The 67,802-nt window shown below is 49.4% G+C and overlaps 17 protein-coding genes across 17 annotated transcripts; 8 read left to right on the top strand and 9 right to left on the bottom strand.

The window, feature by feature from the left end:
* Nucleotides 1-1,576: 1,576 nt before the first annotated feature.
* Nucleotides 1,577-3,745, top strand: FTJAE_4302 (GATA type zinc finger asd4; the record flags this gene model as incomplete). Its single annotated transcript, XM_037350693.1, has 4 exons — nt 1,577-1,740; nt 1,888-1,966; nt 2,411-2,605; nt 2,654-3,745. The coding sequence occupies 4 exons, from the start codon at nt 1,577-1,579 to the stop codon at nt 3,743-3,745; spliced, it is 1,530 nt and encodes a 509-aa protein (XP_037208549.1).
* A 947-nt stretch (nt 3,746-4,692) lies between these two features.
* On the top strand, nt 4,693-5,410 carry FTJAE_4301 (histone H4; the record flags this gene model as incomplete). The annotated part of the gene is made up of 6 exons (XM_037350692.1): nt 4,693-4,832; nt 4,892-4,923; nt 4,977-4,992; nt 5,060-5,147; nt 5,205-5,267; nt 5,324-5,410. 6 exons carry the CDS (start codon nt 4,693-4,695, stop codon nt 5,408-5,410), a joined length of 426 nt encoding a protein of 141 aa, XP_037208548.1.
* A 658-nt stretch (nt 5,411-6,068) lies between these two features.
* On the bottom strand, nt 6,069-7,421 carry FTJAE_4300 (uncharacterized protein; the record flags this gene model as incomplete). Its single annotated transcript, XM_037350691.1, has 2 exons — nt 6,069-6,949; nt 7,295-7,421. 2 exons carry the CDS (start codon nt 7,419-7,421, stop codon nt 6,069-6,071), a joined length of 1,008 nt encoding a protein of 335 aa, XP_037208547.1.
* A 2,851-nt stretch (nt 7,422-10,272) lies between these two features.
* On the bottom strand, nt 10,273-13,350 carry FTJAE_4299 (ABC transporter (ATP-binding-cassette); the record flags this gene model as incomplete). The annotated part of the gene is made up of 2 exons (XM_037350688.1): nt 10,273-12,737; nt 12,786-13,350. 2 exons carry the CDS (start codon nt 13,348-13,350, stop codon nt 10,273-10,275), a joined length of 3,030 nt encoding a protein of 1,009 aa, XP_037208546.1.
* A 3,296-nt stretch (nt 13,351-16,646) lies between these two features.
* On the top strand, nt 16,647-17,837 carry FTJAE_4298 (molybdenum cofactor sulfurase; the record flags this gene model as incomplete). The annotated part of the gene is made up of 2 exons (XM_037350687.1): nt 16,647-16,661; nt 16,734-17,837. The coding sequence occupies 2 exons, from the start codon at nt 16,647-16,649 to the stop codon at nt 17,835-17,837; spliced, it is 1,119 nt and encodes a 372-aa protein (XP_037208545.1).
* An 11,072-nt stretch (nt 17,838-28,909) lies between these two features.
* On the bottom strand, nt 28,910-34,069 carry FTJAE_4297 (Asp1p-like protein; the record flags this gene model as incomplete). Its single annotated transcript, XM_037350686.1, has 5 exons — nt 28,910-29,111; nt 29,172-32,513; nt 32,619-32,640; nt 32,702-32,848; nt 32,920-34,069. The coding sequence occupies 5 exons, from the start codon at nt 34,067-34,069 to the stop codon at nt 28,910-28,912; spliced, it is 4,863 nt and encodes a 1,620-aa protein (XP_037208544.1).
* Nucleotides 34,070-36,386: 2,317 nt separating this feature from the next.
* FTJAE_4296 (uncharacterized protein) lies at nt 36,387-39,232 on the bottom strand (the record flags this gene model as incomplete). Its single annotated transcript, XM_037350685.1, has 3 exons — nt 36,387-38,650; nt 38,699-38,892; nt 39,003-39,232. The coding sequence occupies 3 exons, from the start codon at nt 39,230-39,232 to the stop codon at nt 36,387-36,389; spliced, it is 2,688 nt and encodes an 895-aa protein (XP_037208543.1).
* A 2,523-nt stretch (nt 39,233-41,755) lies between these two features.
* On the top strand, nt 41,756-44,987 carry FTJAE_4295 (u3 snoRNP; the record flags this gene model as incomplete). The annotated part of the gene is made up of 3 exons (XM_037350684.1): nt 41,756-41,866; nt 41,920-44,596; nt 44,647-44,987. The coding sequence occupies 3 exons, from the start codon at nt 41,756-41,758 to the stop codon at nt 44,985-44,987; spliced, it is 3,129 nt and encodes a 1,042-aa protein (XP_037208542.1).
* Nucleotides 44,988-45,418: 431 nt separating this feature from the next.
* Nucleotides 45,419-46,081, bottom strand: FTJAE_4294 (golgi apparatus membrane TVP15; the record flags this gene model as incomplete). The annotated part of the gene is made up of 5 exons (XM_037350683.1): nt 45,419-45,594; nt 45,647-45,715; nt 45,769-45,827; nt 45,913-45,984; nt 46,062-46,081. 5 exons carry the CDS (start codon nt 46,079-46,081, stop codon nt 45,419-45,421), a joined length of 396 nt encoding a protein of 131 aa, XP_037208541.1.
* A 726-nt stretch (nt 46,082-46,807) lies between these two features.
* FTJAE_4293 (elongation factor G) lies at nt 46,808-49,173 on the top strand (the record flags this gene model as incomplete). The annotated part of the gene is made up of 2 exons (XM_037350682.1): nt 46,808-46,892; nt 46,946-49,173. 2 exons carry the CDS (start codon nt 46,808-46,810, stop codon nt 49,171-49,173), a joined length of 2,313 nt encoding a protein of 770 aa, XP_037208540.1.
* Nucleotides 49,174-49,437: 264 nt separating this feature from the next.
* On the bottom strand, nt 49,438-50,274 carry FTJAE_4292 (spherulin 1A precursor; the record flags this gene model as incomplete). Its single annotated transcript, XM_037350681.1, has 3 exons — nt 49,438-49,865; nt 49,916-50,082; nt 50,141-50,274. The coding sequence occupies 3 exons, from the start codon at nt 50,272-50,274 to the stop codon at nt 49,438-49,440; spliced, it is 729 nt and encodes a 242-aa protein (XP_037208539.1).
* A 3,441-nt stretch (nt 50,275-53,715) lies between these two features.
* Nucleotides 53,716-55,299, top strand: FTJAE_4291 (murein transglycosylase; the record flags this gene model as incomplete). The annotated part of the gene is made up of 3 exons (XM_037350680.1): nt 53,716-54,054; nt 54,111-54,343; nt 54,396-55,299. The coding sequence occupies 3 exons, from the start codon at nt 53,716-53,718 to the stop codon at nt 55,297-55,299; spliced, it is 1,476 nt and encodes a 491-aa protein (XP_037208538.1).
* Nucleotides 55,300-56,076: 777 nt separating this feature from the next.
* FTJAE_4290 (CSN12-signalosome component) lies at nt 56,077-57,774 on the bottom strand (the record flags this gene model as incomplete). The annotated part of the gene is made up of 3 exons (XM_037350679.1): nt 56,077-57,042; nt 57,093-57,390; nt 57,449-57,774. 3 exons carry the CDS (start codon nt 57,772-57,774, stop codon nt 56,077-56,079), a joined length of 1,590 nt encoding a protein of 529 aa, XP_037208537.1.
* Nucleotides 57,775-58,311: 537 nt separating this feature from the next.
* Nucleotides 58,312-59,659, bottom strand: FTJAE_4289 (acetyl acetyltransferase; the record flags this gene model as incomplete). Its single annotated transcript, XM_037350677.1, has 2 exons — nt 58,312-59,454; nt 59,510-59,659. The coding sequence occupies 2 exons, from the start codon at nt 59,657-59,659 to the stop codon at nt 58,312-58,314; spliced, it is 1,293 nt and encodes a 430-aa protein (XP_037208536.1).
* Nucleotides 59,660-60,662: 1,003 nt separating this feature from the next.
* FTJAE_4288 (ubiquitin-conjugating enzyme E2) lies at nt 60,663-61,287 on the top strand (the record flags this gene model as incomplete). Its single annotated transcript, XM_037350676.1, has 4 exons — nt 60,663-60,704; nt 60,760-60,824; nt 60,887-61,111; nt 61,164-61,287. 4 exons carry the CDS (start codon nt 60,663-60,665, stop codon nt 61,285-61,287), a joined length of 456 nt encoding a protein of 151 aa, XP_037208535.1.
* Nucleotides 61,288-62,715: 1,428 nt separating this feature from the next.
* On the top strand, nt 62,716-65,667 carry FTJAE_4287 (kinesin heavy chain; the record flags this gene model as incomplete). The annotated part of the gene is made up of 3 exons (XM_037350675.1): nt 62,716-62,835; nt 62,933-65,355; nt 65,412-65,667. 3 exons carry the CDS (start codon nt 62,716-62,718, stop codon nt 65,665-65,667), a joined length of 2,799 nt encoding a protein of 932 aa, XP_037208534.1.
* Nucleotides 65,668-66,388: 721 nt separating this feature from the next.
* On the bottom strand, nt 66,389-67,517 carry FTJAE_4286 (ubiquitin conjugating enzyme; the record flags this gene model as incomplete). Its single annotated transcript, XM_037350674.1, has 2 exons — nt 66,389-67,324; nt 67,374-67,517. 2 exons carry the CDS (start codon nt 67,515-67,517, stop codon nt 66,389-66,391), a joined length of 1,080 nt encoding a protein of 359 aa, XP_037208533.1.
* Nucleotides 67,518-67,802: the final 285 nt, after the last annotated feature.

The raw sequence follows: 67,802 nt of genomic DNA, 5'->3' as shown, positions 1-67,802 counted from the left end.
GAGGTTGATGGGATGATGGGTCGAGAAATGAACGAAGGAAATGCTGGGGACGTCGTTAATTAGCCCAAGGCTGGCTACGGCATGGATTGGATACTAGAGCTGCAGTCCCAAATATCGATGTCACTTTCACACCGCTGGGCCTGCTTTTCTGTGGCGGCACCCGCCTGATTTTCCCCTGGGTCATGGAGGGGTACTTGGATGATGATTGTGGCTGGTGTCAGAATCGATGATGTGGGGAATGACGTGTGTTGAGCATAAACGCGTACCAAGGCGCGTCTATCTTTTTACAGCTTTTTTAACTATTAGTACAGTGTCTTGTATGCATGTTACACTGCTGCAGAATGGATATCCTCCTTACAGCATGTCGAGAAACATGAAGATGTCCAGTCCTGCGCCACGCATGTCATTGAATAGGAGTAGGTAAAACTGCTTATTTAGTGTGTTGAAGAAACTAATGTGCTAATGTAATTCCCGTAGCTTCCGGCATCCACTTATTGTAAATCAGCGCCGGGCTGGGCTGGTAATCTCATCTCAAAATCATGCCTAGATGGTCCCATGATGCTGAACTTACCCTACAGACAATCCTTGTGTTTTACAGGAGTCGTGACAAGCGAAAATTGCTAATGAATTGTCCATTTCAACTGGGCATATGATTTTATGGTTTCGAATTACATCCAACATGGTTGTTTCACGATAAACTACTTTGTCGTATCTCTGTTGTCGTGAAGAGGTCAATAAATGTCCTCAAACACAGAACCACAACAAATGAGATGACCAAACAATCAACTGAACTAGATTGTGAAATAACAATGAACTGGATAAAACATCAAGAAACATAAATATTTATCAGACGAGTTAAAACCATACAGATAATAGTTTACATTCAATGCTCATTTTCCAAGCTATAACCCAAGGCACTTACGGGTCTATATCCATTCATCAGTAAGATAGGATCCAAGTTAATCAGTATCAACATCGTACTCGATTATCTCGGATCTACTCAGTAGTTTCGGGTATATGAACATAAATACGAAATGTTAAAGTTTGCCTTACCTTATCTTATCCCTCGTCCCTCTCGACAGGGGGCAACAAAGGAACAAAGTAAAATTCCCAGGCACTGCAAAGTGACCAATCAGAAGGCGTCCCTAGTTATTACCTGTAGTCTAAAACCCTTCGGCCCGTCATCTACTGCAGCGACACTGGGGGCTTCAGTGCGCGACGCGCTCGGCCACTGGACTTGATTTGACTTCTGATCGCAACCTTCCAGATCCAACCTCAACTTGTCTCTTTCCTCATCAGCCCAGACCAGCCCAAAACTTTACATTGTATCTACCAACTTTACACCAAAACACGAACTATAACCTCGCGATTACTACAAACTCATCAGCCTCATTGCGACTCAAAGTCATCGACGCTTGCCCTTGCGCGTCAGTCAGAAGTAGAACTGCCGAGCAACCACCATCTTCACAATCTTTATCGAGCATTATCGATAACATCCCGCGCCCTTCTCCCTATCGATTACTTACCATACCTTACCTTACTTCAGCCCTGTATCGTTTTGCAGGAAATTGTCACTATGGAGGAGGACGGGGCGCAACTCCTGCAGCAGACAGGACTTGATCCTATTTCTCGACCAGACTCGACTTCAACGTCTGCATCAGCTTCGTTACCACACGTATTACCAGGCATTTCGGCTCTTGCTGCTGCCAACGCAGCTACTGAAGCGACATCTCAACTAAGGTAAGATAAGATAACCCAAGAACTGTTCGTCATTCGTGACAATCAATGCGCGATTGATACTGCAGACTTGCGCTCGAGCCTCCATCAAACAAACCCTCCGACACCTCCATAACCAAAAAATTGATTGTTACTAACCCCTGTCTGCAGAGCATCGGCCGCTCCGTCGCCCGCAATGTATGCCACTGCATCTCCTGCCGCTACGAGTGGGGGATCGGGAAGTACAATGGTAAGTCGCGACCATATTTCATTATCACAATCTTATCAGCACTTCTCCCCGTTGCACTTTATATGCTGGGTCTGCAGCCGACCTATGTCATTTCCTGCAATCTTATCTCTCGAGAACGGATGCATCCTGTCTAGGCCTGTCACGTTTTTTGCGGCGCCAGCTCAGTTGGCCCCTGCCTTATCGCCGCTGATTGATATAATCACGTGTCTTATCTCCAAGCCTTGCCACACTAATCCCTTACGGGATGGTCGATGGGTCTCGGGCTTATCTGGCTTATCAAGCGCAGCCAGTTACGTTGCACCCAAAGATTTTTACTCCATCCTCTTATCGTGGCCGAGATAATAATCATCGCTCTCCCTCCCGCCTTCGCATTGTATTGATTACACTGTACTCACTTTACACTCAACAACCGGCACCATGATGGCAACTAACGGATCAACGCAGCCTACCTGCCAAAATTGCAGCACCTCTACAACTCCATTATGGCGTCGCGACGAATTTGGCTCGGTTTTGTGCAATGCCTGTGGCTTGTTCCTCAAGCTACATGGTAGACCCCGGCCAATTTCGCTCAAGACAGACGTTATCAAGAGTCGCAATCGAGTCAAGACAATGCGCCCTGACTTGGCGAATAAGAAAAAGGTCAGTCCAATGCGCTCAGAGGCATTGCGCATTGCTAACACAAACTAGCAACAACAGCAGCAGCAGCAGGCAGCTGCGCAAGGCTTCCCTACGACCGATGCAAATGGATTCGACACGACCGGACATGCTGCAGCGGCCGCACACGCTGCTCAAGCCGCGCGACGAGCGTCCCAGAGATCGAACGGCCACGACGGAGCCGACTCACCAATTTCCCGCACGGGTACCCCCTCTATGTACGCGCATGGCTTGTCCCAGTTCATGGTCGACGACCCTTACCAGACCGGCTTTGTCGCAACAGGGGAAGGTCGCGCGTCTTCTCCCACGAACGGGGATCGCAAAATGGACGCGCCACAGACGCATGAGCAGCTCATTGCGCACAACTCAAGCCTGAAGACGCGGGTCAGCGAACTCGAAGTGATTATTGAGCTTTTCCGAGGCCGCCTTAGCCAACTCGAGCAACAAGAAGCTGTCGTTCGAAGCGGACAGCAGTTAAACCAGTTGCGCTCTCAACTGGAGCAAACACAGGAAAGCGAGGCTCAGCTACGTCGCCAGCTCGAGGATAGCCATCGACGGGAGAGTAGCCTCAAGCGACGTCTAGATGACCTTGAACTTGAGCTTCAAGCTTTCCAAGGAGCCAACTTGGCCCCTGGAGAGAGACCCGCCAAGAGACCACGTACTATTGAAGAGCCCACAAAGACACAAGCAGAAGCAGATATCGAGGCAGCTGCTGAAGCATTGCTGGCTTCGGAAGCCTCCAGACCGAGTGAGGCTGTCGAATCTGCCCCTGTCGTGGATGCTCCTGAGCCAACTGAGTTGCCACAACATTCTGAGGACTCAAAAGAAGATTCTGTACCCAAACCTGAGGATGAGATCGAGGCAGCTGATGTGCCGATTGATCCTAACATGCCCGTAATTGACGATGTTTCTCAACCTGCGGTCGCAGAAGAAACAACGAAAACGGAGGATGTTGAGATCCCTGACGCACCTGATGCATCTGAAGCACCTAACGCGCCTGAAGCAGCGGAAGCAACTGAGGCAACTGGAGCAACGGAGGCAGCTGATGCTTCTGCCACCGCTGACGCCTCTCCTGAGGCTACCGAAGGGACAGAAACTCCTGCACCCGCCACTGCAGCTACATGATAAGAGTGATGTTGTAAATGTCTCCGACTAGTAACGAAATGAACTTGATATTCGCGCCAGTTTAAACGACTGACGTTTCATTTGTCATTGATCCAACGCTACTGTCAGATTCATTGCTCGGTGTCTTGGCACCAATCACGACTCATGTTGATTTATACCCCCCTGGTGCGAGGCGTTTGTCGCCCTCGCCTTTTTTGTTCATGATATACCTCCTAGCGGCAAGGGCAGCGAGGATTCTAGGCGTTTTGGCCTGTTTGTTTCGAAGTATAAGAGGTGATTGAGGAGCATACAAATGTTTTAATGGGACGATGAATGCGAATGCGAAACCCATACACGGTACGAGGATTCAGTCAGTCTTGGTTGGGAGTGTGGGATTTTTCGGAGTGCGAGAGGAGATGGAGAATATGGTAGTTATCAAAAAGTTTAGCTGCTCTTGCAATGGAAAATAGACACCGACTTTGATTCATCACTTATCTGATATGATATGATATGATATCGATAGCATACAATGAATGCCTTGTGTAGCATGGCGTAGAATGTGATAAGCCTCGACCGTTGAAACCTCTGTAGTGGGTGACTTGGGACGCCAATTATTTCACCTGTATCTATGTTTCCTCCCTCTCTAAATGAAGATAATTCTAGTCCCTTGAATTTACTGTGTTGCCTATCTTTCGTTCTCCTGACAGTGATTGCCAGTGATTGTCAGTGATTAACTGTCGCAGTCACGTGCCCTAACAAAGATGATACAGAGCAACAGAATAACACAAGCTCCCCTCCAACCAACAGAGAGATCACGCGAAGTACTCATTCCTCCAACATTCACCGAGAAGATACACCTGATTAGGCCTTTTCGCGCTACCTTATTTCACGATCCACAAGCGTTGATATCACGTTACTTAATCTTATCTTATTCTTGACTCACCCTTCACCCTCCTCAGCCTCACAACATGCCTACGGTACCCACCCGAGGCGGCCCCTCATCGTCGCGGCCTACGTACACTGGCGGCAAGGTCTTGCCGTATCAAAAGAAAGGTCAGGCTGTTCGTGGCGCTTCTGGGAAGACGGTCCTTGGAGGTCGTCGCCATCGGTAAAGTCAATCCCAAAGGCTAAAGCAAGACAATGAATCGCATACTGACAATCTCACAGCAAGATCCTTCGAGATTCAATTACAGGAGTCAGTAAGTTATACCAATCACCTCCCCTAAAGATCACTGCTAACAAAACGATTCAGCCAAGCCCGCTATCCGGTTAGTGAATCCTATTTACTATCTGCCTGAGACACATGAGCATCGATACTGACGCTGTGAAACATAGACGCCTAGCACGCCGAGGAGGTGTGAAGCGTATTTCCGCTGGCATCTATGAAGAGGTCCGAGCTGCACTCAAGTCACGCCTTGAACAGGTATGTAACATGTGTGCCATGCTTCATTTGATCTACCCATACTAATGTCGTCATCAGATCCTCCAGATGTGTGTGATTTACGTCGAATATCGAAATGCGAAGACTGTGACCGTTCACGATGTGAGTTTCTTACACTGACTACCACTGTTAAAGCGCACCCACTGACATACGAACAGGTCATTCACAGTCTCTCCCGGTTCGGTCGACCCATTTATGGGTTTGATCCAGACACATACGATGGCCAGCACAAACCCAAGGCCTAAACCAAATCATTCCTGCGAATCATATTTTACGTGTCTTCCATTTGACATGAGCGGTGTTGGGCGTCATTTCAGCGCATTGTTTGAGCATGTTGGACCAGGTTGCGAGTTTAATACCATGAGCATTTGTGAAAGGATAAGGAAACAGAAAAACTGTCATACGGGAAAAGGCATATTCTGTTTAGGAGAATCGAAAGATTGATTGATATTGATCATGAGCTGTGCCATAACCTATAAATTATGAACTTCTGTAAACGAAAGGAATATGATATGATCTGGGGTATCTCAAGTGACAGTACGAGTAGTAGGCACGGTATCAAAAAAAAGAAAGAAAAAAAGAAGAAAAAGAAAGAGAGTCGCTCCTCCGACCATTACATGCTTCCTCCGATAGCATCTCGTCTTCCCCAATTCAGAGTCTAATACTCTAGCGTGTCCCCTCTTCTAGTGGTATCTTTGTAGTTGTTAAGTGGTTGTAACTTCTTTCCGTCGATTGCATCGTCTTCTGGGGTATTCGTTCAAAGCAGTCTTTAAATCTTCTCCTTGTCGTCTTCCATTCCTCCTCATCTCATCATCGTCATCTCATCTATCACGTTCTGTCGATAACCGATTCGTCGATAGGTGTTCCTCATCCCTGGCATGCGTGAAGTGATGGTTGACCAACTCAACTCATGTACCTCCTCTTCTTAACCAAGTCCCAGTTGGACAAGATACCATCCAACGCCCTGGTAGCTCGGACCTCATCACGTCGGAAGGGAGCGTTGAAGATGCCGGGAAGGAGCATGGCGCTATTGGCATGCTCTTGAGCGAATCCAACTTCAGCATCTTTTCCACAACGTTCCTTGGTAACACGGACAGCCTCTTGGAGGAGATCCTTTCCAACACCCTTTCCACGGTAGTTGAGGTTGGTAGTCCACGCGCGAATGACACCCTTGCCTCCTCTTAGAGAGAGAGATCGTCTGCGCCTGTGGTGGTTAGAAGTCGGGTTGGGCTCAAGGCGAAGAACGAGGGTTCCGATGATGTCTTGGTTCAGTCGAGCAGCCAGCAGGGTATCCTCCTCTCCGTCATCAGCACGTAGCCAGTTCCATCGCAAGCGCTCAGCCAAGGAAATGTAACCGTTGGCCAAGTAACGAATACCCATAAGGTAGCTCATGATCACGCCGCAAGAAACCGTCATACCCAGTCCTGAGTCCCGAGTAACGCCGCCGAAATGATAAATGGCAGCCAAGGTTGCCGATAGGCCAGCAAGACAAAGCGGGTGGAAAACGAGGTTCAAAGAGGCCCTTTGGCGCATCTGGGCAATCGAGTCGGCGACGAGGCGCATGCCCTCAACCTTGTCTTGAGGCTTGTCGAGGACCTCAAGAGACAACGGCTCGATGTCATCGTCGTTGTCGAGACCAAAGTATGGCGTAGAGGCTGCAAGCGGAGAGGGAGATGGCGGGACAAAAGAGGAAAAGGGAACAGAGGGACCGAATTGCGGGGTACTGGTGGCTGAAGTCATTGCCGAGTGGAGGACAAGGTTGGCGCGGAGGAATGTGAAGAAAGCTATAGTTGTGATGTTAGTCATGGTGTTTTGGTTTACACATTTTGGTTCCGTCGAGGTTTGTTCCCAAGCCGGCTATGTTGAATATAACTCATGACGGAAACATATCAACACAATCCACCGTGTATAGAGCTTCCAGAAGCTACAGAATGAATAGTTCCAGCGCTTGAACGTCGAATTCGTGACCATCAAGTTAAGCCTATACGAACTGTCGTGTGCTCAAGGTTGTGACCGGGGTAGGCTTTGGTGGTGGCCATAGTAACCGAGCGACAGGGGGCTCTTACACCAGGACAAGGCCCCGAAAGAACCAAAGGAAGAGAAAATTGTAGGAAATCAGAGAAACTCACCAGCACTGGTCTTCAAAACCGGAACAGCACCAACTCTATCGACAACTGTGCTTGGGTGGCAGGTCCTCAGATCAAGCTCTCGAATAGCAATATGCTGAGGACCTTCCATGGTGGTGTAGGTGGCCATGGTGAGATATGGCGTATTAGACTACCTTAGATAAGTACTGGAGGTAGAAAGGAAGAATAAGATAAGAGCAGTCAAAGATGTAAGAAGGAAGCCAGCCTTCAGAAACAAAGTGGACTGGGGAAGACAATAAGGGTATAATGTATTATAAAGTCGAGATGTGATTATGTTTAACAAACAATAGGTCGAGGGAGGAAGAGGGAGACGGGAGAGAAATAGATCGAGACGAGTCCGGGGGAAGAGGAAGAGATTTCAAAGTTTCGAGAAGGGTAGGGTCGTCAGCTCCTGCAAGTCGAAAAATAGGCTTGGGAACGACCCGACGCTCTGGTGGCCGTAGCGTCTTTTTCTTTTTCGAATGCGACACACTCTGCATTAAGATCCTTGCATAGTGCGGCGCTGTCACGGCGTCGAGGCCGGATCCCTGGGCCCCTGGCTCATCCCTGAACTCGTTGGTTGGCGCCTCTGTGCCTCTATTTCTCTCGTGTGTGTCTGTATCTCGCGAGTTTGGACATATAAATGGTCTGCTTTGTTCTCTCTAGCGTGGATGCGGGATGGTGGAATCACTAGTAGCTGATTCTAGGCGAGTTTGCACATGTGGTAGTGGTGGTGTTGATGTCGGTCATGGTTGCGTGACAAGATACGCTATCTCGTCGAGCGATATCAATCGTCGTTGGCCTGGTCTCTTGAGAAGGATTCGGTGTAGTGGTGCACCTGCTGCAACGCACATATGTACTGTGGTTCCGTCACAGTATCTTCACTTTGATAATGATACCTATGCACCCCTCTTTTGCCTTATCTTCAAGATCTCACCCAATCATAAGAACTATATCTTGTCTCTCGGTGGTACCGTCATGTTCCAAGTTCAGAGCTTCACACTTCCCCTCCCAATGTAACTAATCGTCAGTGACCAACCTCATCAGAGGCGTTGTCTCTCGTCTCGTCTTTTTGTTGAATGACACAGCAGGGGGCATTTCAGCCTTCAGCCCCTCATCTCCACTTGGTTCCCAGCAACAAACGACTAGAAGCGGGGAGCCGAGACGACCAGCGGCCCAGAGCATGTTAGTTTATCGTTGGTGCCCTGTAGTCTCATAACGTTCAGGTTGGCCCATGCGAAATCGAAATTCCACGAGCACGCGACGGCCAGTCAATTAAATTTGATTTGATCCTGCCTTGACCTTGCTTGGGCCCCAGCTGTTCGATTTGAAATAAAGGGCTCACCTGGTTCCGGGGCAAGTTATAACGCAGCCGAGTAAGGCATGATTTCAAGGTGTGAGTGGACACACTGATAGCCCGTCTGCGTTGGCTCTAAAACCAACATCTGCAACCTTCATGTGCTTCAAGCTTTTGACAATCGGGCGATATCGATATCATTGATGTACAGGTCAAACTTTCATACAGAGGACAGATAGTAAATCGCCGCTTGGTACCGGTTTGAACGCGACATGTTCCGTAGCGGCCTTTACAGCTCGATCGTCAGGGGCCAGTGAAATCTGTTCCCAACAGCTGAATAGTCTAGACCAGCGACAACGGTGCCTCCTCATCGCACTAACCGTGCCGGCGCCGTTGTCTTGACGCCATCTCTCTCATGCGGCAATAGTCACTTGAGGAGTAACCGGCCAATCCAATAGTTCAGGTTGATACGATATATGTCGCTTGGTTCGGCTATCAACATCTCGGTGGTCGCAGCAAGAGTTGATCGTCCTTGACGTGACAGTTAGAAGCAAGAAACAACGTCGGAGGATGTTCAAACGTGTTCAAAGTGGTAATCTCCATGTTGGATCAACTCCACTGCTGACGTATCCAGCATATCCCTGGTTGCAAAAGGTGTTAACGCGCCAGCCAGCCATAACGCACAGAGGGGAAGGAAACCATTCGTGACAAGCATCTACCACCTAAGCGACGGATGTGTGGGGGAACAACCGAGGATGATTTCATCAACGCCGCCTGAGAACACGAATCCTTCGTTGTTACCAACGGTAACCGATTTGTTCGGAATCCTTTGGCCGAAGTTTGTGCTTTTTAGCCGCATGAAAGTATGTGATAGCAACTTAGTAGGTTTGAATAGTTATCGTTCTCTCCCACTTGCCGTACTGGCTCTAGCACAGTACGCGGCTCAACGACTTCGTTGACGTTGGTCGTTGATGTTCTCGTCATTGGGAATATGACACCCGTTTTCGCGATTGAAACTTTTTGGTCGACTGTGCTCACCCTGGTCCGTCTCTACAGGGTGCAAAATACGACTTTTTCGGTTGTTTCCCAGTCAATATTTAAGAGGTCGATGCTTCAAACCGCCATGAAACGCATGACAGTGAAACTGAGATGGAGCACGGAGCACAACTCGAAACACTCATGTCCGTCAACGTGTTTGACGAGTGTCGATCCAACCCCTCCTTGTTGCGACGAACCACAACGTTGTTGCTGTAGAATTCGCAGGGATGTTGTAAGGGAAAAGACCCTGAAACTGTATGTTAAAAGATCCTTGCGAGCAAACGTGATCTTCCGCCAGTTGAAGATGCTTATTGCAAAGGCCGATCGAAACTTTGTGGGATGATGTTAGCACTAAAAATCGCGAGAAGAGGCATTTAGGCAAAATTAATCTGTTTCAATGGCGGACAGTACGAATCACAGTATCGGGCGAGTACCTTCCATTCTTTCCTTCAGTTTCCATTGTTCCGACGGAAAGAAGCTTCACTGCTCGCTGGCTGCTCCTGCTGGAGTCTTTCAAGCATACGAGGCAAGTACTACAGTAACAAAGAAATATCAATTAATCCAAATTTTCATTTCATCATCTACTTTCTACCAATCATAAATCCTTCTTCGTGTGAATACCCATACAGGAAGATACTCCACCCTATCATCTTCTCAATCGATGTCCCAACACCATCCCAGCAAAGGCAATCAGTCGATAAGCAGTCCCGATTGCTACCAAAACACCAATGTTGAGCCACTTGCGGTCAAGATGATATCCAGTCGCCTCAGCTGCAATATCGACCTGAAAGAGGTATGCAAAAGGTGCCACAAGCTGCCCAAAGTACAGTTCTGCCAACCATGTAGCAGGAGATGCTCGCCAAAGCCACTCCATATGCCAATCCTTCACAGATGCCAGTGGAGGCGCGGAACCAGAGAGAATACCAGTGATGAGGGCAATCATGGTAGCAAACAGGGGTGCATCTTCGCGTCGAACAACCATGCTTACGATACTTGCAAGGCCATAAATGCAATAGAAGTACAGCAAATTTGTGAGGAATGCAAGGCCCCAGTCGATGATGGGTACAGACAACAAGAATAAGGGCACGGTGAAGTGCATGCAACCAAGTGCCATACGGGGAAAGACAGAAATAACCTTGGCAAGAAAGTAAGCCAGTCGGGAATGGCCTGCTTCGGCCTCTCGCCTGTACAAGAGTGTCTCTTCGGAGAATAGCTTGACTCCAGGGGCACCTGCAACAAGACCAATAGCAATAGCAATCAGAAGTGCGAACTGAGGTGCAGAGAAGAAGTCGATAGCTGTCGACAAGACCTCATATGGCTCGTGGAATAGACCGACAAACATAATACCGTTTTTGGGGTTGTTGGCGAGACCGAGCAGAGCACCTGCGAGAACAGCAAGACCCATCTCAGCAAACAGAGCAGCCCTCGCGCGATATTGCTGAAGCATTGCACGGCAGAGGCAGAGCCATCCTTGTTTGATATAGGGGGCACCACGCTTCTTGAGGGCCTGACGCATTCCTGTATCACCCAGCATCGTGGACCTGACACTTCTGCGGTCGTAAGCTTCTTCCGATTTGTTCTGGCGCATCTTAGCCCAATGCGAGATCAGTGCTTCCTTGGAAACATCACCGGCACTATTGTATTCCCGACCGTTACCAGTGATGATGTCGGTAATTACATCAGCATGGTTGCTGTGCTCTGGGAACTGGAAGCCCATGCTCTCGAAGTATGTCTGTGACTCCATTTGAGGGCCTTCATAAATGGTCTGTCCGTTACCGAGCAGGATGAGATTATCAAACAGGTCGAAAATTTCAGTTCGCGGTTGGTGAATGATGACAATGATGGAGATGCCGAGTCTTGCGATGGCCTTGAGCGTGCGCATGATAGAGGATGCTGCGGTAGCATCCAAACCACTGGTTGGTTCATCAAGGAAGATAGCCATTGGCGCAGCTGCCAATTCCATGCCGATGCTCACTCGCTTTCTCTGACCACCACTGATGACAGGCTTGCCTACGCTGCCGACCCGAGAATCTCGCACGTGTGAAAGCTCTAGACAGTCAATCACAGACTCAACATGAGCTTCAACATCTTTCTTGCTCCAGTTACGAGGAAGTCGGATACGTGCCGAGTGCACAATGTTCTCGTAGACCGTCAGCTCAGGCAACACGATATCATCCTGAGGCACGTAGCCTGTCAACTTCTTGTACTGCTTCATCTTGCCTGGAGTATTGTTGACCGCAACAATACCTCCAGTATTGCTTGTTTTGCCCATCAAAACATTGACAAATGTCGATTTACCAGCTCCTGAGCCACCCATAACAGCAACCAGCTGTCCCTGCTCAATAGAGCCTGTGACGTTCTGAAGGATGGGCCTTGGGCTCTTTTTGGGATGAAAGACGAGATCGGAGTATCTGAAGGAGAGGCCAAAGTTGGTTGCCTCAGCTGCTCGTCGCATGGATTCAACAAAAGCTTTGAGCTGTGGGTTGGCCTCTAGTTCTTTCTGCTCCTGTTCCGAGCTGTAGACGCTGTTCCGTGAGAGAGTAGCCTCAAAACCAGTTCGGGTTCGTCCTTCTCGGAAGTTTTGTCCGTACGGTGAATAAGGGCCGTAGCCAGGTTGCATAGGAGCCATCTCATTGTCTTGGTCTTCGGGCAACTCCTTGTACCCCCGTCCAGTGATGGTCGCTTTGACGGCTCTCATGGTCTTGTGTCTCTTCAGAGCACCAGCATGGGCCTTGGATGTTCTCTGCCACCGCGAACGAAACATCAAGACGAACATACCGACAAGGAGGAGGAAATCGATGATGACTAGGACGCCCACAGGAATCAGATACCTCTCGAAGGAGGCACCTTCCGGACACCTGCTACCAGATAGGCATGGTGTTGGAGTCGAAGCACCGGGCTGGCAATATGAGCCATCAGGACATCTGATCTTCTTCATGCCCTTTTCCTCCAAGGGGCAATAGTGGCCTGCCTGGCAGATAATGGGCTCGAAAACTCCCATGCCCACGTTTGTGCCGTTCAATGAGCAAGTCATGCCCGAGAGACGTGCAATTGTGCACTTCTCGAGAGGAGGACATGATTGAGGGAGTGAGTTGATAGTATTGTTCTGGCCTGCAAAACGTCAATTTCGATTTCAAGCCACCCAATCAGTGAACTTACAAAGAAACCCTTCTTTACATCCATACTCCTGCCAGGAAGACACGTTTTGCAGCTGCAGGGGAAGGGCGCCGGGCCTCCAGCAGGGTGCAGCATCAATGGGAAGCTTATCGTTAAGAAGCTGATTTGTGGTTCTGTAGAAACTGGTCGAGAAGCTCGATCTGTTGGTGCCAGTACAGTCTCGGTCGTAAACAGTGAGCGTGTTCTTGTCCTTCAATGGCTTAAGAGAACGGCTCTTGGAGTCCCATACAAGATCACCTCCGACAGGAGGGTTGGAATTGTCTTCCATGGGCAGATCAAGCGAGCCCTTGGGATTCTTGGCCTTGTACCATTTTCCGCTTGTGATGTTGTATACACCTTGTGTTTGGTTTCCAATGCATTGCCATGCTGCTTGGCCATTATCGAAATTCGATCCGGCTTCGGCGAGCTTATCGAGTCCAGGTAACGCACGAAGAGCGCAAAGACATGCAGTCGTGTCGAGGAAGCTTGGTGTATCGGGCCTGGCACCAGCAAGGAAAGGTTGTTGTGGTAGCTTAGCGTCGTCAACGCCATAGCTTGAGAGCGACATTGTGGCGTATCACTTGTTGCTCAAAAGGGTAGAGAGGCTATTGACAACCTTGAGTCTCTATTTTTCACTTATATCCTCGTAGGAAAGGACGAGGAACAACAACGACGACAGTCATCATGTCAAGCCAACAGGGCGGCATGTACTCCATCTTATAAGCTGGATGGGACTTTGTGATCCTACAACCTGAATGAGGAAGGGAAAATGAAATTCGTTGCTTGAGATCCATACGGGATTCCGAGCCCAGGGTTCGGACTTGGGATCTACCATTCAAGGAGCCTGAAAGAGACTCATGCGATGGACCTTGGGCAGTGCTTGTCAGATTTTAGCCTCCGCGATGGATGCACAGGGTTGGATCATCCATTCCCAAAAGGCGGTGCTCAAGAATCCTCCTAGGGTTTCAAGATATAGCAATGTTTACAGTCACTTCTGAGCGGAGACTCGGAGCGATTATCTCGCCATTGGCCAGGCCAGCAATACGAGAAAGAGGCCATATTCTTGTGACGAAGCAACGTCGTGCTGAATGATATGTCTTGATATGGAATCCAGGTTCTTTGGCGATGGAACGCCAAGAAACGCTGTCAGCCTCTTTTCTTTTTCTCCATATTGCCGATGCCAGCAGCCAATGCCTCAACAACAAGGACAAGGCCAGGGTCTGTTACATCAGAGGCGGCAGCTCCTGCGGGTCGTCAGCGCCTGGTCAAACCAGATAAAGCCTAGGTCGAGGCGCATTTGCATCTTGCTCAGCTCTGAGTTGTGGGGAGCTAAGGCTTAGCGAAAACGAATTTCGATATGAAGGGAAGACATAGGGCTGATCTGACTTGGACGACTGAAGTCCTCTATGGGATGACGATGTCACTGACCAGCTGGTGTTTCATGGAAATGGCTTGATAAGGTCTCATCTCGCGCTACGACGCCACCCTCCTGGCTAGGAATATAGATGTCAGCAATGGCGTCGAGTTGCGAGATGATGCCTGGCTGGATTTGTTAGCTGCGCGATCTTATTCACCCAATATCCACATCTTATTTTAACGTCCCTGGGAGCTATTAATCGATGAAACCCCAGACAGACTCCATTCTAACTGACACGGACCTAAAAAAGATTGCTATCATGCAGTCTTGGTGGCAGTGTCAGCGATAACGAAGAATCCTTCCTCGAGGCTCGCGGCATGTGCTTCGCTTTTTCGGGTCCGACCAGACGCGATGATACCGTCATGTCAGCACTCATGTTACCTTGAGTGCCGATCTTTAGGAGAGGCAAGACCTTACAGCCCAGCTCGCCAGTCCGACACTGATGCAGTGGTTGGGTTTACGTATTCTTAGAACATGGGCCAGCAGTATCTGTTGAATGGATTCCGGAAACGAAAGACAGACCGAGCGTCTGGCAGGGTAGTGTCAACTTCCTCCACGAATCTGCATTGCTGACTTGGTGGCGAGACGCTGGCTCACAAGAAACTACAACAACCTGAGATAGCCAGGGTATCACAGTACCCAGCGGGGCATCTCTTGATTCTGCGCAAACCGCCAACACCAATTTTTGTGGAGGAAACTATTCCGTCGAGTACTGCCGTATATTTGACCAATACGTTCGACATAGGCATTGCGCTTGGCTCATGATCCTGCAAGACATGAAAGGGAAGCTGTCGAAAGCTTATATTGTGATGAGAACAAATAATAAGCTGTACTGGCAGTGACTGTGAGAAAAATCTCTTATTGTCACAAGATCAAGGCTATTCGAATGGGATCTGCTCGACTCGATCTATGGCTGCGTTCAAGCACAGCGTCTGAAGTCCCGGTCAGCTTCTGGACCAGATTAGACAGAGAAGTGTCTCCAATCTGAACTTATTTTTGGATATAGGAGAAGTCTTGACATTGAAGAAATTGAGAACTCATAACATTGGCAACGAGTTCAATGAAATTGTCCGGCTGGGCAATGTATCTGGCTGATACTCAAGCTGGCAAGAGTATTGAACCGAAATTATGATTGAGAAGACAAAAGGCCGAGAACTAGTTGCTCACTGTATAAGCAGCTCCGAAGGAACCGAGCGCTGGAGGGTTATAGCAGAATTCAGATCAAATGTCAGAAACATTGCTGCTGTGAGTACAGGGTAGCGAAGCCACATGAAGCCATACAAGTTCAACATGGAGCACGATTCTGTGGCTTCCAAATATGGCGAGCTGTTGTAGAGATCAGAAAGTCTCCCTGGCTCAATCTATGAGAGAAAGCCACCGTATTCATAAAGGTGTAGGAGAAAGACTCTTTATCTCACGTGCAGGAGTTGAGCTCCCCGAGAAGTGACTCTCATAATCAGTCTCTCCATCTGCCAATGAAGTCACAATGGCACTCGATCCAAGGTCGTGAATAACCTGCAATCATGAAATAAAATCATTACTCCCACTGAATTGTCGCGAGAGCACCATATAAGTATCCAAACCACGGAAGAATCTAGCGAACCTTTGATCCGGATTCTAATTAAGCCCACGGAAGATAGGAATAGAGACCTCTCTTTTCACAACTCTGTCACATTCCAGGCTAATATTCAGCTCTATCCCTGATGCTCCAGAAGAAATTAATAAACATAGAATTGAGTGACTATCAATTGGTCGTTACGCCTCTTTCCTCACTCTTCCTGATGTGGTGTTGCACATACCGGAAAGTGGAGGGCCATGTCAACGACGCCCTTGAACCCTACCGCCAGCCACTCGGACTCTGAAAGGCTCAACACTTGTCAATTACACTTATCAACTTACCAGATTCGACTGGAAAGTTACTTGGTCAAATGGGAAAGGTGGAAACAATGATAGATGAATCATTTGCATGGCTGTTATCTGTCATGTCTTGTGAGGTCTGTGGCGGAACACAGCGGGGGGATTCCGGCAGTGGAGGTCTTCCGAACTCGGAACCGAGGCGACAAAAACAATAAAAGACAATGTTAATTGCAAATAAGAACTCTCAATGAGTTACATTGGATTAGTTCAACTGAAATTGATGTGGAATCTAGATTCAACAAGAATGTATTGCAATCAATAGTTTGTGATTGGACGTACGTGTAGATGCGGTGTGAGATCTTCGGTAGCGGGAGCCGAATTCCATGTTATCTCAATTGCCTGCGTTACCTCCTCAAAACTAACAGGATTTGGTACCTTTGGTTAGTGCTCGAGCCGACTGTGGCTTGCCTAGATAGATACCTAGTCAACGAGGGGTCCGTACCTGATTCGCAATCCAGTTCTTCCTTTCACAACATAAATATTGTTGCTTTGTCCTGTTGACAGGCTGTCAAACAACACATTAAGAAATAATGAAGATCACTCAGGTAAGTCCGATCAAGCTTCCTCACGCCAATCTCTGTGGGAGGCCCTGAACTTTAGCTGACAACCCATGGTAGCTTTGGTACTATCCTATCAAAGGACTTCGAGGTATTCAAGTCGAGTCGGCCAAATTAGGCCCACAAGGGCTTCAATATGACCGTCGTTTTATGCTTTATAAGATCGAGAAGTCGGGCGACTTCAGCAAGATTCAATTGTCTGGTCACCCAGAATGCAGCCTTTTCGCACAAGAAGTCGTTGGCGACAAGATCCGGGTCAAGTATCTGATTCCAGAAGAACCACTTGTGCCGTGGAAACCAGAGCAGGACACTGTCCTTGAAGTCCCAATTGAACCGGATATCAATGAATTGACCAAGGCCGACGTCAGCCTACATCAAAGTCGTGTTATTGCATACCGCATGGGACCCAAATATGATGCATGGTTCACCGCTTGCTTTGGTTTCGACACAGCTCTCGTCTTCATTGGCGATGGTCGACGCCCTGTGCTGGGAACATTCTCTCCCAAGTCTCAGGCTACTCCTCCGTCATGGCCAATGCTGCTTCTCAACCACCTTCTAGGAAAGAAAGCCACCGAGGACGATTGGATCACATTTACTGATTGTGCGCCCTACCTGTTCACCACAGAAGAATCTCTTAACAACGTCAAAGCCCGGCTATCGACATGCGACGTTGAAATGAAGGCTATGCGACCTAACATTGTTCTGGATGGCGAGACCGCATGGGATGAGGACTTTTGGGCTCAGCTGACCGTTAATGGAGCCCACCAAGTAGCTCTTACCAAGATGTGCGGACGATGCACTTCGCTCAACGTCGACTACTCCACTGGCCGTGCTGCCAAAGGGGAGCGTGGCACGGTACTCAAGAAGCTCATGTCTGACCGAAGAGTCGATACTGGATCAAAGTATTCTCCAGTCTTCGGCAGATACGGCTTTCTAACCAGTAACTCTGGTGGCGATACGACCATATCCATTGGTGACAGTGTGGAAGTGACCAAGAGAAGCAATGAGCGTACTGTATGGGATTGGGCACTGGGAGATCCCAACATCGCAAAATACTACCAGTCTTCCTCAGACACCAAGTCGAGCATACCCATAGTTCTCTCATTCTGGCTGACGGCTGCGGCTCTGCTGGGTCTGCTACCTTGTTGGCTTTTACTTGCCTGAATAAACATACCCATCTCTTTGATCAAGTTGCCTGAAAGAGTGACAGGTGCAGCAACGTTGCCTCAGCGGACCGCCCTCAAACTGACGGCCGATATCTTTGAATATGCACAATACTGCAAAGAAGGCAGCTCGTAAAAGCAGATGTGACCCAAACTAGCTTTGTGTCCGGCCGCAAACGCCCAGTGTCCGTCCGCCATATCTCGGTGCGGGAGGCCGGAGGGGTGGGGACTGGGGTCAGCCCCTTACCTCCGACGCGGAGACGGAGCGGTCTCTCTTCGGCATGGCAGTGTCCGTAAAGGGCCGGAGGCGAGCAGTCACACGCAACTGACAACTTCTTGTCCGAGCATCTGGAAACGTTCCATCAAACCCGTGCATTGTAATGATTTGCCGAAGTATGACGAGGCCGTTACACGAACTGGTCACACAAAAGCCCTAGCACAATCTGAAGAGCATGGCATGCCCTGCCACCCCGATCGTTGAGTGACATGAATATGCATGGTCGAATAGCTCGTCAACTGATGCTTGTGGGTTTTGAAACAAAGCGAGACAGGGCAAAAGAGTTCAGCCAGTCTGTAAGCGAACAGCCAACGGACCAATGAGTGAGGCGAAAGCCTGAATCAACAATGATACTATCATGTATGCTCGGACAGCTCGCAAAGCACCTCAAAAGCTCCGGGTACGTTCCCCGATGGGACCGTGTCGGCCGGGCGGGCGGGATGTCGGATCCGTTGACCATGGGGGTGCCTCGTGATAGTTCTTAAGGTTGTCGGCATGACTCAAGATAGTTCCGTAGAAACGAGCAATGATTGAATACCGAAGTTTATGTGGTGGTTGTGTATCATACACACTATCGAAACATTTGCGAGGCTGCAAGTGTCTACGTCAGGCATTGGCGTGTTTCGGTAATTTGGAAACCCCTGGTTCGTGTGTCGATGTTGCTCTCCACCGTTGGAAGCTCAAGCTGGGGACCTGAGCTCGCAAGTGCACCGTGTGCAGAGTGGAAACAATACGAGGCAGCTTCTAAGTTGTTCTGGAAGGCTTCTGGTGAAGATTGGTCTTTTTGGTGGGCCGCTAAGAGCGTCGATCAGACTGGGGGCGGCGTGAAGCCTAGAATAGCATCATCCACGTTAAAAAAGGTATCCATAGCTAGCTCTGTCAACGGTCATGCTGCTGATATTCCCTCAGAGTGAAGTAGGTGCTGTAGCTTCTTTTCCTTCACTGCGCCATGGCACAGACACAGACTGCGACGCTTCACAAGACTGCCACAGCCATCCGGATGTTTCCCATGGGAAGATGATGCACCTTATTCCACGTCAGCTTGTGTCTGGTAATGGAAGTTGGTTGTCCATGAGCAAGGCGATCGCATTGACCCGCGCAACCTAGTCCAATCCAGTCAAAATCGCTCAGGGAAGGGAAGGACAGGGAATCGAAGTAAGCATCCAAGCGAGGTGCTAAGAGAGGAGAGAAAAGTTTAAAGTGATGTAGCAATGAGAATATTGAAGAGGTAGGATCGTGATGAGATGAGACAAGAGATCTACACGATGGATGGTGCACGCACTGAAAGTTGGGAAGGCAGGGACTCAATACGAGAGAGACCCGAGGCGGACGATAGAAGAGGAAAGGGCAACCAATGCCGTAGGTAACTTTAGTAGGTTAAGGTACTAAAGGTAAGGAAGGTGGGAGGGGAGATTACAGGACTTTGGCCTCTTTCCTCGCTGTCCAATGTCCACCTCACCTCTCACCTCAAGTTGGGATGTGAAGGCAGGTACCGCTAGTCAGCAGCTACCGTGCCTAACGTCGAGAACTTACTCGTAAACTCCGGGCCAATCAAGGCTCATCAGATTGAATTGCTAGGCCTCTTGTATAAGATGGAGAGACTGGGGATAAGGTAACGATAGCTCCCGCTGAGGTAATGATACTACTAATCAAGGTCTTGTTCATGATCCAGTTTCACATCCACTTCATCGATGATGATGATGGCAATCACTTAGCTGGCAGCCTAACATTTAGCGGTATAGAAGGAGTCAAAGCTAGAAGCAGAGTGTTTTCATTTATGACGATAGCAATACACTTAGTTAACTAAAGTTGATGCGTGTGTTCCTCTCATCCTCTTGATATCCTCTGGTTCGCCCCGTATCTGTCTGGCTTGAGCCATAGTCTATTTCGAGCGCCGACCCTAAAACACCAGTCCCATCCATAGAAATCGTTGTTTTTCTGTCCTTGCGCCATGAGCCAAACCGAAAGTTTTGTTGGCTCCAATAAGATGAGGTCATAACGATGTTCCCCCATTGACCAGTCTCCCACCCAAAAGTACCGTCAGCAGCCAAAGTTGCTTCTGGCAGTGAAGGTAGGTACTGTAGGTAGGTTGAGGAGATAAGCCCAAAGCGTGGGGTAAACCCTCCGAAAGTAAGAAAAAGAGACAGAAAGAAAAAAAATACCAACAAACACCGGTTTGATGCAGGCGATGAACAACAAGCCAGGTATTACAAGGAAGAGAAGACGGAAAGGAAAAAGGGGAAAGGAGATGAAATGAAGAAAAGAGACAACATCAAAAGAGACCAGTCAGGATCACCTGTAACAGATCAGATCTCCCAAATGGGAAAGTTCGTAACTGGGACTGCAGATTGGAGGAGAGCTCCAGCAACATGACACGTCTAACAGTCCGGTCTTTCCCATCGTTGCGTTGCGTTGCGTTGCGTTGCGTTGCGTTGGGTCTGGCCAGGCCCTGTAAGCTTGGGTTGTAGACTTGGGTAGGGCCACAAGCGAACGAGACGGCGAGACAGAAGCGTTGGAGCTTGGTGAGCTAGTGAGTGAGAGCTCCTCTCTCTAAGTCGCAGGGGCCAAGGGGGAGGGGGTGACTAGTGCTGCACAATTCCGAAAACGGGCCATAGGTCCCTGTGAATGGAACCTCCCACGTGGAACGTGCAGGGCGCTATTCCGTCATGGAACTCAGAGGCAGAAGCGTAAAAAAGTCAAAGTCACCCAAAATACCACCGTTTGGCCGAATACCCAGGAGAGACACTGACACAGTCCGACTGAGTCACTGTATCAGCTCCCAATGTACTCCAAGTTGTTTGTTTGTTTGTTTGTTGGTTGATGTCTCGTCCAATGCATCTCCATGCGTGTGTGTTGTTCTTCGAGGCCCAGCTCAGCTCAGCTGAAACTGGACATGATGGGGAATTTCTCAAGCCAGTGAGTGTAAGTCGAAATGACGTTGTGTGTCAACTGAAAAGTGCAAAGAAATGCTGTGATGGGTGCACGCGAGGGGGTGTGGACGGTTCGGTAGCCGTGCATCCAGAGCCAGCTCCGGGCTGCCGTTCCGCAGTACGTAGCGTACTGTAGCAGCAAGTAACTTGTGCCAAGTGCAATCAAATCAAATGCCCATGCTGAGACCATCTTCTCTGATCGCAAATGTACATCTGCACCGAGACCAAGAAGGAGAAGCTTTCCACTTTCTGCTTGGGGTTAAGCCTCTCACAGTTTGTAAGTCAGGCCATCTCAGTTGGTGCCGAGTGAGTTTGCAGAAGCAGAAGCAAAAAAGAAAGAAAAAAAAAGTGAAAGCACAACGAAGCAGCTGCACACCCATTTTCGCATGTGGCTGCCAAAGACTGTCTCGGCACCAAGTGACTTGCGCATGCACACACAAGCCGTTAAGCAGACTGCGTGCAAGGTCGGCATAGATGAAGCTTGCAGTAGGTGCACTCCCAGATCATCCAGTGAGGACCGGACCGACAGTGCTGGCAGATCCACTGGACAAGAGTGTTGTCCGACTTGATCATTCGGAACTGGTGGGCGCAAGCGTTGGCCATTTTGTCGGGAATTGTGGCGGTGTTGTGGGTGGTACAGTCAAGGTGTAGATGCTGTCGAGAGTGTCTTGAACCCTCTCACAAGATTTGATGGCCTGATTGGATGCGGCTATGTTCCTGGGGGAATACAATATTAGCCTTGCATGCATGCAGACAGACAGACAACCCAACATGGGCTGCATGTAAGTTGTAAGCAGATATGTAAGATGCGGTATGTAGAACGCAACCTCATGTCCGCTCTTCCTTGGACTTACACGATAGCTGTTGTATGAAGCGCGAGGGCTTTCAAGGCGGAGTGCGGTGAGATGTTGATGATGCAGTGCAACAACAGGATGAGAGCTGTCCCTTTATGGGTGTAAAAGGTGAGAGTTGAAGTAGTAGAGTAGGCAATGTGTCAGAGTTGCTGTGGAAGACGTCGTGATTCATCAACAGCTGAGTGAGGGAGGAGGGCCACAGGTCTTTATACTTGAGAGCAGGAGCGAGGAGCAGGCGAGGTGACAGAGTTTCGTTGTTGGTGTCAGTTGCACGCTCAGTCGTTGCAGCAAGGCAATGCAATGCGGTTCGAATGTAAGGTACAGAGCAAAGATCAGAGTTCTGATATGATGTCGTTTGCAAGGAACACTGTCAAACGGAAGCCGGGATGAGGAGGGCCGGGATGAGGCTTGCAGCAACGGCCTGGGAGATAGACGACGGAAGAGGTACGAGCAACAAGGCGGAAATGCCGACAAGGTGGTGCCAACACCAAATTGAGTAGATTAAACGGACGATTGACGGGAGACAAAGCGAGCGAGCGAGCAGGCGAGGCAAAGACGAGAGGGAGCAAGGTTATGTGAAGTGAGGTAAGGTAGATGAACTATGGGTATGGTATGGATATGGATATGGGGGCTCGTTCCTCTGGTACAGTAGCTTCAATGTTACAACAACGAGGGACTCCCGGGGGACATTGGCGATAATGTACCCGCCAACGGGTCCCAAAATCATGGATGTGTGGAATCTGTGGATGGAGGGACGGACGGACGATGTTGAAGGCCGTGCCCTTGCTCGACCCTATCCTGTCCTGACTGTCCTTTTGGTCTTGAGCCGTCATGCCCATGCCAGGGCATTAAAGACAGTTAATGTGGAATCTTGCTTGGGTGTAAGTACTGTAGACAGAGTCGTACGTGGTACAGGCAGTGCAGTACCGTATTGTACTAACTCGGAAGTATAGGTAGTTCTCTCTCCTCGTGTCGGCCCAAATCCCAGATGTTGCCCCAATTCCCGTTAGAGGTACGGTACGGTACAGACGGACGGGGTTTTGTAAAGGACGGGATGCCCTGTCCTTGACGCTTCTGGAAGATTGAGAAGAATAAAGAGGGGGAGGGGGAGAGAAGAGAAGCCCAGTGAAGGGAAAACCTCCACTAACAGATGGAAGGGAAGGGGGGTGTATATCTTAGGCTGGAGGACGGGGCCCTCTAAAGAAAACAGCCTAGGGATCGGTTCCAGCAACTGAAATGGGGTTTGTAGGCAGCGGACGACCGAGAAGCACAAGCAAAAAAAAACTGAGTGAATGAATGAATGGGTGAGTGAGTTAGTGGTGAATGGTCAGTCAGGTACCGAGACCGAATGACAAGGTAAGGATACGATCCTAACCTAACCTCCACTATCACATTGAAATTCATTTAGACAGGATCGAATGGGGATAACATGGACCTCTGCAAGAGTTTAAGGTATCCACTGATGCAGGTACGTCGCCTTGTTTGATCGCGCTAGGTACAGCCAATCCAATTACTGAGTGTCGGTTATGGAGGACCGAACGAACAGACTCAAACAGGCAGAAAGAGAGGAATTAAATGGGAAGAACAAGAGACAACTCAATTTCAAAGGAGGGGAATGCCAGATTAATGAGGAGAATAACTCCTCAAGGTAAGATAACGCAGGTCAACTTGTTTAGCAACTAACGCACTCCGTATCTAAGGTAAGGTATGGATGGTGTGGTAAGGCTACAGTAGAATATTTGTACCTACCTATACGAGTAAGGTAAGGTAAAGTTAAAGGTTAAACGACACCTCAAACCTAAGAATAAGACAGAAGCAGAAAAGACTCAAAAAAGCCACAAGCAAAAAGCCAACTGATATGGAATGGCAGGGCTTCGCTGAGGCACACCTCACCCAAATCCAATCGACCTAGGTACCTAACCATAGGGCACCTGTGTCCTGGTTCTCGGGGCCAACCCAGCCCAGCAGCGCCAGGATCATATTTCACAGTGGGGACCTCCACTACCTTACCTTACGGGCCACTTCTAGGGGGGTGCAGCACTGTGAACTGTCTTGGATTGGATTGGGCGTAAGCCGCAAAAGGGGAGCCAAAAAAGCTCGTGAAGTGGTGCTAGGCAGCTTCTGAAGGCAGAGGCATGCATTCTAAAACTGCCCTTACGGAATCGATACCGAAAGTGCGGCAGATAAACCCAAAACCTTGGTCTAGACTCTAAGAGTTAGCACACCGGCCGTGCCGAGGCGAAATGTCCACTCTGAAATAGTGAGGACTGGCTGCCTGGTGAGGTCACAGAGAGGTAGCTTCTGACCATCACGATCTGGAGTGTGTTAAAGAAGAGGTGTGATCCGGTAAAAAGCAACAACATGGACTTCTTGTTTTCTTCACGTCTTGGGAGTTTGTATTCATCCATTCATCCCTGAGTGTGATGTAAGAAGAAGCGGACCCCACCCCGCGGCGCGGGTAAGAAATCATACTCATCCAATGTCAAGATAGGATATTTACCGAAGGGGTAATGATCCTAGTGCAAAATATTCGACGTGTCGTAATTGGAGGAGGCTTCTATACGTAGCACAGCAGGGTGTTTAGGAAAAGGTACCAGATGCAGTAGAGATGTTCATCAAGAGACAACTAACTACCTCCTAGACAGACAGAACTAATCAAAGCGAGCAATTGAAGAGTGTTGAATAAAGGTGCGGCTTCGGAGAATAAACCAAGCCACCACAAACAAATCTAGAAGCCACTTGGTTTCAAATAAGTTGAAGCGTCAATCACTGGGACCTCTTGTCGTCTCTTTTCTCCATGCCTACATACGACTTACACATAGTTATTACCAACCGCCCGGGCCTCTCTACCTTGTGAATGGAACCTCCTCCACTACAACAAAAGGACGCCTGGAAACTCAGCCCTAAACCTCAAACATTGTCACTAGGCGAACTTCACCATGTCAAAAGTCCATGATCCTGCAAACCCTAATGTTCCTTGCCCAAACGAAATCATGCCACTGGAAACTCGCCGGAGCCTCCGACCACAAGTCTGGTCCTGATCTGTGCTTTCTGAGTCTGAGGCTGGGGGGTCATCGTAATGAGCTCTCAACTTCAGACATACATATGACATTCGCCAACAGGGAACAATACGCAGGAAACAACAGCCGGATGCAGTAATGTTGAACTGACTGCTGTCCCTGTCATCAAACCTAGTACCCAGCCGATCATCTGTTAGCGGTACTCTGGAAATCTCCCGTTCAAACAGCCATTATCAAATTTCATGTCCTGATTCTGATTGTCCAAGCACAAGCCAATACAAACAGCCGCCTCATCACTTGCTATTTCATTGAACGTACCGTACCAAATCGGCTTCTTTCCGGGGCTCGTGGAATGATAACCCTGTCGCTACGCCTACCGTGCCCAGTGGCTTTTCTGCTGCGTCGTTTCTTACAGAGTGTTTTTCATTTTTTAATGTCTTTGCGTTCAGACCCTCAAACGCCACAATCAACTCCCGTCCGAAACATCTTGTTGGTGCATGTTGGTCTCTCTCTTTAGCTAAAGGGCCGTAAAACAACTCTAGAGTATAGCGGCCAATCATAGCTGAGGAATTAAGCTAGTTCTTTATGACCGCCGTTTTGCCAACTGACTGCCTCTGTGCCTTTTTCGAACAAGTTTGCCTGGGCATATGCAGTTCTATTCACACCGATTAATGTCGCGGCGGTAAGATAAGCAGTCGGAGTTGTTGCCGCTGTTTGGCGGTCACTTCTCCCAACGTCTTGTCTTGTCTATTATCATCTTCTTGCTGCATTGGTCAGCTTTACGCTATCCCATCTGCTGCACCTTTTCGGATATACAGGCGAGCATTCGCTATTCACCCACGTTTGGCGGGGAGGTGTGGCTGAATATCCTTGCAGCTCGTGGACCCCCATCCCAATGCTGGATTCATGACGATGTTGAGCCTCACTCACTGGCCGCCCGCCTTGGTCCACTCTAGCTTAGGCCGGTCGACCCGTCCCGTCTATTAGAGATATTAATGGCATTCATCCTTCCTACGGATACATATGGATCTAATTACGTTACGTTGTCCGGCATGTTTGTAGCGGCTTGTGGGGGGGTTTTTGGTCGGTGATGATATTACTCCCGAATATGTTTGTTTACTCAGACGAATGCTGACTTGGTACCTATGTAGGTATGGATGGCAGCAAAGTCACATTTCGTCATTATAACATAATCCGGGTATTAACAAATTCTTACTTTTGTGTGTGTGTATGGTCTGATTCTGATTATCCCCTTTCAGCGAGATGCACCGAGGCAAAGTGAAGTTGTTCTGGGCCTACTTCCTCTTTCGATCTGTGACTGATGGATGACCCCATACTCTCTCCTTCTCCATCCCCTCCTCCTCCACTTTCCACTTTCCGCTTACACGGATTGGAACATGAACCTAGGAAACCATCAACTCATCCATACCTGCCTTAGCTACCGACTGTTACCTTCCCTTCCCACTCTGAATACCAACCTCTAGTTCGCTTTCCCAAGACCCTGTAATCGAAATCTCGTCTGTCACCCCTTTTATTTTATTTTTCATCGTATCTCGGAATTCTCTCTCTCTTAGCTTCTCCATCTTCATCACAAACATCGACATATGTATCATCGTCAACCGTCGTCACCTCCCGGTTATCAAACCAAGCAAGGATTACAGGCAAATGCCTGCCTGTCTGCATGTGCTGTAGCTCCCTGCTTGCTTGATCGAAAAAAGACAACGTGGCAGGCCTTGTCGCTTGTCTCTTCGCCTCGCTACCAAATTTTCCAGATGCACGGCGACTCCATAGTCGATCGCAAGTCTCAGCCGCCCAGATATGGTAATTCGCCTGATTACCATCTCTAATTATCCGGTATTGGACTTTCTGAGATCCTCTTTGATAGCTACCCTACATAGAGCTCTCTTGGCGGATATCCTCATCCTGCACAACTGACTACGACTGCCTATGATCTTAGTGTACCTGCTACAATCGTTGAATCTGCTGACTTCAACACCATGCGACCCTCACACGGACCACCAGCTTACCCGGCACAGTTTCCTCTCCCCGGAAACGACACCAAATACGCTATCCATCCACAAGCAGCCTGTCGCCGGCTTAATCTGGCTGTCCCGGCATTTCAACCGCCCCCATTTCCACTAAGGCATGTCGACAAACCCCCCTGGTCACCATTAAACCGCTGCGAGCTGCAAGTGTCCTGCAGTCTGCCACACTTTTGGAAAGCCACCCGTCCGAGACCCTTGCTCCCACAAGCCAAGATCGGTGGCCGTTGAATTTCAAGAATGCCCTACATGGGCTTCAACGGGCGTTCAACCCTCATTTTAACGCATCGCTTCTTAAACTGAAACCAGGAGGACCGCATATACAAGATCATTGCATTTGCTGAGAGAGAGTTTGCTCCTTCAACCACCTCAACATTCGGCCAAATGGAATAGAGGACCGACTCGCCTGGGTTTCATCCCCTTGTCAGTGACCATAAGAGTAAGAAGAAGCAATTGATCAGTTGTTGCCCTTTCTGCTTTCGAACCCAACGGATACGCGTTCCCACACCCGTTCAGAGTGCAATTGGATATTCTTGCATGTCAAAATCTGACATACATGGTTTTTCATCTCGACTTGAGCGTATCGAACGGCCCAGTCCACATCTGCCGGGGTACCGGCATCACATTTCCCCCATCTGCAAGTGCCTCAATTGTCTCTGATCTTCAAGCGGAGTCTCTGCCGTATACGGTCACCATCCCGCTGTCTTGAACCCTCTCGATCTTGAGTGACGTCGCTAACTCCATAGTGGTAGTATCCCTGAGCTTCAGTTTGCATGTGTTGAAGCTTGGACCCAAGATTCTATGTGCCTCACTCAACTTAGCTTTGAGAGGCTGTCTCACAGTGCTCATGCGTTGAGCTGGATGTTTCATCTCTTGATTCCGGAACTCTAATTGAATTGTAAGGCTGTTGTTTCCTATTTTTGAACATTGTTCCTCAGCTCTGCATGGCTCAATGGGTTCGTGCTTGGCAATAGTCAAGTCTGGACTTCGTATCAGGTGATGGCATTTTTCAACAGACCACCAAGAGAGCCTACCACCATAATCCACAATTTCCAGAACGCAAGTCGAACCTATGTCCTGGGTAATCAAACAACCGTGGTCCCTGTCGGTCTGGTGTAAACACCTCCACCATCTGGTCATTGGCACATCGGTGTAGAGGTTCCCCGTGCAAAGCTCGGAGTTGATAACACCACATCTACACTGCTTCGCACGTTACTTTGTCCTAGAACTTCATCCCTGAAATCAGTTGATACTGATTCTATGACTTCGGAGCGAGTTTCAGGACAAGGAAAGTTTGCCGGCGATCGCTTTCTAATACTCTGACCCAGATGCCCGGTTTCTGGGGCTCCGAAGCAAGAGCCTTTTTAATCTATGCTCAAGACTACCGATCCCACGCTGTTGGTTTTTTTCACAATTAGGGGGATCTTAACCATGCTGTGCCGAGCCTCGGAGAAAAACCCCAACAAAACCTTGCACGATCAAAAGGAATCATGCCAAGAAATCTCAGAATGACACCACAATTCTGATCCCGCTGCTATGTCCCTCATATTAAGAACTTATTAACCCGATAAGGCCAGCTGCAATGCGACTACTTCGCAACTAGTTACGTGAAAGCGTGCAGATTGAGGTTACAAGAAGATACTTTCACATGCCAACTTGTGTCTTCATTTAAGAGCAACAACAGTCCTTGACTAGCCTGCCTCTATTTTAATGTGGGTATTCTATTTCGATAATGCAAGATAACTCGAGATGTCACACCAAGTCGTGACAATACTCATCATACTCTCTCAACAGCTCACCATCATGAAACGTACAAGGGGACTTGCAGAGGCTACGCCACTGTTGGGTGATCTGACAAGCCCCGTTGCAAAGTCCCGAACTCTGGACGCCCTATCACACAAGACATATGATATGCTCTTATCTTGGTATTCTCGGGCTTACTTCCCCGGTCTATGAGATCATAACTTCGCCAGCACCAGTTGCAAGTGTCTCTGAACTCTCATCTTCAGGAGATTTGGGCTGCTCGGTTATGCCTCTAGACGGCGCAGTCTTCATCTCCAACACATCGCTATCACTACCTTGTCGCTCGAGGTCCTCAAATGTAAAGGCATCAGACAAGTTGACTGCCAGGAACGTCTTTGGTAGTTTGACCCTGCACGGGCGTTAGTTGATATTCACACGGCAATGGTGGACGTCGGATGAAAAGACTTACTGGTTGAACTTGGCTCGGAGTGTCTTGATGACCTGCAACCAGTCCGCGTGGGGTGTCAAACTTCGCCTGGGAGCACATCCGATGCAATGTCGACTGTCGAGTTGAACATGCAAGGGATCGAAGACGTGGCAGCCAGGACTAATGGTGATACGAATGCTGTACGTAAACGTAGGCGCGTCGTGAGGTGATGTTCCATCGCCTGATTTCATCTCTGCTTCGTAGAGCTCAAAGCAGATTTGAGAAAGGTAATCGAGTTCAGGGATAGTGCTGCGCTTAATCTTAGTCTCTACACCTCCCTCGATGATACAGTTTAGCAATGTATAGATATGTGACTCCTTGGTGAAGTAGAAGAACGACTTGGCATCATCTGATGCCTGCATCTCCTCGAGGTCCTGCACAATCTCCTTGAGGAGAGGCAACGATGTGAGCAGACCAATCTCGAGCTTCTCACTGTCCGAGATGCCATATTCCTGAGGGCAGATAAAGTCAAACAGAACCTTGGCAAGACGGTAGAGTTCCTGCAGAGGTTCGTTATGAGCATCTGCAGTGGATGCAGTCTGCTTCGTGCCCTTGTACAGGCGGAAGTATTGCTCAGGTGGTGCCTCTTCGTTGAAGTGCCGCAGATTGTTAAGGAACGATCGTCTTCTAAACAGTTTCTTGACTGAGGCTGATCTGCTTCCTGCGTCCACCTTGTCTGAACCCTCAGGCGAGGGATGATGGCTCTTGTCACTCTTGTCATCGGAAGTTTTGCCATCCTCAGACTCCTTCGACTTTCCATCCTTGGTACCATTAGAACCACCAGGGACACTGTTGGCACCAGCAGCTGTGTATTCATCAAGCATGTGGTTGGGCGGCGTGTATACCCATTCGAGGAACTGACGGTTGTGCAGAGCATCGAATTTCATGGTGTCATAGAGCTCCGAAATCTTGCTTGGATCAACCTTTTCGCCATCGCAGAACTCTTGGAAGAGCTTCTCCCAGCGCTCTCGGAAGAGCTCAGCATCCTCGCCACAGCACCATCTTGACTGAATCTGGTTGAGGGTGTTTGCCTGAGAAAGTGATGAGGCAATTGATGAGCTTGAGTTTTCCCCTGAAAGTTTCTCTGTACTAGGATTTGAGATAGCATTGAGGGATGTAACAGCACCACTCTGTAGCTTTTTGTAGTTATGATCCATCACACGTCTGTGGAAGTTCATCAGCTGTACGACTCTTGTTTGTACTTCAGAAGGTTCAGGCATGTTTTCCGGCCAGGTGAACTGCGCAGGACGCTCGTTGCCCTTGCGCAGTAGCCCCTTGAGCTTCTTCTTGACCTTATCCATCTCGTCTTTGGCAGCATTTGAATCATCCAAAAGATCCTTGCGAATGGTGATAAAGTCCTCAGGGATATCCTTTTTGCCCAAGAACGATGCGGCCCAAATCTGAGCGCTGGTAGTCACACGTCTCTCAGAACTGCTGAAAACGTGTACTTCATCCAGAATATCCCTGTTCAGAAGCATGAGGTCGTTGCGCATATTCTCGCCGAGTTCCTGAGACTGATATCGGGCCGAATGTGTTGGTTCGCCTCCCCATTTGACAATAAGTTGCAGCTTGTCGAGAACTAGACGCTCTTCAGCGGCAGTGAATTTGGACATGGTCACTCCAGAAAGCGAATCTTGTCGTTTTGGGCCCTGGTGGGACTTATCCTCCTTCGATGAGTCGCCTTCTTCCTCCTTGACATCTTTCTTCTCCTCAGTCACGGCGACCAGCTCTTCACTAATAGCAGGCTCTTCGGTCTTCTTCTTTCGAAACATAGGCTTGATCTGAATCTTGGTACCAGGCCAGCTGCCCTTCTTGACGAGAACATTTCGAAGAGACCGGAGCTTAGCGCGGTCCTCAATTCCTTGTTCGTAGGCCAAATCCACAGCTTGCACGACACTTCCAAGTGCAGCTTCTCCAATCAGCAAGACTTCTTCTTGGTGGCCCTTCAAGAGTGCGATGAAAGGCTCCGAATGAAACGTAAACTTGTACTTTTGCTTGGGAGTGCGATCTGCGTGTCGAATCACCGAGACCATACCCTTCAACTTCCAGGAGTGAGTCGGCAGGGGAGGCTCAGGGACAATAGATGCTTGCTCTGACGGAGGGTCCGCAATAGCACTCTGCTGGGTTGGAGGGGCGGATGAAATCCCCGGCAGGGTCACATCGACAGGAGTAGGTGGGATCGCTGGGGTCGCCAAGGTGTTGTGAGTCTTCGAAGGTAGTCCGCTGTCTGGGGGCAGAAGAGGAGTAACTGTGCCGCTCGGTGCACGACGGGAAGAGTCATCGGGCTGCGAGTCGGTAGTACCTGCAATGGAATTAATGCTCGTCCTGACTCCATTAGTACCAGGCTGGGTCTGTTCACGATCCTTGAACGCATTAGATGCTCGTGTGAAGGGGTCTGTATCCGATGGCGCAGGCGAAGGCATAGGGGGAGTGACACCACCCTTTCTCATTTTCTCCTTGATAAAAAGGTCCTTCAGGATGTTGGAACAATGATCGTAGTAATCGTCATTATCCTTGACAAAGCTCCAACCATTGACATCAATGACATAGCTCTTGCCTGATGCTCGCAGCATATCAAACCCACAGACTCTTTGGCCGAAAGCTGTAGAGATCCTGCTGGCCATCTCTTTCTCTTCGGCACCAAGGGCCGTGACATAACGCAACTCTTTGCCATGAGTGTTTCTTCGTACTACGCCATCCACTACAGGACTCTTTCGGGTCTCTGCGTGGCAATAGTTTGGACCAACAGTGTAGGCTTTGACATCTTCGGCGTTGTCGACTTGCATAAAGCTTTCATAGATGTAACTGCTTCCAGGTTCTGTGATGGCCCTGGGGACATTGAGATCCTTGATGTAGTCGGAACTCTTGTTTCCAATCTTTCGGAAGAGCTTTCGAGCACCGCCACCTTCTTCCGTGGGGAAGTATATGATGATGTTGTGATCTTCGCCACTTGTCGGTTTCTCAACAAAGGGCTTTCGGAGTGTTTGACCATCTACACTGATAGTATTGCCATCTTCGATCAGCTCTACTTTTTGGGGAGGCGGTGTCTGCGAAGGGTCAATAGGGTCCAGAGAAACTCCAGAGACGTCCTTGATATGCTTCACCATCTCTGGCGTGAGATATTCAGGACCACCATCACGAGTAACCTCGACACGCTTTGGTGTCCTGACCTCGATCTTGTCGAGCAAGTGGAGGCACAGGCGTCGGTCCCATAGAATCTGCTGCATAGGGACATCGTTCACACAGAAGGGTTTCCGCGCCTTGACATAGGCAATGGCCTTGTCAAGTGGAAAACCGTCGGAATAGAAGGAAATCAGGTAATCACTGTCTGGTGTTAGTTATCACTTTGGGTAATTCGGCACGTGCCCCTTGCAGCACTACAGATGCACCCCACTATGCTACTTCAGCTCACCGAGAAGATCAACTCACCAAATAGGCCAATTCTCAACCTCTGCACACAAGGTGGATTAGTTTAGTTCTGAAATATACAACTCTTGCATCTGTAAACTCACCTTCATCGAGGATAACCTTATCACCAAAGACCACCACATCGAATTCACGATTGGCGATGAGTCGGTTCAGAATGTTCCTGCTGGGCTTGCTTCGAGCCTTGACATCTAGAGCGCACACACCAATCACACCAAATCGTGATGGTTTCACTGCAGCAAGTTAGACCCTGGATTCAAGAAATGTACCTCGGATTTCCAGAGGCAAGGTAAATCAAACATACCCTCTTCTCTCTCTCGATGGTGGGGACCCCGATCGCTACTCGGGCTGTGGCTGCTAGTTGCTGTGCTTCCACTAAAGCGTCTCTTGGCTCGGCTGCGAGATCTATCGGGCCCTTGCCGTAAGCCAGACGTGCTGCTCTGCATGTTGTCGTGTCGAATAGCTCGTTTTGTAAAGTCAAGTGGCTGCGAGTGAAGGTCGCGAGGCGTCAAATGATGCTGATTAGGATGTCCCACGACTGATTGACCCGGTTGGTTGCTAGAAGTAGTGACAGTGACGTTGGAGACTTCTGCTTCAGACTGGCCCGTTGCTGTGCTCTTGCCTGTTGAAAGTAATCCAGGTACAGATCTTGGTGGAGTGCCTAGCTCTGAACCATGAGCTGATGATGAACCGCTGAGTACACCACGGGCAGATGCGAGAGAGTAGATGGAAGTACCGGAGAGTCTCCTAGACTGGTAGTCCGAGGAAGAAGACAATCGGTGGTTCGCAGCGTTGGAAGCTTCTGACGATACGGTGTGGGAATTCTCGTTGGCAGACGGTAAGCGAGTTCGCAGTTGGTGGGGTTCTTCTCCAGGGCCAGAAAGTTGGGAATCGGCCAGCGTCTGATCTTCAGAAGCGGTATCTGAGGTCATGGACTCGCGGCGAGTGCGTGCCAGAGGTCGGGGGTTCCTGATTGGCAAGGATGAGACAGCGGTTGTCGAGCTTGGAGCTGCCGTGAAACTGGCCCGGCGAGCGGTAGCGTATGCGTCTCGAGTGACGGGCTCGGCGCCGCGACTCTTCCTTGTGATAGCGGCAGCAGAAGAATTGGCGAGTAGCGAGGCCGATGTTGAAGAAGAGAAAGCACGGGATTGGCGAGGGGGATTGGGCTGGATATTATGTGATTCAACAGAAACGTAACCAAAAGTGAACGACGAAGAAGGTGGATGAGAGTGTGGATGAAAGCGGCGAGGAGAGGAAGAAAAGTCGGCGGCAGAAGGTTCACCGGAGGCGGAGACGGAGGAGCTAACCGATGGCTCTTGTTCTTGTTCTGGCTCTGGTTCTTGTTGTGCCTGTGCTTTGGTTTTGGCTTTGGCTTTGGCTTGGGCTGGGCTGTCATCGGTATCGGCCAGACTAGCAGCATTCAAATCCGGGTCCAGTGGGTTATTCTCGTTCATGGTGCCCAGTATTAACGGTCCGCTATCTCCACGGCCGAGATATAGATAGAGTGAGCCAAGGTCGTATCGTGTAGAAGGGTAAGGTAAGGTGATGTAAGGAACGGTACAGTATCTTTGTGTGTGTGTGTGTCGCCCGTTCTTGTACACCCCCAAATCTCTTGCGTAAGAGATTGTAACCGAGTACACCAATTGAGGAAAAGGACCGGTTGTCAATTGATTCGTGCCGTTATCTTCTGAAATCCAATAATACCAAATTCCAAGAGCTCGCAATCAGTTGTCAGAAATGTCTGACGTCGATGAAAAGGGCCCGTTTATTAGCAGGGTCTGGTATAGGTTTAGTTAGACTACCGAGCCTAAACTTAGAGGACAGAATACGGAGTAAGACAGACGCTTTCTCAATGTCTTGACGAGTGTCTCGTCTCGTTTGGCCACTGCTTTTGAACAAGATGAAACATTTATTTGCAACCAAGATGAATATGAAGAGGGCAATGGTTTACAAGCAAGAAAAGAATGTCGATGCGAGAAGTTGATGGTTCTTATTCTGGCCTAGAAATGAGTTGGGCCTTTACCTCGTTTGGTGCTAAGGCGACAATGTGGTTGCTGTGCCGTGATCCCGTCAGGTATCAATCAATAAATACAGGCAACGTTGGGATCTTCAGGCTGCTGAAAGTCGCTAGCCCACGATTATTTCCTTTTTATTCCTTTCTTAGAAAAAGGTGCAGGGCGATAACGGTTGCAGGGACACAGATCTCATTGAGACGGATGCAGTAATCATTTCGGTTGCTACTGGGCGAATAAATAGAACAAGGGCCTTTATAAGAGGCCTGAGAATGAGAGGTGCGGGCAGGTCCTTTTCCTGCTTGCAAATGACTCTTTACATATATATTTATAGTCAGAAATACATGGACATATTTCAAATACTTGAATCATCGTCATTTCACTGAATGACGGGCGCTTTCAGTCACCAGATTGCTTCAGTCTAGATGCTTTTGATGGCGGGGCAACTATAGCAATGGGTCATCTGGGGAGTGCTCGATTCAGTGCATGATAGTGGAGATCCATCCATCAACAGCACCTCAGCCGTATAATCCAAGTTTTCCTCAGCGCCCAGAAGCATATTTCCAACATGTGGTTTGTTTGACACAGCATCAAGATACTAACACAAACGAACCCGTTAAAGTGACTGCGTTCATGCACATGATATGTATCTGCAAGAAAGGCGCCACGCCCACGCCTAGCTAGTGAGACATGTTCCGCCGTCATCGTCCCAGGAACTCGGCAATCAAAACGTCTTCTGGAAGGGGCATGCTCCAATTGAGCCCTGTTATTGGACCGCCGCATCGTGAGAAAGGATGCCCACGAGATCCCAACATGGGGGTATACGACTCCTTAGTGGCTTGAGGCATGAGACAAGCTTAGCCCTTTGAGCTATGTAACCTAGAGAACCGATGACAGCTTGGGAAAGCGGTCTTGGTACTGCAGATGCGTTATGACTTGCAGGAGATCGGACCCATGGATCTGGTGTACCACGATGAGGCTATTCCTAGATCCCAGTAAAGCTCTGATCATGACTGCAATCCAATATTCTGTTATTAAACCATAATCTAAAGTTCATAATTTAGCATTTTGCGGCTATAATGTTGAGTGCCATGTTCTGTAGGGTGAGGCTATAAAACTTGTTCTAATCTGTTGCTTGGACTTACATCACCAGTTTTCATCTCACGTCGATGCAGCCGACCCTAAGGAAACCGAGTTATATGACTTCAGTTGGATGCACAGCCATCCTTTATGCTTTTGACTACCAATATCTTCGAAACTCGTCGATCTCCCCTTCGCTAGCATCGGACAATAACCCCCAATAAGTATCATCCTTCTTCCAAGGACTATCACCCAGCATTGACCAACAGTTCAATGCACCGTGAACATGCTCTGGAAATAAAAGCCATAATTTCCGATTTGTTCAGATTACACTGCCGACTGCATAACCGTTTGCTTTTGATGGCCACGATCATATACAAATGCGCCGCTCAACTTAAAAAACACAATCACTGAAACACAAGCCACGAACGAAACAATCTTTGATAAAGTGTACAATGCGTAAAATTTCAAAGTCTATGCCATTTTGTAGACCAAAAAAATCAACCCAGAAAACAACCATTTCCGAGGGAGCCTCTCCCTAAATCTATGTATGCCGTACACATGTGCCAACGGGTATGCCAAAAGACCAGTTCCCAAAAGTAATTGCAAACCCGCAAACCCAGATACCCAATGCATCATGTCATAAAATAAAACCAATAGCAGTGATAATAAAACAGGATCATTTGTCCTCGTCGGGGTTGTACCCCCAGAGGCGTCTTCGCTCTAGAGCCCACCAGTGGGCAACTTCGTCGGCCTCCTTGACCCAGGTCGCAGCGTCGTCGCCGTACTGCCGCTTCACTGCCTTGATCATGGACTTGATCGACCATTTGTCTAGGGCGTCTAGCTCTAGCGGGTCTTTGCCGAGATCTGTAAATGTGTATTCGAGGTCTTTCTTTAGAGGGACTGCGAGGCGCCACGGTGCGTCGGCTGAGGTTACTGTGAGCATACCACCGCCTGGGTTGATAAGTCCAAAGTTCCAAGCGCGACGGCCGTCTTGTGTCTTTTGATATGGGCGAATTAGGGATTGACCTTCGTAGTCGTGGGCGAGGTCGAATGCAATTTCGGAATCTTTTTTGTTGAGAGATCCTGAGTTGACGAGGAGGTCGAGAATGGTGGGAAGGATAGAGATAGATGTCACGTTGGCCTCGTATTGCACCCGAGGAATGCTGGGATGTCGGAAAGAAATCGGAACCCGAAAGTTGCTGATATGACGGTTTTCGTAGGTACCTGTCTTTGAGAAATCCTCCTTGAATGCTTGGCCGTGGTCACCAACAAAGACAACGAGGGTTTCATCGGCGATTCCGGTATCCTCAAACATCTGCATAAGCTCACCGAGCCATGCGTCGGTGAAGCGGATGGTGTTGAGATACTTGTCAAGATCTTGATGATTACCACCCTCTTTACCCATGTACTTCTCTTTCTCGAACCACTTGGGCACTCCCCAAGGGTGATGAGTAGTGCTGGTAAAGTGCGACATGAAGAGTCGTTTGTCTTCGGCGAGGCCGTCGGAAATAAACTTTCTGATGTGCTCCCTCAAATCGGTTTCGGGGTATCCAAAATAGTTGATCTCTTCCATCTCAGGATTGTCCTTGGCCTCCTCGTCTAATCTGGGCTTGGTGACTTTAAAATCGAAACCAATCTTCTCGTCAAACTTGTCCTGTCTATCGTAGTGGTCTGTAACGGCTTGGAAGAAAGCGGGCTTCCACTGGTAATCATGGAACTTGGCTTGCGCAGTACCACCGAATCCCCACCAATCTCGCTCCTTTTGTGGCTTGTTCTCTGACTTGTTCTCTGACTTGTCTTCTCGCTTTGTCGTATTGCCCTTGACCTTGTTGAACAGTTCGAGAATCTGCGGAATGCAGGGCTGATAGCTCTCGAGTTCGGATTCTTCAAACATGTTGACGGCCATGGGCCAAGCGCCACAATGCGCGGCAGCAAGACTCTTGGTTGAGACACTGCTGCTGGTAAGACCTCCAACGACATTGACACCACCAAAGCCGGGTTTCGTCTGGTCGTTCCATACGGGCTTCGCGGGAGGATCGTAAACACTTCCGTTTGCGCTTTGATAGTTGCCTGGCTTTCCGGTGATCTTCTCAAAGTTCTGAGTCATGCGTGACACCCGGCCGTTGACCTCGTCTCTGGAATTCTCGTCGTTCGAATTCATGATGAATTGGTGGATAGTGCTACCCTGCTGGAGAGGGAAGAGCTCTTCGCGCATACTCTCCATGAGAATAAGAGCAATATGTCTAATCTTGACCGAGTTATTCGAGAGTGCCTCTTGGATAGGAGCCAGAATCTCTTGATCGAGGTTAGTAATTCGCATGGGGTCGTTGACTGGGTTATAGAAACCCCGATCTTGCCAAGTATTGGGGCACATATTGCTAGGGCCATCCTTCTTGTCATGCTCGTCCTTGTATCGATCAGGATTCCACTTGAGGAAACCGCTGGGGATGGGGTTAGGAAGCCAAGCAGGAGGGTTTTCCCTGTATTTCTTTACCAAGTCGTTGTTCTCCCTGCTGGGAGCCCATCCCTTGAAGTTGCCCTTGGGATCCTGCCATCTTGACTTCTCGATGAGCTGTCGCAAGGGAAATTCATTTTGAGAAGCACACAGTCCGAGCTTCGGCCGTACAGAGTCGGACAATCGTAGGGGCAAACTGCTTGCGATGTGGTTATAAGGTTGGTCAGGGCGGGCGACCCATGTGATGCCGATGAATAGCAAGACGACTGTGTTGATGATCCAAGAGGGAATGAATGCACAGCATCGTCGCTTTTGTGTAAGCTCTTCCTCCTTCTCATCTGCATCGCGGCTCAAATTAGGTGATGGATGGCCACTGTTTGCGACAGTACTTTCGCTGTTGACACGCTGGAGGAAAGGCTCGGCGTTCTCAGGATCCTGCCGATGTTGGGGCTGTGGGCGAATCTTGCCTCGCAAATACCGAGAGACTGCAGGTGTTAGCAAATTAAGCATTTCAATAGAGTTTAGCGACAAACCTGAAGCGATCCGCTTGCCAATTCCAGATACGATGTCACCAAAGACTCTGTACAGGTAGTTCTGAGGCAACCATGCGACGATGAGGATGATTAAACCAGAAACAATAACGCTGCTGCTCTCGCTGATCAAAACATTGAGACCCTCGTCATTAGCAAAATCGCCAGCGTCGCTCCATTCGACTTCGCCGCCCGTTCTATAGTGAAAGCCAAGCTCGGATGCCGCAGCAACGAACGTTATCAAACTTTACAGCCACTGTTAGCCATAACGAGATCCAACGGGAAAGGTAAAATCGAGGGCATATACGTTAGAAAGCATCCAAGAACATAACCAATTAGAGAGAGAATTGTTCGCTCTCGACGCAGCAACAACCGGGCGAAGAGAACTAGGAAGAAGTCTTGTAAAAAGAAGGTCGGTAGATAGACGACAAAGTCGATGACGGCGATGGAGTGGATGTGAATGAAGAGATGTAGCAGCTTCGTAAATAGTAATGATACGAAAAAGACAGCAAAAAGATAGGAGACTAAAGAAGGCATATTGGGCCTACTTCACATCATCAGGTTCAACGAGATGCGGAAGAGGATGTTACGGAAGAAGAAGGGAAGGGTTGGATCGATCTGAGATGGAGGGGAGGAGGAATTAAGGTCAGGTCTGGGCAAAAGCCAAGCGGATATAAGGCTTTCGTCAGATATAAACGAACAAGACTAACAAGAATGCTGCAGCAGGAGCTGAAAAGGCCAAGCAACAAGCCCCAGGTTCAGCACAGTATGTACAGACAGACAGACAGACAGTTTGGGGTGAGTGAGCGAGAGTATAAGTGATTGGAGGTGAAACAGAGTGACACGCAACCCCCTCCAAGGATATTCAGGGATACTTGGAAAATATATGGGAACCTGTGCCAGCCGCTGCTTGCACAGTGAATGAAGGAGTGTCAGAAACAATGAAACCTCGAAAATGCAAATTGCCCAGGGTTGGTATGTGGTCGCGTGTTACAGCGTGGAGGGCACCTAGTTTAGTAGACTCAGTTATTATACCGACCATGACGGCCGTTGTTTTAAGCTAATAAGGTGAATTTTAAGTATCCGTAGCGTGTCCGTGTGTCCAGACTCTGCTCGGATTACGGCGGCGGCTTGGATTAAGCTTGCAGACCTTACCACGGACGGGTTCTTTGACACATTCTAAGCATGCCTGACGCTTTACGAACCCTGCAGGTCGGTACGGTACTAGGTAAGCTTCTCTGCTGAGCCGCTCTCACTTCTTCTAACTGCGCCACCGCTGAAACAAAAAGAGAGGACTCTGGAACAAGGAGTTGCTCTGCTTTGTATCGTGATCGTCCTGCCTCTCCTGGCTTAGAAACCCTGATCCGCTTTTAGCATCAACGGATGATAAAAGGGGTCTTGTTCTTCTCTAATTCCCCTTTCAAACTCGGTAGTTCTTTGTGAGTATCCATTCCATTTGCTGCACCGTAACAACTGGGACTGGGACTTGGACCTTGATGATGTAGGTACTGTAGTGGACCTTTTCTACCTGGACATGTCTTGATGCGGTGGGATGCCCGGTCGGTTACTGCGCAAATACGAGGGGCTCAGTTAGTGCAGCAGACAATCCCGAAACCCATTTTCCCCGTCTCGTTTATTTACCTTAGCTCAGAATATCATCATCTTGTTGTTGGTCGGTACCTGATGTTTTCCCTGCTCGTGTGCTGCCGCCTTGGTTGGATCTGGGTGTTATATCCAGGCGCCAATATCATGGTGACGTTTACATTGAGATGCAGGTGGATCAGTTTGTATCAGATCGCCCCTACACTTGGAGCGTTTCTCGGCTGTTGGAGGCGCTCCAAAATATTAGAGTCTTACATAGTGCCCTGTCTGTTCTCTCTTACTGTGTCATGTCTGGCGTTGACAAGGATTGTTTTAAAGAGTTGAATCATGTATAGTGGGGTAGCTCGCTTTACAGCAGATCTCTCTCAGGTAGAGTGCGAGTGTGTGACGAAGCTGTTGTTTACTATGTTTAGAAGAGGGCACCCTGGTCAAAGAGAGATCGTGATATACGGCGCCTCCAATCAAACGAACAAAACAATGACAAGCTTTTTCTTTCAGCCAAGATGCACATGCATGATTGTTTCCTCATCAACTCAAGCAGCCTTGGCCATTTGTCATCCCTTTGCTCGCCGCTCACATAAGAGTACAGTACATAGTTAGGCAGTGAGGCACACGACCAAATTCCTTCTCCTCCTCCCTGTTTTGAACAGACTCCAATATTCTTGGCGTCGTGTCACCCAACATCCTTGATCCAAAATCCTGTCTTGTCTTGTCTTGTGAATATTGGTTCAACTGCTGCGCTGCGTACGTATTACGTCGGTTACGCCGAGTCGTAATTGGGGCGTACTTGGGGAAACTTTGCAGCCTTATTTGTGCAACTAGACACGAGAGTTCCGATGCAAAGGGACCAGAACTGCCAGATTTCCCCTGGCTAAGATCGTAGTCTGGCGCCTTCATACCAGTTTCTTCCAGATGGAGGATGAGATTTCAAAAGCCAGATGCTCTCCCCGGAATTCCAGTCCAGGTATCAAAGCCGCTAGTGGTGCCCTATGCGCCTTGGCTTACCGGCGCTGTACAACTTTGCAAGAGGGATAGTGCCAAGATTGTCTGCAAATCAGTTGGCCATGCTCCGTTGGTCGACGGCGGGCAGATGACAAAATGAACCGTACACTGTGATCTGTGATGAAACATGACTTTCCAGCTGTCTAGGAAGGCCATGAAGTTGCATGAACCGAGCTCTGATAACTGAAAAGACCCAGTCAGATATTTAGACGTGTTCTTCGTAATTCAATGACTTGCAGAAAGTCTAAAAGCTAAAATCAACATCCAGTTCCAGCACAAATTAATTACTTCAACCACACACTGGAAATACTGCCCCGCTTCACCGCCAAAAATTGTAAATTTTTGGACATGGCTGCAGTATCACGTAGAGCAGCCTCAATCGCAGAGCGCAAGCGGGCATCTTTGGTGAAGTAACCTCTGTCACTAGTTGCACCAGCTGCATCTCACATAATTACAATGCCTCATAAGGATGCTGACCACCCCGTGGTCAAGCGCCAGAAGACTGCGGCGCCCGCCAATGCTTCAAAAGCTGCTTCAGACTCTTCGAGAATCTTTGCGCCCTTCCGTGTATGTCCATCCGACTAAACGCTGTACTCCAATAGCTAATTGTTACGCTTCAGACTGTCGGTCTAGTATCACCTACCAGTGTCCCTTTCACATCGATCCCCCTCGGGAAGACCACCTTTCAAATCTCAACCTCAGTTGGACGATCTATTCAGACCTACGATCTTCGTCGCGGATTGAATCTCGTCTTCATCACTCGCCCGCAAACCCCCGCCGACATCACCGCGACTCTCGCCTGGAAGGAAAAGGTTTTCGCAGCATGGGGCGGGTCAAAGAAGGGCGAATCTCAGGGTATCTGGGTGTTCCAGCGGGGCAAGAAGGTCGATGACCTTGCGCTGCCCTCGGACCTCAACGAGCCTATCAAGCAAATTCTTATCCTGGGAATATGGACTATCGTCGCTGCTACTACACGGATCGAGGTTTTCAAGACGGCCACTCTGGAGCACTACACCACTATTCACACTACACCTGCCAACAACCGCGGCAACGAAATCACTGGTGGCATTGTTTCTATGCCAACTTTTCTCAACAAGATCTTCGTGGGTCGCAAAGATGGTTGGGTCGAGATCTGGAACGTCAGCACCGGCAAACTCATTTACACCATTCTTCCTCCCGCTCCAGATTGCGGTTCTGTGACATGCCTAGAACCTAGCCCTGCTCTGTCTCTCCTAGCTATCGCCTATTCTGAAGGAACTCTAATTATCACTAATGTTTTAACCGACAAGGTCACTCTCCGTATCGAGGCTGGAAGCTCAGAGGCGCAGGTCAACTCAATTTCTTTCCGGACTGATGGTATGGGAGCGGGTAATGATGGACGAAAGGATGGTGTCATGGCTACGGCGACAGCTGCTACTGGAGATGTCACATTTTGGGATTTGAACGGTGGTGGCCGCGTGATGGGTGTTTTGCGAAGCGCTCATAATCCTCCTTCTTACGATGGACCGCTTGTCCGTGGTGGAATTAGCAAGATCGAGTTTCTCCCTGGACAACCAGTCGTGGTGACCAGCGGTCGTGATAACTCTCTCAAGTCCTGGATCTTCGACGAGGCACCCTTCTCTCCTATTCCTCGAATTCTCCACTCACGCAGTGGTCATGCTGGTCCTGTCAACTGTCTTGAATTCCTTCCTACCGACTTTGAAGGTGCCGATGCCGGTAACAAGTGGTTGCTCAGTGGTGGACAAGACCGAAGTCTTTGGGGGTGGAGTTTGCGCCGTGATGGTCAGAGCACAGAGTTGAGTCAGGGCAATATTCGCAAGAAGGCCAAGAAGATCGGTATTCTTGCCACAAACGCTCTATCTCATGGACCAACAACAACCTTGGAGGACCTCAAGGCCCCTGAGATTACTTGTATGGCATCATCACTCAACCGAGATGGTGGTATTGGTGCTATGCCCGGCAACCAGCCTATATGGCAAAAGTCACGAGACAGGAAGAAGGCCCAGGATGCTGAGGTCAGTGGTATGACTGGTTGGGAGAGTGTCGTCACTGCTCATAAGAACGATCCTTATGCCAGGACATGGTTCTGGGGCCGAAAGCGAGCTGGTAGATGGGCTTTCCCTACTGGAGATGAGACCAACGTCTCTACTGTTGCCATCAGCCCTTGCGGTACCTTTGCGCTTGTTGGTGCTGAATCTGGCGGTATTGATATGTACAACCTTCAGTCAGGAAATCACCGCCAACGATTCCCTTCAAGATTGACACCGGGTCAAGCTCGCCAGCTCAAGATGCAGCAACTACGACAGGCTGACGATATCGTACAAATGCATGCCGAGGCTACTCGCCAGTTCCCCGTTGGTACCGGAAAGCACACTAAGCGTATTACCGGTCTTGTTGTCGATTCCATGAACAAGAACGTGGTATCTTGCTCTTTGGATGGCAAAATCAAATTCTGGGACTTCTTGACCGGAAACCTATTAGAGCAGATTGACTGGGCCCCTATGACATTCCCAACAGGATGCAGATACCACCCCGCGAGCAATCTGCTTGCTTTCTCATGCGACGATCTATCGATCCGGGTGGTGGATATGGAGACAAAGAGAACCATTCGTGAGTTCTGGGGACCTCAAGGTGCCATCAACGATTTCTGCTTCTCCAATGATGGGCGATGGATCATCGCTGCTTCTCAAGATTGTGTCATTCGTGTATGGGATCTTCCCACGAGTCACTTAATCGATGCTATCAGACTCGAGAAGCCTTGCAAGGCGCTGGCAATGTCTGTTACTGGTGAATACTTGGCTGCAACAATCGAGAACGAGCTGGGAGTGACACTCTGGACTAACAAGGCCTTGTTCAAGCATGTTCCCACACGCCAAATCTCCGAGAAGGAGATTGGCCAAGTCTCTGCTCCTACAGTATCCGGCGAGAACAGCCATGGTATGCTGGAGGGTGCGTTTGAGGAGGAACAAGCTGAGGATGAGGACACCGTGGTGGCACCTACTATTGAACAGCTCAGCTCTGAGCTCACAACACTGTCTTTGGTTCCCAAGAGCCGCTGGCAAACATTGCTACACCTCGATCTCATCAAGGAGCGAAATAAGCCCACAGAAGCCCCCAAGGCTCCTGAGAAGGCGCCCTTCTTCTTGCCTTCGACCACAGGAAAGGAGAACCCTATGGCTTCCAAGCTCCACGGTGAGACCGAGGCAGAGAGCAGCTCTCGCATCACAAGAGTCGAGAAGGCTCGTTTTGAGGAAGTTCTCAGCACCAAGCTTCGAGCTGGAGCAGAGACAGGAAATTGTAAGTCACATTTCTCCAACATCGCAACCATATCCACTAACGCATCACAGATGACGAGTTCATTGAGCATCTCAAGTCTCTCTCCCCCTCAAGCGCAGATCTCGAACTTCGCTCGCTTTCTATCGGCGATGGCGATGAGGACTCGAATGAGTTGTTACACTTTATTCGCGCTTTGACAGCTCGACTCAAGACTCGTCGAGACTATGAGCTTACCCAGGCGTGGATGACGGTGTTCCTGCGATTACACTTTGATCTGGTCATGGAGAACCAGGATCTGTTGGCGGCGTTGAGCGAGTGGAAGTCATATCAAGAGAAGGAGTGCAACCGGTTGGACGGACTGGTTGGATACTGCAGTGGTGTAGTCAGCTTCCTGAGGAGTCCAAGGACATGAGAAGCATAAAATAGTATATTTGTTGATGTTGAAATAATGGCGTTTGATTTCATGGCATGAGGGAGCATCAGGTATACTAGACAATAGAATATTCGATCCCGACGTCCTTATAATAATGTCTCTTTGCTAATGGTTCATCTCTTCAAATCGTTATAGACTGATTCTCGTGAACCTCGTCTTCAATCCTATTGAAACGAGCCACCTCTTCCCTCTCCTCTCGTCTGCAATTCATAGAAATACAGCCCTTTCTACTCCCCCTCTTGTAGCATTGTTCTTTCAAGTAATTTATCCTATACGTCCTGGTTCACCGCGTTTGTTGTGCGTTTACGCTGTCATTCGTATCATGATCGAATGGTCGTCGCGAAAGCTTATGCGCCTGTGTTTGGAGAGGCGACCGCAGGGGTAGATCCCGGATGGGCGGCGTCGGCATTCTAAACCTGCTCGGCGCCCCAACCGGCATCTTCGGCCTCGCGCATGTTGCTGGGGGGCTCGATAGAGGGGACGAACTCGAGGGCGATGTAGCCTAGACCGACAATGCCGATGATGCTACCAGCGATCTTGCTAAGGATGAAGTTGCCCAACAGAAGGCAGCCAATGAAGACGTAGACTTGTGGGTGTTAGCGATGAATTAGTCTGGCTTTTGGTAGGCAGTTACTTACAGACACCACGGCCGATGAAGGAGAACATGAACGAGGCATGTCGGGAGACTTGGGGAGGGATCTGAAACTCTGCCATCTGTTAGGCTTGGCGCATGGGAGGTTCGGTCAGTGTCGCAACGTACCGAGCAGAGCAATGACGAGACCAAAGACGATCATGTAAGCGCCGACAACAATGGGTTGACTACAAAGGCATTGTTAGTATTCGTGCTATCGGGGTGTCGCCTGAATGCGAATTGATCTATCGGCGCAGATTGGGTTGTACGTACAGGCCGAGATGGAAGATGGACGCGATACCACCGAGGACGGTGATAACACCAACAGCCAAGTTGACGATGCGGCTACAGTTGAAAGCGATGGTTAGCGACTTGTTCTCGTGACGATACTATAGTGCAATGTAGATAACTAAGGTACTCACAAGATGTCGGAGAGCTCCATGATGGTTGATTTATGATTGACTTGAGGACTGCGCCGTGAGGGATCGAGGTAGAGTCGAGTTTAATACTGAAAAGGATCGCGTAGGCAGCAGTTTAAGGGCAGTCGCGTCAAAAGGCAGACGAATTGTGACGGGAGGCGTATGTAAGTGTTGCAAGGTGACGAAGACGGAGACGGAGACGGGAGGTGAAAAGCAACAAGGAGCAAGATTACGTAGGTAGCCCCAAGTTTGAAGCTAACGACAGGCTACGCCTCAAAGCCAAAGCCCCCCAGACCCAGACGGGACCAACCTAAGCTTCAAGTTTTGGGGGCCTTGGAATTCTTTTACGGGGGGTTCGACCAATGAAAATGTAGAGGCTGATGATCAGGAGTTGGTAGTGGAGTTGAAGCATGATTTTGGCGAATGACATCAAAGCATTTCCAAAAACAGCAGAGAAAGCTCAAAATCAACCTCAAAAGACAAGGAAAAGAAGAGAGAGACTGAGATGAAGCATTCGAGTCTTGGTTTACTTCCGAGACTGGAATGATTATTCTATCCTTGTTACGGAATGGCCCGGCTGTAAAGCGCTCGGGCCGTTGTCTTGCCCGTCAATGGCGCAATAAAGAGCTCATGTATTTGAGTCGTAGAGCTATGCATCAGGCTCATCATGATACTCAACTACACAACATTCGAAATATTGGTATTATAGCTCATGTTGATGCTGTAAGTAAGAAATAAGAAATCACAAAATGACTTGGTCTCATATTTCACAGGGTAAAACTACTACTACTGAGCGAATGCTCTATTATAGTGGTGTCACGCAACGTGTTGGAGGTAGGCATATCTATATCTCAGACTCACTGAGTAAATATACTAACAACATGTAGATGTCGACTCTGGAAATACAGTAACTGACTTCCTCGACTTGGAGCGAGAAAGAGGCATCACCATTCAATCAGCAGCTATCACATTCCACTGGCCTAGACACCAAGCACTCGCACCAGGAGAACACGCAAAGACAATCAACCTCATCGACACTCCCGGTCATCAAGACTTTCGTTTCGAAGTTGACCGTTGCCTCCCCATTCTCGATGGAGCAGTCTGCATCATCGACTCAGTCAAGGGTGTTGAAGCTCACACAGAAAGAGTATGGGGATCTGCTCATGAGTTCAAAGTCCCCCGTATAGTGTACTGCAACAAACTTGATCGAGAGGGTGCTTCGTTCAAAAAGGCTGTTCTTGAGATCGGTACGCGTTTGAAGGGATGGCCGCTTGTCTGTCAGATCCCTTGGTGGGAGAAAGAGGATTTTGTTGGTGTGATTGATATTGTCAACAGAGTCGGATATCGATGGAAGTCGGAACGTGAAAAGAAGCGATATAATACTGAGGAGCTCAAAGAGAAACTCTCAAGTTCTAACAAAGATCTTTTACCGGAGATTGAGACTGCGAGACAGGCCTTGGTTGAGGGTCTTGCGGATTTTGATGAGGCTATCATGGATGAGTTTTTGGCTGAGAACGAAAACATCGATGGTGCTTTGATAAAAGAGGCTATTCGAAGAGTCATCAGAAGCGGTGACGGTCGGGTCATTCCAGTCTTCGCAGGCTCAAGCTTCCGACATATCGGTGTTGAGCCATTGATGGACGCCATCACCGATTATCTACCAAGCCCAGACGAACGTCCGTCAGCAGAAGTCCGAGTAGGATCAGCAAAGCATCGCTTGACAGAAGTTCTCGAAAACAGCCCCAAGTCGGCAAGGAACCAGGTTGCGTCTATTTCTTCAGTATTCAAGGTCTTCAATCATCCCAAGGAGGGTGTCATCAGTTTCGTGCGAGTTTATCACGGCACTCTTACCAGAAACGCAGCAAGTTTCAACACCAATATTCTAACACACGAAAAGCCCATGGGTATTCTTCAGATTGCTGCCAACAAGACACAGGATATTCAATCGCTTGGTGTTGGGCAGATCGGAGCTTTGAGAGGACTGAAGAAAGCCCGTACAGGCGATACACTTGTCACGATGAATGCAAACAAGCCCATTCCTGAGAACTTCCGCCACGTCAAGATTCGACCTCCTGAGATCCCACCACCTGTGGCGTTCCTACAAGTTGAGCCATACGGTAACGTTGCTGCTCAACAACTTCAGATCGCTTTGGAAAACACAACGAGAGAAGATCCGAGTCTACGGTACAGCCGAGATCCCAAAACAGAACAATTCACAATTCAGGGCATGGGCAAGCTTCATCTCGATGTATCACTATACAACATGAAGCAAAAGTACAAGATCGATGCCGACTTCGGTCCTATCGAAGTTGACTACAAAGAATGCGTCACAGAGCCTACACGGCCACAATACACAGTCTTTGACCGTCCCGTCGCCGGCAAACCCGGCAAAGCTTCATGTACTGTTGTCCTATCGCCACTTGAAGACCATCACCACGAGACTTTATTAGAGTCATGCGTCGAGCGAGACGGCAACATATACCACGTCGCCATTCCCTTGACAGATGAGACCAACACGCTCGACTTTGACCCAGAAGAGGCGAGGGCGCAGCTTCTCAACGGAGCCATCGCAGGTCTGGCGAGGGGCCCTCGTCGTGCAGCTCCCGTTCACGGGTGCCACGTTACTATCACACTTGACACAGAGCCCGGCGCCTGTGAAACTCCCACGGGAGGACATTTCAGCACTGCCGCTAGGACTGCCGTCCAGGCTGCTCTTCGCGATGCTTTCGAGAAAGAAAAGATCGGCATTCTTGAGCCTATCATGCATGTCACCATCACATGTCCAGAGGTTGTCGCCGGTACGGTACAGCATGATGTCACTGCTGGTGCTGGTGGTCAGGTTCTTGAGGTCAATGATCGGTCTGCTGAGTCGACTGGCGAGGATCATATTGATGTTTCCAAGATTTACACGCCCCCTGATCCGTATGACTCTATCACTTCTCTGCGCGGTAAGAAGTCTTCAGCTAGAGTTGTTGAGATTATTGCCAAGGTCCCGTATAAGGAGATGCTGGACTATGATAACCATTTGAGAAGCAAGACTGCGGGACGACACTCGATGACAATGTCATTTGACTCTTTTGCCAAGGTCGTTGGTCATCGCGAAAAGGGTCTGTAAAGGGATGGTGTTAAGAGTGACTTTGGGCTTTGTATCACGATGTATGTAAACTTGATGAAAGAAAAACTTGTATAATATGTACCAAATGCTATCTATGAACAAACTAATTGCCGGATCCTATCAATATCTGCCACGTAGAACGAGGGTATCTCCGTCTATGCTACTAAGCTAAAGAATAACGCCAGGGGAAGAAACATCGTTCACATGCTCATTCCATGCTAAGTTTTGAAGAAAGAAGGAAAGAAAGATAAGGAAGACTCAGTCTTAGATCGATCGCTTCTTAAGGCCACAGGTCTTGAGGCACTCTTCAACGCCCAAAGCAATGCTCTTAGGTACAACCTGGCGGACCTTGTCGATATCTTCGCCGGCGATGCTCTGACCAAAGGTAGCAGCGATGACATCGTCGCTCAGAGAAACAAGCTCATCAGCGATCTGACCAGTGCCAAAGTCCTCAGTCGCAAAGGTAGCGATGAAGGTAGCAGGTTCGCAGTCAGGGTTGAACTGAGTGTGGATGGATCCTTGGTAGAAGGGAGTCATCATGTTGGCTGTGAGCTCGGTGCGGATAACACGACGCTTGCCATCCTTGTCGAGGACGCCGTTCTCGGGGACCATCTCGGTGATGAGACGGCCGGAGGTGACGACTTGGAGTTCGGCGGAGCGAGGGTGAACGTGAAGAGTGTTCATGCCACAAGCTGATAACATGTTAGTGTTGTTATGCTGATATTGTATAAGAGAAACTCACGATTGATTCTGCCAAAGGCCATGCCAGCACCAGTACCAACAAGAGCAGGGAAGTTGGCACGGTTGGCAGCGATGAGCTCGCCGCCCTTTCCAGGGTTATCTTGCTTCTTGTTGAAGTCAAAGACAAAGTCGTCGTCCTCGGGGAGGAGAGCAAAACGGTCAGCGGCACTGGTGATGATGTGTTAGTCATGTGGTCCTAGCCAAGTCATTATTGGGGGCTGCTTACGTATCAGCGAGTCGAAGCTGGGCAGTCAGACTGAGAGGCTTGCTAGAGTCTCCTCGACGAGTGTTGCGAGGAGCTGCCTCGGCGAAGGAGGTGAAGGCCAGGACGGCGGAGACGAGAGCAGTGGTGAACTTCATTGTGAAAGATGTTGAGCTGTTTGAAGAGGATAATGAGATGGGATGAGATTGGTGTAATTGTAAGACTTGTAATGCTTGAGTGATGCTATGAATAATATCTCCAATCTCGACCGGACACCACCATCTTCTTATACCCATATTCTCATTTTCCAAATAAGCACATGAACCCAGGCACAAGACTCACGATGCTGAGCTGTCAGACCCAAGCCAGGAACAAGACAGCTTCAGAGGCTCTGCCCAGCACAGCACGGTCAAAAATAGTCAACATCCTACGGAAGATGGCATATCCGTCTTGTTTACCAGCCTCATCCCAGCGGCCTTGGTGCTGAACGAGTGTCGTTGATTGGTCGTTTGCCGCTATTTCGAGGGTTCGTGGGCTGTGCAAGCGACGCCAACGCGCAGCAATCGCCGACCCCTCCTCCAAAAATAATCGAGTAAGCGCTTCTGTTCTGCGATGGGGGATTCCTGTCAGCACCAACGGCATTTTGATTCTCACGGAGACTGTACGATCCGGTCAAAGTATCGAATGAGATGGTTTTGTTGGATTTGTTGGCCAGGTTTCCCCAGGTTGAGTGAGGAGTTGGTTAGCTTGGTTTATTCATCAATTTATCCAAGTAAGGTAGTTATAATTATCATCGGCCTCTGCTATGGCCTGCGGATGTAAGCACAGCCGATTTACAGATGTTTTGTTTCTTGGCTAGAATGAGAGGAAACATCTCCACTGTTTGTAAACATTTCGCTTATCTTTCTTTAGGTACTTTGTGGTTCTGACAATATTCAAGCATTGTTGGCACATCGTCCAGAGAAATACGTCCAACTCACCACGTTCATCATCAACTTCAATAAGTAAAAGTCAATTATATTAGACGTTTCGGCTATAGCAATGTTTCGCAGATTTTTAATATAGCCATGCTGTAATCAAGACGTCAGAAACAAAGTCTCTCACTTGAAACTTGAAACCTTTTTTATTAGTTATTGTGGCTTCAGCGCCATGCAGGTCATCATCCACTTTGTTTTCTTGTGCCGTGCGCCACTCCCGCCTGAAGCTCGTCATAATCATTGTTTATTGTTTGGAGTTGAGACGAGACACGGCTCTCGATGCTTTAAAATTGCACGTTATCCACTGAGAAAAAACGCCCAGTTCTAGAACCGTCAACTACCGACCACGATCTGATTGATTCGGTCGTAACCTCGTCAATTTACCCTGGAGCATCGTGTTTTTTTGCTTCAATCTCAACTCTCCCTTCAGTAGGCTTTTGTTACAAGTAATGGCTTGGTATGGTACAGATTCCAATCGAATCATAGTGCAAAAAAACTATGCTTGATTTATACTACTAGACTACCGAGACATTCCACTGTCATAGATCTCAGCATCTCAGCTTCGTTAGAAGTTGGTAGAATGGATAGGGGTGACCTTCGTAGCATATTATCCTCACAACGCATCGCCTGACACATCTTCAACTTATCCATTCTCACTGGCAGGATGTAGAGGCGAGCATGAATCGCTCGTCCTTATCGCATTTTACATGGATAATATGCATTGATCAGTCCCCGGATGCTGTAAATCCTAGGAATGTTTAGCGATTTTAAGCGACATTCGGATCCTCAGTGATGCGATATCGGTGGCTCGTACCGTATAATGCCTAGGGGAGGAAAGAAAACACAGGACCTTGATCCTAGATGACAAAAAGCCTTAGGTAATATAGCCTAAGATTAGGATAACTTTTGATGAGTTTATTTTGACACTGTATCTTAAGGTTCGCTGTTTTCTTGCCCCCTGAGGAATGCCCCTCTTTCAATGTATCGTTCAGCTGAAGAAAAAGGGATTGAGAATTTTAAGACAGTTTTCAGTTTGAATCACACCGATATTCGAAACATGACAAATTCCATGCGAGTCTTACAGTGAGAGAGCGAGTCAAACCTCAACGATGATGGAAGGAGCTGTCAAGTCACGTGTAAGTGTGACTGTCTCGATCTCGTCCTGTCTTTCTCTTTCATGATATCTTCAACTTAACTTACCTATGCTATTTGTATAAGCGGCTCATAAACATCGAGATGGCGCCAAAAAGTGTTTATTATCCCGAAACTTGTGGTTTCTCGTACGGATATTGTCAACTTTATTCCACCGACCATTCACACTAAGCAAGGGAGCATGACGTCGATCTTCAGCCGAATACACTAACAATCAGTGAAATTACTGACCCCTCTTTGGAAGGTGACTGCTGCCATCAATCTTATTTTGACGAGAAGAGCTGACTCGCCCTCTAGATTTCAGCACTCAAGCGCGTCTCCCTGGCCAATTGCGAGTGGCACAGCACGCGTTGAGTAGGCTGTCAGTTGTGGCTCCGAGCCGTCTGGGGACTGTTTGAACGCTAACCAAAGACACATTGGCCCAGGAACCATGGTCGCAAAGGCTGCGGGAAAACCACTCGTCAGGGGCTTTAAGAGCCAACGGACCAATGCGAGTCTCTGTCGCAAGCCACAGGAAAACGTCCAGGGGTAGCGTGTCGAGAGTGCAATGGCACATGGACGCCAGTTCCTAAAATCAGGGACGAGACAATCCAGAATCAAAATCTGAATCTGAGCGAGAAGCAGAACCGAGACAATAGTGGTTAGATGACCTGAACGAACCTGAACCCCAGGATCTCTCTTACAGCGAGCCTTGGTGGAAAACGATGCCGTTGCCCCATCCGGCCCTCGTTCCGAACATGCTGGTACCATGGGCCGCAGAAGTCATCCCTCTTTGGCATCGAGAGCTGCACAATTAAGCATCACCTTGACATGATATGGTTGACTCTAATCTGCTCCGAGCGTGATCCCCTGAGCCAAGAACTCGAACCAGGCACCGTCTCAACAGGATTGGCTAGATCGAGGCCAGGGGGTCAGACATGCCAACGTCTGATTGGAGACGGTTACATTACTCGACCCCCCGTCACAGGAGGGCATCCACACATGGACAGGGTCTCTCAGTTCCATGCAGGTACCGTGAGGCCATGGCTCAGCATGGGGCCTGACCACGAGCCCACTCAGACGAGGCCTCGCCTGCAGCTCAATCTCCTTGTTGTGGGTGACTGTGCTGGTGTCCGCGCTTCTGCCCACGGCTCATTTCCTGGGGATCCATATCCATCTCGTGAACCTGTCGATCTCTGAATATTCATGTCCTTGCTTCCTTGCCTGTCACTCATTCTTTTTTTGTTTCCTTGCTTTGTTAAAACGTTTCTGTCGCTGCTCCGCGAGTTCATCGACTTTCCCTCGTCAGCTGCATCACTCGTTCTGTTGCTCGACGACAATCACACTCTTTTACCAAACGCCCGTCAGGATATATGTCTCGTTCGTGACAATTAGTTGAAGGACTGGAGGTATTCGCGCATATAAAATAAGAACAACCGTTCTGGAATTTACCGAAACGAAATCGACTCGTATTCATCGACGACAATCTCAATGAGACTCATGAACCTTTCGGCTGCCCTTCTGGGCGCCTTGTCTGCGCCATCAGTGGTCGCTGGCAAGCAACACGGTCACCGTCACAATGGTCTTGAGCACTTGCGACAACATCTTCCCGTTCAGTCTTCGACTCTTGAGAAGCGTGGTGGACAATGCCAGTTCCCTACCGATGACCCCAACATGGTCGCGGTCACTCCCGATGCGAAGAACGCCGGTTGGGCTATGAGCCCCGATCAGGAGTGCAAGCCTGGATCTTACTGCCCTTTCGCCTGCAAGCCCGGTATGGTTATGAACCAATGGGATCCGGATTCCACTTATGAGTATCCCGCTTCAATGGTACGCCTGACCTGTATTATCTAGCAGCTTCGATACACTCAACTAACACGTCTCAGAACGGAGGTCTCTTCTGTAACAAGAACGGTGAAATTGAGAAGCCTTTCAAGGGCAAGCCCAACTGTGTTTCTGGTACTGGTTCCATTGAGGCCGTCAACAAGTGTGGCTCAAAGATGTCTTGGTGCCAGACTGTTCTGCCTGGTAACGAGGCTATGCTTATCCCTACTCTTGTCACATCTAGTGCAACTCTGGCTGTTCCCGGATCTTCGTACTGGTGCTCCACCGCTGCTCAGTAAGTCACTTAAGTCTTTGTTGATCATCGAAGATCTCTAACGATCATACAGCTTCTACATCAACCCCCCTGGTACTGGTGAGGAGGGCTGCATCTGGGGTACCGAGTCTGAGCCCATTGGTAACTGGAGCCCTTACGTTGCCGGTGCTAACACTGAGGCCAACGGCCAGACCTTTGTCAAGATTGGCTGGAACCCTATCTGGGAGGACTCAGCTCTGAAGAGCAAGCTGCCTGACTTTGGTGTTGAGATTCAGTGCCCCGAGGGTGGCTGCAATGGCCTTCCTTGCAAGATCGACCCTACCAAAGGTGAGGGTAACGTTGGCAGCAGCCTTTCCGCTAAGGGTGCTGGCGGCGCTGCCTTCTGTGTCGTTACCGTGCAGAAGGGCAGCACTGCTCAGATCGTTGCCTTCTCTGCAGGCAAAGGCTCATCCGGCGGTGATGACGATGAGGAAGAGACCGAGTCTTCTACCGCTGAGGCTGAGCCCTCTACCACCGAGGCTAAGACCACTTCCAAGGCACCCGTTGTCTCTACCACTGAGGAGCCTTCGACAACCGCTGAGCCCACCACTTCGGCACTCCCTACTACCACTTCCTCCACCTCCACCTCCACCTCTACTACTAGTGTTGAGACTACCTCTTCTGCTGAGTCTAGCAGCACCACCGAGCAAGAGACTTCCTCCGAGACCACCACCGAGGAGCCTACCTCAACCATCTTCACCACTGCTACTTCTAAGACCACCAAGAAGGTCTACCCTACTGTCAAGCCTGGTATCTTCCGTGAGAACGGAACCTCTACCTACTCTTCCTCCGAGTCCGAGGAGACCGCTGCCGCCACTGAGGTCGACTCTGGAGCGGCTCCCACTCAGTCCAAGGAAAGCGAGGCTGGTCGCCATCAAGGCAACACTGCTATCGCTGGCCTTGTCGTCGCATTCATCGCCGCCGCTTGTTTCTTCTAATTTCTATATCCTTTGACGACCACTTACCACTGTCCTGACGCAGCTGGCATTCTATTCACAGAAACTATTTTCTACGACATTCCTTTATTACTGGTACTTTACATATATTATCAAGCCAACTACCTATCGGCGATAGTGTCTATTGTCTTATTACTAGACTCCCCAGCAGTCTTCTGGCTGCTGGGAAGTCTGGTTGCTAATACCCGCCCCCGGGTATAATATTCTTCAAGAGTCCCCTTGTCTGGGCTCTCTTGTGGGCCCGTGGGCATTATATACAAGTTTCAACGCTTCATTTCACGGTCGATATACCCTTTTTTGCACACATTGGAGACTTTTTGGATGTTTGGAGAAAACAATCGATGGTTTTAAGTTTATTCTCGCGATTAACGACGTATGCACACATGAATCAGAGAGTTTTAGGAGGGGAGGGGAAACTTCTTGTACGGTTGTTGAACAAAAGCAGGAGATGGGTGTGGTTTAGTCGATGGGATGATCCTCGGCCATCTCGGCTTATTATTACTATAAAAACACTTATTTGATTAGGCATATTTAATGGGTGTGATGAACATTGTCGCACGCAGCAGCTACTGGAAAAGAAATATGTGTCTGGTCGTTTTGATTGCCACAAGTACATCCTCACATAATAGCCATACTCTAATCTTACTATCCCCTGGGTATCATACAGGAAATGATATTATACAAACGCCATCAAGATGAGTTGTGATCTAAGTATCCAAGCTAGGTGGTCTAGCTCAACCACCCATATCTTCTTGCTTTTTACTCCTTAACCCAACCTGGTACCTCGTCAGGATCGTAGTCTTCATATCTCCTTTCTCGGTTTATTTGCCAGACGTTGGGCCAGCCAGCAAGCACAGGGCTGCCCTTGGCTTTGGCGCCAATGATAGCAAATCGACCTTGCCCGTGAGCGATAAACCCATGCATCAAACCCTGCTGAACAAGCGTTGCGACAGTCATCTCCACGTCCTCGAATGTGACCTCTGCGTTACCCCAGATCATACCCTCATTAGGCCGGAGAGATTTGGGCCCTCCCGGTGGCGGAGCTAGTGTAGATGTGGCTTCGGGGTTTTGAGCATTGTTCTCGAGGGCTTTCATAAGGAGAGGGTTGACGGTATGGGAACGACCAAGTGAGTTTGGCCCTGCTGGAAGCCAGCCTTCAAGGCGGTGTTGAAGGTACACTCCGAGTGTGTGAAGGTCTGCAAGGTCAAGTGTGGCGGCTTTTCTGGATGATGAATCGGTTGGCGGGACGTATGTGAGGAGGAAAGTCTTTCTGCTTAGTGAGCGCCAGAGCAGAGGCCGTAGTCGGTTACCGAGGGTTAACAGCAAGCCCTTCTCAAAGAGCCATGTCTCGTGTTGTGCAAGATGCTGCTGAAATTGGATAAAGTTGCCAGATCTGATAGCCTGGCAAATGGGAAAGAAAACAGGCGCCAGAGTCTGACATTCTGGGCGCTGCAGCAATAATTGTGATGGAAAGCGTCCGAGAAGGATGTTGCAGGGAATAAGATAGGTGAGAATGTTAGTCCGGTGAGAGGCCAGCTGCGATGGGGTCTGAAGGTATGCTCCCTCGAGGCACAGCGCAGCCCGGAGGTAGTGGTTGTTTGAGAAGTTGAAGCGGCCTAGGTAGTAGAGGAATGTGACGCGCTGAGCAGCTGGGTAGAGAGATAGTGGCGGAGAGATGGTGGAAATGTTGACAAAGATCATTTTGGCGAGATGTGTTCTTCGGCACTTTTACCTGGTTAGCGATATATCTTATAACATGTTGAGTTGTTACATACTGCAAAGAGAAGCTTGAGAACGAGGTTGGCAAACATGTAAACGCCAACCTTTTTGCCCTCTGGTTTCGCATAACGACCGCTGGATCGATCTGTGAGGCATGTTGTGAAGATCTTCTGGATAATTTCTGCTGAAGATTCTGCGATGCTCTTGTCCTCATCTACAGCACGTAGACGACGCGCCAGGTCAGGGCGTTTGTTCAAAGACATTGTGAGACGAGCCAGCGTCTCTGAGAGGGACATGCTCGTCTTGAGTAGCATGGCGCCGTAGGTTGGGTGAGCAAAAGCGGTTGCGCAAGAGCTATAGTATCAAATATTAGTTCCCATAGTCATATTTCATCCAATGTTTGATATCATACTTGACAAGCCCACTAAGCAATTGATGCGCGCCCAGCAAATCATCATAGTCAACGTCGCGCCAAAAGGCCATGTAATCCTTCATGAAGGCCACAAATCCAGGCCACACGGTAGCCTGACCTTCTGGGACATCATCTTCCTGAGGTAGCGTTCTTTCAACGATGTTGTCAAGGCCTTGTTGGCGGAATTGAGAGCGTAGCTCAGATGCGAGGTTGTGGTATTGCTGAGGAGAATTAGGCTCTACCTGGAGCCAGGCGCGAAGCTCTTCGCCATTTTGAGTGCGGATGAAATTGCGGATCTGAGTGAGGAATTCGAGGACTAGAGGCATCGCGAGTGATGGCGGAGATTGAGGGGAGAGGAGAGAGATAGAGGGTTAAGATTGAGTTGAAAGGTGAGGTTGAGCTGAGCTTCCAGGTGAGTAAGGTCAGTGAGTGAGCGGAAAATAGCACGGTTCCACTGTCTCAGTGTCTGAAAGGAACAGCAAGAACATCTCCCATTGTTCTTCCCAAACACTCACCAACTAAAATAGTCTCATTATTCGCCAATGAACTTAAGTATAGCACTCGAAGGTGACTACTAGAAGCCAATGCTGTTTTGCCAGTGGAATAAAGTGCTATTTTATGTGAGACGATGGCTCATCATGACTGCTTATTGGTAACATGGGATCGTCGGTGCTCATCATGTTACCCTGCACCGAGGGATCATGACAACTGCTCAGCTTGATCCTTGGTAGTAATGGCAGAGCAGGTAAAAAATACGAGCTGCACTGGAATGATATTCCCATATTATTCAATTTTTATTCAATTTTGCTTTGTTTTTCTACTATCAATCATAAATGTTCTATCGTTATAACTCATACTCCTTTTTATACAGACTCAACACGCTGGACAACCAATGCAGTCGCAGCACCACCACCGTTGCAAATAGCAGCGACACCATACTCACCAGGCTTAAGCTGATGTAGCAGGGTTGTCAAGATTCGTGAACCAGAGCTGCCAAGAGCATGGCCCAGCGAGATAGCACCACCCAGAGGGTTAACCTTGGCGCCCTCAAGACCCAGAATCTTGGAGTTGGCCAGGATCACACTGGCGAAAGCCTCGTTGAACTCCCAGATGGCAACCTGATCCTTGGTGATACCGGCACGCTCGAGAGCAATGGGAACAGCCTTGGCGGGAGCGATAGGGAAGTCAATGGGAGAAGTGGCAGCATCAGCATAACCGCAGATCTTGGCCAGAACGCGCGAGCCAGAGCCGTACTGTTGGGCAATAGCCTTGCTTCCGAGGACAAGAGCGCTAGCACCATCGTTAAGAGTCGATGAGTTGGCCGCGGTGACAGTGCCACTTCCGTCACGAACGAAAGCAGGCTTCAGCGTAGGGATCTTGTCGAACTTGACCTCGTTGAATCCCTCATCGGTGTCGATAACAGTCTCGCCCTTTCGTGACTTGACGGTAACGGGGGCGATCTCGTCAGCAAAGGCCTTGTCAGCCCAAGCCTTTTGCGCATTGCGGTATGACTGAATAGCGTACTCGTCCTGTTGCTCTCGGGTGATCTTGTAGTTCTTGACGGTGTTCTCGGCGCAGTTGCCCATGTGGAATTGGTCATAAACATCAGTCAGACCGTCCTTAATAAGACCATCCTCCATCTTGACATGGCCAAAGGCAGGAAGACCACTGGCGCGGGGCACGTAGTATGGGACCTGTGACATGTTTTCCATTCCACCGGCGATCTGAGCCTCAGAGAGACCCAGCTGAATGTTTTGAGCAGCCAGAGCAACGGCCTTGAGTCCAGAAGCGCAGACCTTGTTAATAGTGGTAGCCTCGATCTCCTTGGGCAGACCCGCGAAGATAGCGGCCTGTCGAGCAGGCGCTTGGCCAACGGAACCCTGAAGCACATTGCCCATGTATACATCGGTGATCTTCTCGACGGGGACCTTTGACTTTTCCAGGGCCGACTTGATAGCGACAGCGCCGAGCTTAGGAGCCGATACTGACAGGAACGAGCCATTGAACTGGGAATGTGTGAATAAGTTGCGTTCATAGTAGTTGAATTAGTTAATACTGTACCTTTGCTGTAGGAGTTCGAGCGGCGCTTAGGATATAAGCGTCCTGGATCTCCTTGCGCAGAGCAGGCCGTGTAGAGAACTGTCGCGCGCCATTCACATGTCCAGCGAGCTGGGCCAGCCGGCCAGCGGATCTTAGTTGAGCAGGAGACATTTTGATGTATATGAGGGGGGTATCAAGACGTAACAGGACAGACAGAACAGAGAGAAAAGAAGAGGATGGGAATGGACTGAAGGAATAAGTACCTAAAGTAAGAGAAGACAAGGCGACCTCGGGTATCGCAGTAATATGGCAATATACATCCGCTTCGGTCCTCTTCGGCTTTCAGCGGGGGAGGGCCCGAGGTGGCGGCCACAAGCTCTCCCGTGCCGAGAACTACAAATCCGGGGGACTTTTACAGGTGACGTCGAACCTGGGGTACAAGCTAAACGGTGACATTGGCTGCCAGTCTGAGGTACCTATTTGTCTGATCTAGGGACGGACTCTTCCCACCGCTGCCTATATCATTATCGTGTAATTTACTTCAGTTTAATAGCTCCTCCTTCATCGGAATTAGTTGTCGGTTCCGAAATCCCATAGTTTAGTTCTCTGAGCGGCCTTCGTCCCCCGCGACCATGTGAAAGCTCCGGGTAGTGGGGGATATAAAATACTAGAAAGCATTTTGACAGTCAGCATATAATTATGCGATCAATTTTGTCCAAGAAAAGTTCCTAATCAAGTCTAGAAAGAGGATCTGATGCTTATAAAGCAAATCAAACACCATTCAAAATCTTTGTAGGCTCCGAGGATGGTTCGAAGTTATTGCGGCTCGGCGAGGTCACGTGCAGCGTTCTCGGTGAGCAGGTGAGACAAACGCGAGGTGGACCTCTCACCGTGCATTGATAGGCCAGACCGATAAGCATGCTTGATTGGTAGATTGCATCACCCACCTCCTCCGCTGTGGAATCCGAATCATCGACCAGTCGTCCATGACCAATCTCCATCTCCGCTCATCATCTTGCACCGCCAAATCTCTAGACAGTGAACCGTGCATGCAAATCATTTCGCCTGTTAGAAATATTTGTCAAGCACAGCATTCACGTAACGATTTCGCTCGCTCAACAGCATTCAGCTTCTATCCTTACATCCGCTCTTGTCTTCCGACCCAGTCGCTATCATGTCTACCGCCGCTCGTCGCCGTCTCATGCGAGACTTCAAGGTTCGCAATTTTTTGACGATCGCCCCAGATCAAACCTCGCTGACTCCCGCGATAGCGCATGCAGACCGACCCTCCCGCCGGCGTCTCTGCTTCACCTGTGCCAGACAATGTCATGACCTGGTTCGTACGCCCTCGTCGACATCGCCGACCCTGAACACAAATACTCATCATACGTCTTGTAGGAACGCCGTCATCATCGGCCCCGCAGACACTCCCTTTGAAGATGGCACCTTTCGACTTGTGATGCAGTTCGAAGAGCAATATCCCAACAAGCCTCCCCAGGTCAAGTTCATCAGCCAGATGTTCCACCCCAACGTCTACGCCACTGGAGAGCTTTGCCTCGACATTTTGCAAAACCGATGGAGCCCTACGTACGATGTCGCCGCTGTCTTGACCAGTATTCAGAGGTGGGTAGCATAAATAGTAGCCGATTAAAGGCGTATGCTGATATTTCTACAGTTTACTCAACGACCCTAACACTGGTTCACCTGCAAACGTCGAAGCTTCCAACCTATACAAGGACAACCGAAAGGAGTACACCAAGCGTGTCAGAGAGACAGTGGAGAAGAGCTGGGAAGACTGAACGGCCCAACTCCAAAAGGGACAGAGAACGGTATGCCAACGTCGACCTGTCCAGCAAGGTGACAGATCAGGCTGCTCAAACGATGAAAAGTGCTCTGCAGCCCAAAGCTGCAAGGCATTTTATGTACATGGCGTTTTGGGGTGCGAGGAGTTTTAAACTGACTAAACTGCATTCGAGGCGTTGCAAGCGTCCAGGAAGCCCCGGGAACGTTAGCTTATGATATCACGAGGGTTCATCATGAAGAAAGGAGTTTAATGTTTCTTGTAGCGCCTTTGTTTATTGCCCGAGAACGACTCTCAGCGAAGTGAACTAACTGCCTTGAAATGCTCGCCGATGAAGCGGAATGTGTCGAATGGTGGGGGTGCATTGTGTATCCTTGCTTGTCAGGAATGGTGACATGTTTAATGGCTCTTATCGTTTGGTTTCATGTGACACTTTGCCAAAGAACGCTTGTTATCGTTGCATGAACTTAATATCCTCCCTTTGTAAAGCACTCATTGCCATGAGCGGACAATTTAATACAATTTAATGCACTTCATATTGAATGCTTGAGGCTAATCATTGGCCATATGCCATAATAGGTAGTGTGTTGACTACTGATGGCACCATGATGAACCCCTCGACGCAACAACCCGATACCTGATAACAGTGAGCCAAAGACCCCGGCCAAATTGCACCGGTCAAGACCAACAATCTGGGCCACAGCTTCAGAGTTCAACGTTCTTTCTAGGCACTTCCCTCCGGGAGGCCTAATCTCCAAGGGGTAAAAAAACCCAAAACCTCTAAAGAGTCCCCTAAATTATAGGACACCTACCCCCCTGGAGCAGCCCTCACGCTTGAGGGTGACCCCGTTTCGGCTCCTCTTGGCGCGCGTCTCTCTGTGTCTGACCTATCACCTTTCAGACCCCGTTCTCCAACAAATGCCCACCGCCTCTGGTTGCCAACAACACACCTGGGACGTTAGGTTGGCATTCATTTGTTGTTGACAGTCGTCGATACTTTTTATTGCTGATCGCACGTCAAACCACACCTAAACAACATTATAGTGCATATTATTCTATATACAACCGTACGCCCTGCCAGCGAATCACGGAAACCCTGCTTGCATCTTGGCTCTGCCTTGATCTGCACCCAACGACTCGGCCTTTGTTTAGAGCCCATCTCCCTTTATCGAAGTCTAAACATCCCCTTATTATCCTCGTCTCCTCTCTGTCTCTTTGTTTGAGGCCCCCCCCTCTCGCCGCCATTTTGTGGCTCATTGCAACAAACTTGCGGCCCGCATCTTCTGCGACCCCCCTCACCCCCCCTGAAGGTTCGCTTCAGAGCAACCAACGATCGAGCCCGACTTTTTTCCCTTTCTATCGGGACGACAGCAAGCACCGCGGCCGATGATAACGTTTGTTGCGTGACACAGAGCCTGCGTTCAACATGTCGTCCGCAAATAGTATCAAGGTCGTGGCCAGGTTTCGACCTCAGAACAAGGTCGAGCTTGAGTCGGGCGGAAAGCCCATCGTGTCCTTCGATGGCGAGGATACCTGTACCATCGCCGTATGTCTTGCCATTTGCGTTGCTTTGCTTTGCGTTGCGTTTCTGTTCACGGCATCGTAAACATACGGTGAGGACTTACAGCTAACATGTTCGGCAGTCCAAAGAGGCGCAAGGTAGCTTCACCTTTGACCGAGTCTTTGATATGGGATGTAAACAACAAGATATTTTCGACTTTTCGATCCGATCTACCGTCGACGATATTCTCAATGGATACAACGGAACCGTCTTCGCCTATGGCCAGACCGGTGCCGGTAAGTCATATACCATGATGGGCACCAACATCGACGACGATGAGGGTCGAGGTATTATTCCCCGTATCGTCGAGCAGATCTTTGCCAGCATCATGTCCAGTCCCGGCACCATCGAGTACACGGTCCGCGTCAGTTATATGGAAATCTACATGGAGAGGATTCGAGATCTGCTCGCACCGCAGAACGACAACCTGCCTGTCCACGAAGAGAAGAACCGAGGTGTATATGTCAAGGGTCTTTTGGAAATCTACGTCTCGAGTGTCCAAGAAGTGTACGAAGTCATGAGGAGAGGTGGAAATGCACGAGCTGTCGCCGCCACGAACATGAATCAGGAGTCCTCACGATCCCACTCCATCTTTGTCATCACCATCACACAGAAGAATGTCGAAACCGGCTCAGCAAAAAGCGGACAGCTGTTCCTTGTCGATTTGGCCGGTAGTGAAAAGGTTGGCAAGACCGGTGCCAGTGGACAGACTCTGGAGGAAGCCAAAAAGATCAACAAGAGTTTGAGTGCCCTGGGAATGGTCATCAACGCCTTGACCGATGGCAAATCCTCACATATTCCTTACCGAGACTCCAAGTTGACCCGTATCTTGCAAGAGTCTCTTGGTGGTAACAGTCGGACAACCCTTATCATCAACTGTTCGCCTAGTAGTTACAACGATGCCGAAACATTGGGTACACTAAGATTCGGTATGCGAGCCAAGTCGATCAAGAACAAGGCCAAGGTCAACGCCGAGCTGAGTCCTGCCGAACTCAAGTCCCTTCTCAAGAAAGCGCAAGGGCAGGTTACGAACTTCGAGAGCTACATCTCCTCCCTCGAGGGCGAAATTCAGATGTGGCGTGCTGGTGAAGCTGTCCCCAAGGAGAGATGGGCCACGCCTTTGACCACCGATGCCGTTGCTAGAACCAAGGCCGATGCCAGGACATCGACACGACCATCCACTCCCTCATTAATATCAGACAGCCGATCAGAAACACCTGCGATATCCGAACGAGCTGGCACCCCCAGCCTACCGCTTGACAAGGACGAGAGGGAGGAGTTCCTACGACGAGAGAACGAACTGCAGGACCAGATCTCGGAGAAGGAGTCTCAAGCTGCGTCGGCTGAGAAGCAGCTGCGAGAGACCAAGGAGGAGCTGGCCTACCTCAAGGATCACGACAGCAAAGTCGGCAAGGAGAACGAGAAGCTCACAACCGAGGTTAACGAATTCAAGATGCAACTGGAGAGGCTCACATTTGAGAGCAAGGAAGCTCAGATCACAATGGACGCCTTGAAGGAGGCCAACTCGGAGCTCACCACCGAACTCGACGAGGTGAAGCAGCAGCTCCTCGATGTCAAGATGAGCGCCAAGGAGAGTGGTGCCGCTCTCGACGAGAAGGAGAAGAGGAAGGCCGAGAAGATGGCCAAGATGATGGCTGGCTTCGACTTGGGTGGTGAAGTGTTTAGCGAGAATGAGCGCCATATCGCTGAGACGATCGAGAAGGTCGACTCACTTCATGAGCTCAGTGCGACTGGCGACAACATCGCTCCCGATGAGTTTAAGGCACTCAAGGCTCGATTGGTGGAGACCCAGGGCATTATTCGACAAGCAGAGCTTTCCATGTACAGCACTTCCTCTAGCGAGTCTGACTCAAGGAGGAGGCAAGAACTTGAAGCCCGTCTTGAGGCTGTCCAGGCCGAGTATGAGGAGATTCTTACCCGTAACTTGGGCCCCGAGGATATCGAGGAGGTCAAGGCCCGACTCGAGAACGCTTTTGCGAACCGCCAGACTGCCCAGTCGCAGTTTGTTGAGGAGTTGAAGGAGGACATTGCTCAGAAGGCAGCCGAGAACACAAGAATGAAGACTCTTATCGAGGACCTTCAACAGCGTGTCAAGGCTGGCGCTACTGCGCCAATGGCTAACGGCAAGACGATCCAGCAACAGATCGCCGAGTTTGACGTCATGAAGAAGAGTCTCATGCGCGACCTCCAGAACCGATGTGAGCGAGTCGTCGAGCTCGAGATTTCCCTTGACGAGACCCGAGAGCAATATAACAACGTTCTCCGATCGTCCAACAACAGGGCGCAACAGAAGAAGATGGCCTTCCTCGAGAGGAACCTGGAGCAACTCACCCAGGTCCAGCGACAGCTGGTTGAGCAGAACTCTGCTCTCAAGAAGGAGGTTGCTATCGCCGAGCGCAAGCTGATTGCACGAAACGAGCGTATCCAGAGCCTCGAGAGCCTGCTACAGGATAGTCAGGAGAAGATGGCTGCTGCGAACCACAAGTATGTACCCCTGAATGATACTCCTTTTCTCATGAAGTTCACTAACGATCATCTAGGTTCGAGGTTCAGCTTGCCGCTGTCAAGGAGCGACTCGAACTGGCCAAGGCCGGCAGCACTCGCGGTCTCAACTCGCCTGGTGGCTTTAGCTTTGCCAACGCCGGCAGCAGGATCGCCAAGCCTCTTCGAGGAGGCGGCGGCGGCAACGACGCCCCCAGCATTCCCACGATCCAGAACCTTCAGGGCCAGAACGAAGGCAACACCAGCAGCGGTAGCAGCAGCAAGCGTGCCAGTTGGTTCTTCACAAAGTCATAGACAACAACATAATGAGGGAATAAAGATAAATAAAAGAAGAAAAAAGAAGCTCGCTGCTTTTTTTTTGCTTACCTTATGGGCACGGCGTTGCGAGCAAGATCTGTTAGACACAAACATTCCTCCTTTTCATACCCCCCCTTTTTTCCATTCAACGATGCCCCCGTTCGACAAAGCTTTCTAAAAGGTTTCTCTCTTCTTCTCTTCTGCTGCTTTCTACTTTGTCCCCCGTGATTTCTGTTTTTGTCTCTTTTTTTTTCTGCTTCTACTATAAGAAGGCGATAGAGGATGGGGCGGCTACGATGATTTGGATTTATGACAGGCATCGCGATGGGACAATGGTAGGACGGATGGAATTGTTATATTGTTGGCGCTCTGGGCGCGAGAGAGACGAGATGAGATGAGTCGAAGGAGACAAAGGATGGAGATGAGACAAATATCAGCAGCAGTAGTGGAGGAAGCTTGCATGAGTCTTGTCACGACCACATAGCTAAAGGCACGAAGTATAAGAGAGTCAATGAATTGATTGAATTTCTAACAAAACAAACATTTTTATTTTTATTTCTTGCTTATATCAAAGAGAGCTATAACAGAGTGGTATTCTTGACGGAAAGCTTTACAATCTGAACCGTTTACATGCCTTTGTAGACAAAAGACAACAGGCAGTTAACCAAAGGGGATATCATCAAGTGACAAGTCGTACTAGAAAGCGTGGATCATTCATTTACATCTTGATGTCCTGGTTGCCATCACCGTTGTCGGTTCCCATGGCAGCCAAGAGAATGATCTGGGGGATGATAACGGCGAAGATGACACAGAGGGCAGCGAAGGTGACAGCGACGATCTTGACGCTGAGCATGACAATACGGCGCCAGGCAGACTTGGAGAAGCTGGACCAGGCGTCGCGAACAGTAGCATAGCCGAGGCCACCGACAACAACGGGCTCGATACGGCCGTTGAAAGAGCGGTCGAAAGGAATGATGGTGTCGGCGTCAGCGGGGAGAAGAGAGGCCTGGACTCGAACGAGAACGACGTAGGCGGGAATCTGAATAGCGACCTGGAGAAGGACAGCGACGAGGAGGATGCCGAAAACGCTGCCGAGACCCTGGAGCTGAGGAATCTCAGTGGTCTGGTCACCTCCAAACAGGTAGAGAACACCGAAAGTGCCAAGGTTGACGATCTGAGAGGCAGCCCAGAAGATGAGAGTAGGTCTCCAGGTGGCGGCGAAGGTGGTCTTGAAAGGAGGGAGACGGCTCCAGAACTTGAGAGGAGAAGGAGGCGTAATGACGATGTGAACCCAGGCGGCGCTGAGCTGAACGCAGACGAGAGAACCGATCAAGTTGGACAGAACAAAGGAATAAGGAATGACGGTATAGGTGATGCCGTTGATGAGGGCCGTGACGACAGCCTGGGCGATGAAGCAGGGCAGACCACGGAAGATGGCGCGGAAACCACCAGTAGATCGGAGTAGGCGCCAGGTAGCTCGGAAAGAAGACGTAACGGGACGGCCCTGGCCAGCAATGGGAACAGAGGAAGTAGAGGCGGGCTTGGGCATGTCATCGTTGGCGAGAGGCTCGACGGGCAGAGGTTCGTAAGCGGGAGGTTTCTCATCTTCGACGATGGCGAGAACGGGGAAGACCTTTTCGAAGGTGTAGTTGATCTGGAATGCGTAAGTGTATAGACGTGAATATTGATCAAGGAGTACTTACGAGAACAAAGACAGGGAGGAAGAGGATGAAGTTGGCGAGGAATACGAATCTCGACCAGTCGGGGAGTTGCTGAAGCTCATAGCCAAGATCAGGCTTTGGCATGTTATCGCGCCGCATAAGCAGCGATCCAGCGGAAGACAACATGTTGAAAGTTTTACGATACAAGGAAAAGCAGTTTGTTTTGGATAAAAAGGAACAAAGAAAGAAAAGAGAAAATGGTGATTGATGATGAATATCCTCGTGAGGTGTGATAGTTGGATGGAGGAGGGTGGTTTAATGGGATGTCGAAAAGTGGCTCTGCCGGGGGCTTTATCAGTTATGTCCGGGCAGATCGCGCAGTGAAACTAGGCACCAGGACCCCCCCCGATTTAGTGGGCGATGACGGGACAGGGCGTTTACGGTTACAGGGGTCAACGGTGGGAGGGAGGG

The sequence above is a fragment of the Fusarium tjaetaba genome (genome assembly GCF_013396195.1).
Source record: "Fusarium tjaetaba strain NRRL 66243 chromosome Unknown NRRL66243_c0000084, whole genome shotgun sequence".
Taxonomy (NCBI): Eukaryota; Fungi; Ascomycota; class Sordariomycetes; order Hypocreales; family Nectriaceae; genus Fusarium; species Fusarium tjaetaba.
Note: the sequence above shows the minus strand (reverse complement) of the source record. Positions and strands in the feature narration are given on the sequence as shown.